This window comes from Macaca fascicularis, chromosome 3 (genome assembly GCF_037993035.2).
Source record: "Macaca fascicularis isolate 582-1 chromosome 3, T2T-MFA8v1.1".
Taxonomy (NCBI): Eukaryota; Metazoa; Chordata; class Mammalia; order Primates; family Cercopithecidae; genus Macaca; species Macaca fascicularis.
Window position 1 is genome coordinate 187,082,723 of NC_088377.1, and position 72,089 is coordinate 187,154,811.

Sequence of the window (72,089 nt, forward strand, 5' to 3'; positions counted from 1 at the left end):
CTCCCTGCAATTTCCTGGGCTCCTGTTCAGTGAGAACTGGTAAATTATCCTTCAATTCTGGTTCAGCTTTCTCAGTAGAGAAAGCCACGGACTCACTAATTGTTTTGCTAATATTTATAAGGACACATCTCAAACATAAGTATTGTTTTTCGAAGATGATACAATCTAAATTATGTTGTGTGTGTTTGTTTTTCTCCAGCTTATCTATAGATTTGGTCATGTCTCACACTAAACATCATAGATGTTTACATCTATGTTGACATCTGCCGTCTCTGTTTCCAGCAGAATCGCACTATCTTGGGTTAAATATATTTAATTCTCATAATATATCTGATAGAAGCCTGGGAGTATGAGGCAAAATACCAATTCTTTGCCACAAGATAAAAATAGAATGGTATTAAGATTCTGGTTGAACCTGGTTCAATGAAACCTACTCAGGTCTGATAACAATATGTAAACATATGCTCACTAATTAGAAAATACCTGAGAGAAAATGTATGTCATTTTCTAATGAATTAATACTGCTTTTGTGGAGAGGAAGAAAAGGACACGAAGTAACATTATAATTTAAAATCTAGGTTAATATTTTAAATATTAGGCATCGTAAATATTTTGCTTTGAACTGAAACTTGAAAAACACAGCTATTGTTAAAGACTTTCTTAATAACATTATATTAATTTAATATAGAAAAGGAATAAAACTTTAAATCTCAAGAGAAACAGGTGGAGTAAAAGATGCAAATAATTACTTACTATTGTATAAAAAGAATAGTCTTACCTCTCATTCTATTCCTATTTACTCTAAAATTATTTCCTGCCTATTATGTGCCAGGCTGTCTGTCTGTGCTGAAGAAGTAACTGTGAACAAGACAGATGAGGTTTCTGATGTCTTGAAGTATATGGTTGATAAATGTATCGTTTTATGTTTTAACATTAAAATCTCCTGAATTTTAGTGTAAGAGCTTTGCATCTTAGAGATATTCTATGGTTCATACATTAATTCTGACCTAGTTTGACATTGTGTGGAATTCAGCCTTCTTGGGGAATGTTGATAATAGGGGCATGATCAATATGATTGAGTGACCTGAATCGATATCACGACTCATAGCCCATTTGGATTAGCTACATCCTTTTAATTGGTTTAATAATTGTGAAAGGATTGCATATCCTCCTGAATTGCCTCACATTTTTATAATCGCTAAGCATTTAAGTGCTTAGCGATTATAAATGCTTAGTGATTATAAACATGTGAAGTAATTCAGGAGGATATGCAATACATGTGTGCCGTTCGTTTCTCTTTACCCAGTTGCATTTTCTCCTACCATGAAATCATGAGTAGTTCTAGCTTGATCTTTTGTAATCACTGCATGGTATTCCAATATAGAAATACAGCCTGATATATTTAAACATATATTATTTAAAATTCTGCAATATTACAGGCAATTCTATAATATTGTGACTGATATTACAGTGGTCATCCTTGTATGTATATCTTTGTGCACAAATGCTCACAGTTTTAGTCGGCTATATTAAGTTGGATACTGAGTGACAGTCAGTAGATTTAAAATTATGATGGATAGTAGTACCCTCTAAAATACCCTCAGACTTTTAGACTAAGCAACAGCATGAATACTAATTTTCTTACAATTGAAGAAAACACTTATTATTGCATGCTTTTAGCTCTTGAGATTCAAATGAGTAGTGAATAATTTATTAATTTGTGTTTCCCTGATTATCGATATGGCCCACAAGTGAGAAGGGAAATAAAATAAATTAATTCTGCTCAAAGGAAAATCAGGTTGCAAAGAATTTCATTCATGCTGATCCTTTAATGGGGAAGAGCAAGTGCTATGAAAGCTCCTCACTGGTGAGAGAGACAAACTCATAGGCATTACTTCTTAACAGTGCAAAATCCTATCACCTGCAATTAATTATAGTTTGAGCCTTGTATAGATTTATGTATATTTCTGACTTATTTTTGTTGTGATAGTCTATTAGACAGAAACTCCAGGGCAATAAAAAACTACCCTTGCTCATGAGTTTAAGGGAATGTGATTAATTATGCTTGCTGTGGTTCTCAGGTAGACAACCTACATTAAACTTTGAATGTTTGTTTCTGTTCCAAATTTTCTAATTGTTTTTTAACTTAGAATCTTTGTTATATTTTATTACTAAGAAGCTTTCAGTATCTATGAATAAATCTTATTATTCTTACCTTTATTAATACTTGAAATTACATTACTTCATTTGTTAAAATCTTCCGAAGTAAATTCGGGATCTTTTTAAATAAACTGTAATATTTGATTTACTTCTATTTAGATTTGTTTTACTTCAAATGTTGTAAAGTAGATTAGCCTAGAGGATTTTTTCAGGTTGTTTTTTGGCTTATAATTTTCTTAGTTTGAATCATGTTTATACTAAGTTTATATACTGAGTTATGCAATTTTAGACATTTTTATATGTTTATCTATATTAAACAAGCTAATGACCTAGGAATTTTTAACTCTTGCTGGTTTTCACAGAATTTCTCTGTGTAATGAACTGGGTTGGGTTATGTCAGGAAGTGTAGCACAGATTTGAATTCTTTACATTTTCTTATTTTGGGGGAGAGATGAAGTGGAGAAGAATTCAATCCGGGAAAGATTTCAGAAACCTTGGGGCCTTTGTGTGATGACACAGAAGTGTCTTGGAATAGCTGGAATCATATCCTTCTTGCTGACCTCATGGCCTCCTCTCCTGTTTCTGATAATGATTTTTCTCTCTTGTTTGAAGAAACACTGTCACTGTCTTGTCAGAGCAGTTTACCTTTCAAGAAGAAGTTAATTTCCTCATGTCCTTTCTCCATCACTCCTCATTATCTCCACAGCTATAATTAGAATCCAATTCCAGTATGTGTGGGAGACCAATTATGAAGTCAAACATGTAAGGAGAAGGCTTACCAAAGGATGTCAGGATTTTGCTCATTTAAGGCGATAGGGTACAGGGGAGAAACGGAGAACACAGGGAAAATGTGCCCTGGGAAATTTTATCATGTAGGGAGGAAGGTAAATTTAGATTTGATTTAATGTATTGACGTTAATTCACTCATCAGAATTTTTGAAGGAATTTAATGTATGATTGTATGATTTCTTTTGCCTGATTAATGAAAGCTAGATTAAAATTTTTTGAACGATGGTGATTTGTGAACACATCCTTGATGTAAGTTAGAGAAGGATGTATTGGACTTAAAAATAATTCAGAAATCTCTAGATTGGTGACACTACTGAAATATTTTTTAGTTGAAATGGGCTCTGAATTTAAGTAGAGATGATAAGATCCTAAGGTAGTATGGTTAAATAGCAGTTTAACACAAGAGAGTGCTGCATCTTTCTGCCCAGAACAAGAGCTTTTTTGGTGGTTGGTTGGTTGGCTTTTTTTGACAAGGACTTGCTCTGTGTCCTAGGCTGAACTAGGCTGGAGTGCAGTGACGTGATCATGGCTCACTACAACCCTGAACTTCCAGGCTCAAGTGATTCTCCGGCCTCAGCCTCTACAGTAGCTGGGACTACAGGTGTATGCCACCATGCCTGATTTTTTTTTTTTCTTAATTTTTGGTAGAGACATGGTCTCACTATGTTACCCAGGCTGGTCTAGAACTCGGGCTCAAGGGCTTTGGCCACCTCAGCCTCCCAAAGTGCTGGGATTGGGGGCATGAGTCCCGGTGCACGGCCAACCAAGAGCTCTTGAAGAAGGACTCTACATTAACTCCCCATCTGTAGCTTAAAATCTTCCTCCTGATTTTCTAGAAAAGAATCTGGCTTTATCAGAGTAACTACTAACTGAACAAAGGAAAATCACCAATCATTTCGGTGACATTAGTTCTTAAAAAGTATTATTTTCTTAGAATCCACTTTGTTCACTTTATGGAGTGAAAACCTACAGACCAGAGCTGTGTAATAGAATTTCAATGCAAGTCACATATGTAATTTCAGTCCTAGTATACACATTAAAACGTACAAAAGAAACAGATAAACTAATTTCTACCCCAGAGGTGGGTGGAAAACCTTGGTAGGGGAATCGTAACACTGGCTTCCTGGATTTCAGAGCAAAGACAAGTTATCGATTTGCCTCTGGGAAATAACTGTTGATCCTGACAGATGGTACCTGACAAAGGCACACATAGGAGACCATTAAACCTGACATATCCATTAAGAGCTGGACATTATGTAACCAACCTAGTCACAAAATTGGTTTGATTCTTCCAAGAGTCAGTGAAAGTTGTATATGTGGCACTGAAAGTATCCTGAAATCACACGTACGTTTCATGTGTAGATGGTTTATAATCCCAAAATACCATCTTGATAACTTGTCATATACTCCTTACCAATGGTTTTATGTGATGCTTTCTATTACTAGTTGACTAAGAAGGAAATAATTCTGAGTTCGGTTTGCACAATATGCTGATACCATTTAAAAGTGAAACTCTGCAATCTCAGACCATGTGACACCTAAGTACTGTAGAGAAAGGAATCCTCTTAATAGATCTTAGACCAGAGAATCTTATCTACCCTGGTCCAGATAAGAGATGGGCTGAGCTAATGGTATATATTAATTCATGGTCTATTTAATAGGAGAGATAGCCTATTTATTGGGAGAACTGGTAAAATGAGGTTTTGGTAATATATATGCATACAAACCTCTGGGATAAATTCAGAAAACGTGTCCTCTGTGATTAGTCATTTATGTAAAGGAATCTTTTATTACCAGGTGGGCAAGATGATCTGCTCTATGGATCATCAAATTTATATCTGATCAAGGAACTTTATGGAACAGGAAAAAGGACAATGAACAAATAGAATGTTCTTGAAAGTATCTCATCTCACAGAAATGGTGGGCCTCACAGAACAACGAGGGGTCCTCCTAATGACACTGTTATAATGAGAAAATGGGGAGAATTCCTGGAACTTCTACAAGCAGTAGCTGCTCTGCAGAAGGCAGTGTATTTTCTAAGCTACTCATTAATATCCTGCACTATTTCCTACAAAGCTAAGCCACCTAGGACTGAAAAGTCAAGAGGTAAAATTGAGTGTTGTCTTCTCACTATTATTTCTAAATGGTTTTTACTGTCTATTTCCACACTCGGGATTGCTGGTTAGAAACTGTATTAGCCAAGGAATGAATGCTTCTAATAGATGACCTGATTTTCCTTTTCTGGATTGAAGGTTGTAATTGCTTCCCAAATATTTTAAGCTCCAAATGACATGGGCAAAGAAAGGGGTCAGTGGTCTTGCTGGGTTATTAATTGTGACTTTAGTGGAGAAAGGTAAAGTAACACAGTAGGAGCAGGGAGGAGTAAGAATGGAACTGAGGGGATGTCTTATGTCCAGAAGTAACATATAAGACAATTGTAAACCTGTATAGGTAGGACTAATACAATCTCATATTTCTCAGAAATAAATACTACCATCCCATCTGGAAGAGAATTTCCAATTTCTGTGGTGCTGGCTTAAAACATACTGAAAATGGAATGGAAGGCAATTATAATTGTAAACACCAGCTATAGTTTTGCCACGAGCTAACCCCTCAAAATGATATATTATCTATTAGTATTTTATTCCTCTCTGTGACATGAATATACATATGTTTTAAAGTTAATTTTCATTTTCTTTATTTTTCTTTCCCAGTATTATTGCATATAGAATTTGTTTGTGGAGGTTAATTATAAATTTTGGTCTACAAATAACAGATTATCGAGACAGAATTACAAAAGAAGCAAAAGGAAAACAAGACATTTAAATATTCTTAACTTGCAACTGATAATTAAGAGATAAAGACTTGAATTGTCTTTTTGAGGAGAAAGGAGTGTGTTTGGGGCTACATTACACAGAGTTGCACTAAGTTAATTAGGAGATTTTGACTTTTTTATTACTGAAGAAGGGCATATGCAGAGAGTAGAACAAGATCTAGAATATAATAATCATTCAAAAATATTTGTTGAATATAAATAAATGTTGAGCTGCCAGTGAGACTGATTGTGAGGTAATTTTAATTTGGAAAAATTTTTGGTATATTAGCATCTAAATCTCTTTCCTCTTTGAGAATACTTGCCCATTGTGTATGAGTCTTGGTGACAGGTTGGGCAGGCCCCTAATGAAGCTTTCATTTTGATAATTCAAATTCAGTTTTTCATCAATAAAATTTAGTCATGTGATGTGATTAATAAAATTGTTAAGTCCCTAGCAAGATTAACCGATTTGGGTTTTATTTCACAAATTGTGAAGATCAGGAACGATAGAGGGGTTATTACTCCTTGGCCAGCTGACTTTAAGGATGAATAAGGAATACCATAAAAAGTTTTAGGCCAATGAATTCAAAGATTGAATGAAGTTAAAAGAATTCTTGAAATACACAACTTACTAAAACTGGTACAAGAGGAAATGGAAACTTTGAGAAAGAAATTGAATTATACATTTTTAAGTTTTCCATGAAGAGAATTTCAGGTCCATATGGTTGCTCTGGTGAATTCTGGCAAGTTTTAACAAAGAGTTTATTCTAGTTTGATAGAAACTTTTTCAAAGTCCAACAAAGATACTCTTTGACAAAAGTTGTATTAGGTTTCCAGGTTGTTTGCTGTACTGTATATTGAGGCAATTATTTTTAAAAATTACTCTGCTTTTTTCTTTAAAACAAAAACTGTTGCCATCTTTAAGTGAATGAGTATCCAGTATTTAGCTCCTACTTATAAGTGAAAACATGCAGTATTTTGGTTTTCTGTTGCTGTGTTAATTCACCCAGAAGATACTCTTTTTCTTAAAACTTTCCTGAAACTAAAGAGAGCTGGCCCTGTCTTAGCTTTTTTCCTTCTAGTGCAAGCACACATTCATTGCTTTCTTAAAAAAAAAAAAAATATTCTCTTCCTTATTCCATCCACTTGAACCATCTTTCCAAGCTGCCCATTTACTCCAACAACTTTAGAATGATCACTCCCAAATGTCTCCACCAAGTCTTACATTTTTCATCTGGTTTTTAAACACATACCCTATCTGCTTTTAAGACACTTCCATAAATGTGCCTTTTTAAAACTTTAACTGAAAAGAACTAATTACTTAATTTATTGATTCAGTAAAAATTTACCAGGTGTTTACTATGTTAAGACTCCTTACAAGGAGATAAGAAAATGAAAGTATATCACTGAAGGACACGTATTAAAGTAGTTAAAGTGAGATAAGTATTGCAACTGGAAAATACAGCAGTACATCACAAAATGAATTTCTCAACTTATTTTCTTATCTTTTTAATGTCATTGATGCCACCATTCAAACCTATTAAAACTGAATTTGTATGAGTGTCACTTTGCTTTTTATTCTACTTTATACCCAATTATTACTAAATCCTTTCAATTCTTCCTTTTTAATGACTTAAGTTTCTCTGTTTTCCTATAAACATTTACAAATTTTGCTATAATGTAAACATATTTTATTTGTAATATGTTGTTAAATTAGCACATACTTAATATAAAAATTTTCAGCAGTCACTAGTATGAAAAGTGAAATTTGTCTCTAACACTCAATCTGTGAGTTACTGTTATTTTATTTTTCTAGTTAATTTTAATGTTTAATGAAATCTATTTATTTATATATACATGAAAATCTGCTATACCTACTGTTTTTATTTGCTTTTTTTAACCCAAAAATTTGTGTATAGTAGATATGTGACTACATCTAAATATATCTTATTCGGTTTAAAAGTTATAGTTACATTTTGTGTTTATTATATTTAAATAAAATATATTTAGCCCATCTCTGATAGATATTGATATTTCCAATATTGCAAAGTTACAAATAATCAATATCCTTTTTTTAACATTTTTGTTTATTTGATTTTGATTCTATAGGATAGTTTTCTAGAAATAGAAGACGAAAATAATTATATATTGAAAATGTTGAGTATCTTGCCCTATATAATTCAAAACTGTTGTGCAGTTTTCTTACAAAGCATGTATAACATTCCATATTTTCCACTGTCCTATCCATCACACATACTATAATCTTTGAACGCTTTCCCATCCTGAGAAAAAAGATGAACTATTATTGCTTTAATTTGCAGTTTAGTTGATCATCAGTAGTCTGAGTTTCTTTTCATGTGTTTTATGAGCAAATACAAGTCCTTTTGTGAACTCAATAATGTAAACTTGATTAAGCAGTAATTGGGTACTGCATGTGCAAATTTACAAATCATAAAGCTAAGAATCTGTACTAATTCTCTAAAGCAGCTATCCTCTGGCAAGATTGGAGGGATTATGTATCAAAATTACCTTAGTTTTCCACATATGCTATGCCAGACTTTCTTCATCTTCCTAGTATCTTCTCTGCAGCCCAAGCTACCCCATATTCATGAAAGCAGCAGTCAAGCATTAGGGGTAATACCATACCCATATATCATATTTTCTCTTCATATAATGAGAAAATGCCTTTCTCCTTAGTTTTATTAAGAGATTAGGGATTTTATGAAAATCTGTTGTCTGCTTTGTGTTTTCTGCCCAGAGTTCACTAATACCTCTGGATCATCGCCTGACCATCACCCATCAAAGCACATCCCAAATCCTTCCTTGGTTCTCTTTCTCTGCTTTACCTTCACTCCTTTCCCTTCTCCTTGGTTTTATCTGCTTTTTTCTTTTCTTTTCTGTGAAACTCCCCTAGATTGGTCCAGTCTATAAGCATTTTTCCCTCTATATTTTTATAGAACATTTGGTTTCACCTGCTGCCTTGGGACATTTTTCATCTTTTTATATTGAATGGTATTTTTTTCCTGTATTATTAGTGATCTTTAGAATGTTTAATGCTCAACTCCTAAATATTTTCCATTTTTTCAAAAGCAGATTGTCTATTATGTTTCATAAAACACTGTCATATCCTCAACAACCATAACTAACCCTTTAATGAGAACAGAATTATAATCCTCAACCTTTCCTTAAAAACCTATTGCTAACTGCTCAATTGAACAGCTTGGTCCATCTACTTCCCATTTAGCTCGATATTTGCAGTTTTTGCCATGGTAGTATTTTCCTCCCATTTTTTTCTACTGGGATTGAATTAGGCCTTCATGTTACAGAGAGATGCAGAGAAGCATGATCAATTAATATGCTTCATCTCCTCGGCCAGGATAAAAGCTGTTTGTATATAAATCAATGGTTCCTGGTACTATTGTCTTCTCTGAATTCTTCTGAAAGAGATACTGAGAAAGATATTCATAGGACCTGAAAATAAGAGGTTAGAAAGATGTGTGTCTTGTCACGGGCTTACCTTCTCACCATATGCAAATAGCTTCACTAAGAGATGGAGCGGTGGAGTCTGATGATAGCATTTGAGCCCTAGATCTCGCACCTTATTTATATGAAGCAATAACATTTTTTTTGTTTATAAAGTAACTTTAAATGGGTTTCATCCACTCAGATTTAACAAAATTCTGCCAATACATCTTCTCTCTTTCATATGTCTTAAATAACATTTTCTCTAGTGGTTTGTGTATTTCCAAAGCATATTCTTCTTCGTGAGCACCTCTCACTATAAAACAAACAATCAAAAGCTCACTCTGGACTACGCCATCCTCTCTTTCCTCCCCTCTCCACTAAAGCTTCTTGAAAACATGTTGAGAGCTCACTGTGCACTCTCTGCTCCCCATCCACAGTAATGCTGACTTGGCTTCCATCTCTTCCACTACTTTGAAAGTGCTATCACTGAAATCGCTAATGCTTTCACAAGGATGAAGCCATTAATTATTTTTCTGCATTATTTATTGGTTCTGCTACATTTGGTATTGCATATTCTCTCATTCACACACCCAGCTTTCCTCTTACCTCCTCTGATACAGTTTTATTCTGGTTTTATTTCAAATCTTTTACTGGTTTATCCCACTCTCCTGGACTTGTCTACCTAACATTTTGACATTTTCGAAGATTTGTTCACAAATCTTTCAATATTTTTACTCTATATATTTGCCTTATTTAAACCCATAACTTTAATATATATTTACCTGTTAAATATTTGCAAATTGAGAATTCTAGTTTCCAGTAATAGTGGGCTAGATGACTCAGATCAGCTAATGTATTCCACTGAAAGCCTATAAAAATGCCCAAAATAATAAAAATTGCCTTTCTTAAGTAATCAAGGTCCTGATGACATTATAGTCAAAGTCCTGATGATCATAAGTCTCACAGAAGATCTGAGGAAAAACAAAACAGGAGTTCAAACAGGTAAGCAGAACACAAAAACCGCTATTCTATTAGAACATTAAACATTTATGCGATGGCTTTATCCAGAATAGGATGTATAAACCAAGGCAAAGGGTCCATATAAGATGGGAATCTAATAGAGGCATCCCCCACTAACACCTGGGAACTCATAGGGATGAACCAGGAAGAAATCAGCACTATGTGGCCTGGTGGCTATCTGGGTAGGTCATGGAGTCTCAAGTCAGAATTTGAGACCCCAGCATACCCACACGTATATTTCACAGAAATACCTAAGAAACCTCTCTGAAGATATTTTCCTTATCCTAGACCTTACATTATTCCTATATATAAGTTTTCAAATACACTGAGCTGCACAGTGTCAAAGATCACTACCAAACAAGCACACAAACAATCAAAGCTTCATGAGTGAAACGCTATAGAAACAAGACAGCAGAATAGGCCCACTAAGTGTTCAGATATCAGTGCCACCAGGTATAGATTATAAAAAAATTATACTTGACGTGTTTAAAAAATAAAATATACATTCAAAGTTATCTGCAGGAAAATGAAAACTATAGGAAGGACAAGTTATATTTGGAAAAGAAACAAATAAACACCTATGAATTAAAGATGAAATAATAACCAAAATTAAATACTTGCTGGACAAGTTTAACGGCAGATTGAATGGATGATTTGATCGTTACCTTGACCAGAAGAAATTATCCAGAATATAGTACCAAATGCCTGCAAATGTGTACCTGTAATCCAGGCCAATATGTCCAATTGCTTTTCAAAGTGCACTCACTTGGGTATCCCCAAAGCATTTCAAATCAATACACCCAAAATTGAACTCATTCCTTTTAAAGTCTCCACATCTGATCCTTTACTCTCCAGATCTAATCCTTCCAATTTATTCCCTCTCTTGGTGTTTTGGACCAGCAATCTGGGCTGTATCCTTGTTATTTCCACTTCACTCAGCCCCAACATCCAATCATTCATCAGAACCTGTATAGTCTCAAGCACTGTGATCTCCTGTGCCTGTCATCTGCTATCTAGCCCCAACAGTAGATCAATAATCATAAACCTCTTCATCTTTTACCTACAGGACGGCAGTGTACTCATCTATTAACACTCTTCTAAAATGCAAATCCAATCATTCCAATTTCTTGTTTCAAATCCTTTAGAGGTTCTAGCAATGTTGGTGAAAACATTCAACCTTTAAGTAACTTATCTAACCCTGCCTGCTTCCTTTACTTCATTCACTGTCACTTCACACATGAATATTTGCTTTGGTCATACTGAATTATTCATATTCCCCAGATGCATCTTACTCTTTTTTGACTTCTAAATGGTTTTTGTTTATTTTCCCTGAAACAGCTTTCTTCATTCATATTCCTATTTTCTACTAATTGCTTACCTGATTTGGATGCCCCACCATTATATGATCACTGTTCTCTGTAATTATTTATCACGCTACATAGTAACCAATGATTTGTGTGTGCTTCCCTAGATGGTGAGCTCCACTAAGGAAGATTCTCTCACAATGTATCACTAGCTCCATACTCAGCACCTGGCATGTAATAAACACTCAATAAACATTGAATGAATACATATGTTCATTTATAATAATATACAAGTAATATTATTTATTTTGCAGGTAGATATTTGGATCATAGTTCTAGCTGGTCTAAAATTTTTATTTTATACTCTTCAGAGTATACAGATTGTACAAAGAACTACTGGAGATACATAGTTTATAGCAAAACACAGAGGATTGTTATGGTTTGAACATACATGTCTCTCCATATGTGTCTTCTTAATTTTTTTTCCAAGAATAAAGTGGAAGCAGGCTGGTGTGGATCTTAGTCTCAGTGTTCCTGGAGTGAGAGAAGAGGTGAAAGTGGCCCAAAGTCTGGTTGCCATTTCCAAGTGAACAGCCTGGGAAGAAGAGGAACAAGTGCAGAGTCAGCAGTGCTGTGACTTCATTATTATATAATAATATTATATAAGGAGGCTGGTTAGCAATGGACAGTTCTAGCTCGTCCTAGATAAAAACGTAAAGCTGCTTGGGCTTAAGCTGACATCTACCCGTGTCAAGAATTGGGACTAAGGCCCCCTAAAAACACTCAACTAGTTCTTTCCTTTCTTCACTCCCGGGGTGGTTGACTTAGTCAAAGCAGTCCAGCCGGTTTTCCAGCCAAGGTCTCTGGGTGGAGATACCTGAGGAACCTTTGGGACATCTACATTACAGGTGGTCTCTCATCCTCAGTCTGGGGGCAAGAGGAGTGGAGGTGGCAGCTACTTCGGCCCATGTCTCCCTGATGGTTCTAGCTCATACATGGCTCATGATTAATGAGGCAGTGTTGTGTGGCATTATCTAGCTGTTACTTTCTTGCCTACTCTGCTGAGTAAACAGGGGCCCTGTCTTAGCTGGGCTTGAAGTCTGTTCCCTAGGGAAGCGCACTGTGTCCCCGAGTCACCAAAGAGGAGGGGCAAGGGCATCTCCTGCTCTTGCAATTCAAGCCTCCTCCCCACAATCATGCACACTCCCCATGCTGACGTCAGCATGGAGCCCGGGGTGCCTATTAGCAAAGTTGAAGTTTTCCCCAGAGTCCTAGCAGGAGGCTCCCACCAGCTAGCACAGAGGCTAAGGCCAGAAAGGAAGCACAGAGGGAGATGATCCCAGTGTGACAGTACTGAGAGGCGGGGCCTCTGAGAAGTGATGGTCATGGGTCCTCTGCCCTCCTCAATGAGATTAGTGCTATGATTAAAAAAAAAAAAAAAGGTTGAAGGAAGCGAGTGCCCTACTCTACTTTGCCCTTCTGGCTTCCACCATGTGAGGATGGAGCAACAAAGCGTCATCTTGGAAGAAGAGCGTGGGTGAACCTTCGCCAGATGCCAAATCGGCCAGTGCTTCCATAGTGGACTTCCCAGTCTCCAGACCAGAAGAAAGAAATTTTCATTCTTTATAAATTGCCCAGCAGAAGGTATTTTATGATAGCAGCAGGGAGAGACTAAGACAAGGAGGAAAATTCTCAAGGAAAGATTCAGCATTTAAGTATGAGAATGATCTTTCATCTAATTACCCCTGCCATATGCATTTTTAGACCCAGAAATGCTAGATATGTTCTAAGTTTCAGAAGACAATCTGTCACTTATCAACTTTTCATATTTATGGGATTTTAGGGAAAAGGAAGCAAATGCCTAAGTATGCAAAGTGAGAGTTTTCTAGTTGTTATGGGCTGATCGTGTCTCCCCAAAATTCGTATGTTGAAATCCTAACCTCTGGTACCTCAGAATATGACTATATTTAGAGATAAAGGCTTGAAAGAGGTAATTGAAGTCAAACAAGGTCATTAGGGTGGGCCCTAATTTGATGTCACTGTGTCATAAGAAGAGAAACAGACAAAGAAAAGGCTTTGAGAAGATATACAAGGAGAACGTGGCCATCTACAAACCAAAGAGAGGCCTCAGGAGAAACCAAACCTGCTGACATTTTGATCTTGTACTTCTGGCCTCCAAAGTGTGAGAAAATAAATTTCTGTTTTTAAGCCACCCCATATGGGGTACTTTGTTACAGCATCCCTAGAAAACAAATACACTTGCCCAGAAAACGACATTATTCAAAGGAAAGTTGAAATTTTCCTTAAAGACCTTGAAGCTCTTCTGTTGAGCCAGTTTGCCTGAGCTTACTCTTTGCTACATTTGCTACAAATGAGAGTCCTAGGGGCCACTGAACAGAAAAGGGTTAGTCTCTGCCCTTACCAGAGTTACATGAAACACATTTTTATATAAAGGAGAAATTATGTGTATATATATATGTAAAAATAACATTATATTTATATTATTTTAATATAACATACTTTAATAAATATTTGATTATTTTATTAAAATATATATTTTAATATATTATATGTAAATATATATTTCTAAATAATGTATGTTATTTTAATATAATATATATTTTAATAAATAGAGTATATATCACTTATTTTTCTTACATATATGAATCTAATGATGTTTTTGAATTTTTCTGATTGTACAAGAAAATGAAGCTTTGTGTTCATATTTTTTTCTCATTTAAAAATTTTTATTTTTATTTTATATGGATATGCAATAGTTGTATATATTATGGGGTACATGTGATATTTTTATATAGGCATGCAACATGTAATGATCAAATCAGAGTAATTGGGATATACGTCACCTTAAATATTTATCATTTGTGTTAGAAATGTTCCAATTTCACTCTTCTAATTATGTTAAAATATACAATACATTATAGTTGACTTTAGGCATCCTATTGTGCTATTGAATACCCAATATTATTCCCTCAAATTATACTTTTGTACCCATTAACCAACCTATTTTTGTCCCCCTCTCCCCATTACCCTTCGCGGTCTTGGGGAACCATTATTCTACTCTCTATTTCCATGAGATTAATTTTTCTATCTATCACTTATGAATGAGAATATGTGATATTTGTCTTTCTATGCCTGGCTTATTTGGCTTAACATATGTCCTCTAGTTTCCATCCATTTTGCTGCAAATTATATCCATTTGTTGCAAATTTGCATTTGTTGCAAATGCAAATTCTTTGTGGCTGAATAACATTCCATTGGATATATGTACCACATTTTCTTTACGCATTTATCCACTGATGGAAAATGAGGTTGATTCCATATCATGGCTGTTGTGAATACTGCTGTAATGAATATGGTAGTGCAAATATCGCTTTGATATACTGATGTCTTTTCTTTTGGATACATACCTACCAGTGGGATTGCTGAACCATATAGTATTTCTATTTTTAGCTTTTTGGGGAATCTCCATATTGTTTTCCATAGTGATTGAGGTAATTTACATTCCCACCAACAGTGCGTGAGCATTTTCCTTTCTCCACGTCCTCATCAGTATCAGTTATTTTTTTATCTTTTTGATAAAAGCCACTTTAACTGGCTGAGATGATATCTCATGGTGGATTTGATTTGTGATTCTCTGATGACTAGTTGAGCATTTTTTCATATACCTGTTGGCCATTTGTATATCTTCTTTTGAAAAATATTTATTCAGATCTTTTGCCCATTTATAATTGGTTATTTGTGGGTTTTTTGATATTGAGTTGTTTGAGCTCTTGTTTGGCTATTACTCCCGTGTCAGTTGAGTAGTTTGCAAATATTTTCTCCCATTCTGCAGGTTGTCTCTTCACTTTGTTGATTGTTTCCTTTGCTATGCAAAGCTTTTGAGCTTGATCTGATCCCATTTGTTCATTTTTGCTTTTCTGTACTTTATTTTTGAGGTCTCACTTGAGAAGTCTTTGCTAAGTCTAATGTCTTGTTTTCTCCAGTAGTTTTATAGTTTCAGGTCTTATATTTAAATATTTAATTCACTTTGATTTTATTTTTCTATATGGTAAGAGATAAGGTCCAGTTTTATCCTTCTGCATATAGATATCCAGTTTTCTCAGCCCTATTTATACAAGAGACTGTACTTTTCTCAATGTACGTTATTGGTATTTTTGTAAAAAATGAGTCGACTGTAAATGTGCAGATTTATTCCTGGGTTCTCTATTCTGTTCCATTGTCCTATATATCTGTTTTGATTCTGGTACCATGCTGTTTTGGTTACTATAGTGTTGTAATATAATGTGAAGTCAGGTAATGTGATGCCTCTAGTTTTGTTCTTTTTGCTCAAGATTACTTTGGCTATTCTTGGTCTATTGTGGTTTCACATAAATATGTGGGGTTATTTTCTCAGTATCTGTGAAGAATATTATTGATATTTTGATAGGGAGTGCATTAAAGCAATCTCAAAGATTGCATTGGGTAGTATGGACATTTTAACAATATTATTCTAATTCATGAACATGGAATATCTTTCCATTTTGGTGTCCTTTTCAATTGCATTTATTAATTGTTTTATACTTCTCATTATAAGGATCTTTCATAGTTTTGGTTGTTTATTCTTCAGTATTCTATTTTATTTGTAGCTATTGTAAACGAGGTTACATTTTTGGTTTCTTTTTTCGGATTGTTCACTGTTGGCATACAGAAATGCTATTGATTTTTATAGGTTGATTTTGTATCTGCAACTTTATTGAATTTGTTTACCAGTTCTAATAGGATTTTTGGTGGAACATTTAGGCTTTTATATCTGTAAAATTATATCATTTCCAAGTAAGGTTAATTTGACTTCTCCCCTTCCAGTTGGGTTGCCCTTTATTTCTTTGTCTTGTCTGGTTGCTTTAGCTAGGACTTCAGTACTATGTTGAATAAGAGTGGTGAAAGCTTTGTTTTGTTTCAGATCTTAGAGGAAAAGCTTTCAGTTTTTTCCCATTAAGTATGATGCTAGCTATGGGTTTCATTTTAATCTTAATTAGTAATAAGGGTTTAAACTATTTTTAGTCATTATTCACCAGCATTTTTGCTCTTTTGAAACAGCATTTAAATTAGGCTTGTTTGGTTGAAAAGGCAGGAACACACCTTTGAAAAGAAAAGAATTAATTCTAATGTCATAAAGACTGGAACTAGAAATATTTAGAGACAATAAAATTTTACCAATTTCTCTGCCTAATCCTGATTTCTCTACAAATGTCTTATGCTTATTTTTTCTTCATAAATTTCGTTCACAAATGATTTTGGTTTTCTGTGGCTTCTTTTCACTTTATTTTAAAAAATTCAAACACACATATAAAAATAAAGCTAATTGTATGACAAACTTCCATTTACCATCACCTAGCTTCAACAATTATCGACTTTGCCAATACTGTTTCACATTCCCCTTATTTTATGTATGCATATATGTGCATACATTTTTCTGTGTTATTGAAAAGCTAATCACAGTTATCATGTATGGCTCAGAACTTCTCTCTTGACATAACATTCATGTCATTATGAACACTTGGTAATTAATAGTAGTTCATTGATATCATGTAATACCTAGTTAAATCACCAAGTGTATCAGAGAGGCTTTTGAGTTTGCTGATTTTTGCCTCATAGAGTTATTTTTCTCCTCCTTTCTCATTAATTTCTATAGATTGATAGTAGAGCTACAGACTTGATATATGGGCAAGAATTCACTATGGGTGATCTTTTAGCATTACATCATTAAGATAATGATAAATGGTTGTAGCACTTATTTACATATTATTTTCACATGACAATGTATTATTTTCGAATGGTAACTTGAACTTCCTTCTGTCTTTAATTGCAGAAATTCTATGAATAAGAAATTTACTACATTAACCATTTGGTTTTCTGCATTCAAATATAAGGGAAAATAAGCAATGAGTCAATGCTCTAGCAAATTCAGTGGTGTCCAATGATTTTTTTTTTTTGGTATAATTATGTTATGAACATTTATATCTTGTATTTCTATTTGTCATAGTCATTATTGTTTCTTTCTGCTGTTTAAATTGTCCAACGTTTGGGAAGGGCTCTGTCAAATTATTTTTGTCCTTTTGTCATAACCTGATTAGACTTTTAATGCTTTTTTGCTTTCTACATAGCAGGATAGCAGAGCCTCAACTTTTTGCTTCCAAATATTTTCAATTGGTATAGTAGGCTATTAATATTTCTAATATTTCTAGGAGAAATATCACTGATGTATTTTTTCTGATACTTGCTCGAATTTAAGGTTTCAAGTTTCACTTAAATTCTTTGATTTTATACTTACATACTTTTTTCTCTTTTGCTGATTACCTTGGTTCTTAACAATTTTGACAAAATCATTTTTTCCTACAACCTACCTATTGCAATAGGCCTACTAACTACAAGACTGTTCAATGGAGTTTAAGATCTTTTAGAGTTATTTTTATTAGACTACGTTAATATTATTAGACTACGTTAATCTAGGTATATATAGAAAAATATTTTACTTATTTAAGCAATTTTTTTCTCTTTGTGATTTAAAACCATTGTTATTACATTAGATACACTGGCTCCCTCCCCCCAACAGTTTTGGGATTGTTTATATGGTTTAATTTTTGACATAAGTAAAATATTTACCTAGTTTCAATGTTAAAATAGTGAGTTATAATTCCATAAAACTTGCTTTTATCCTTGTTCTTCCACCTGTTTTTCCCTTTAGCTGCAGGTAACTTGATTATGTTTGTATCTTTCCATACTGAGACTTAAATTACCTCGCATTTTGGAAACAAACACTTCATATCTTGCTATACGCCTAAATAAATGCTGTAATTAATGAATAGCAATATGTAAAAATAAAATTAGTTAATTTCAACAAATGACATTTAATGCCGATCAAACTCTGAAAGAAGGAAAAAAACTAACCACAGAAACTTTAAAACAAAACAGAACGAACATAGAAACAAATAAATTCTTTCAAAATAAATTAAATTACCCAGTTAAATGTTAAACATTATCATATGATTTTTGGTAATAAATGTAACAAAATTATTATATATAAAATGTAACAAAAATAACAAGAATATAATAGGTACGATTTGATAAGTACTCTTTTCCTGAAAATTTTGAAATCATCCTATTTAGTACTCAGGACTCATCATATTTATTTTAGTATGCTATTTTATAAGGGAAGAAAGTTAGTTTAAAAAGGCAAATTAACTGTTATTATGTCTTCCCCAAATTCACATGTTGTGAACCCCATTGTGACAGTATTTGGAGATAGGACCTTTATGGAGGTAAAGTTATATGAGATCTTAAGGATGAGCTCACCTGGCTTCTGGTTTCACGTGGTTGCCGGGCTCTTTCTTGTGGTCCAGCTATATATGGAAATCTCGTTGTAGCAGGTGTCCTGGCCCCATATGGAGGCTGGGGCCTCTGCAGAGGCCTAACTTTTATGGTGACTTCTTTCTTCAGAAGGAGCTGGTTCTGTGAGAGCAGGTGTCTCAAGTCTCATGGGTTTCTCATAAGCTAGGAGTTTCTTGAGTTGGCCTGGCTCAGCAGGGCCATCTGCTTCAATGGGGTGTTTACATCCCTACTAGGGTGGCCTGGCTACCTTGGATGCTCATCTGAGGGCTTGGTAAGGGGTCACAGTGTAAAGGCACTTTGGAGGCCTTTGTTTCTCCATAAGGAATCTTATGTTCTTTCTGTTGAGTGCTTTTCAGTTGGCTCTGGAAGTCTGAAAATTAGAAGATACTTTAAGGGGACACTTCCAAGAAGAAAGGCCTTAGAGGTTGCAAGTCTAGAGGCATGTACAAGGTCAGTAGCTGTGGCTCTGATGCCAGTCCTCAGATGTGCGTCCAGGGAAGCAGTGGGAGAAAGTGTCCAGAAGATGCTATCTGCTAAAAAGCCTTTCAGGAAGCCAACTGCAGATCTGGAGACTTGTCAGCCTTAATCATGTGAACCAATTCCTTATAATAATTCTCTAGGTTCTGTTTCTCTGAAGAGTCATGAGTAATACACTTCCCTGGGGTTACACGGCTACAAAGGGAAACAGGAGAGAAGCAAATTCTCATTCATCTGGCTCCAAATTTCATGCTCTTTTTTGAAGCAACTTTTATAAAACACTTATTAACTATGTAAATGATACAGATAGTAAATAGAAACATCAGAAGAACAGGTCAGAAATAATTTAAAAAGGAGAAATGTGCACAGGAGAATTAAGATATTAATACAGTTAAGTAGCACCATTTAGTTCTCAAGATTCTGTCAACAATTATTTGTTAGAATCTGGATTACTTTTTAAAAATTGGAAATATATTATTATCTCGCTACTGAGTGGTACTTTGCTTCTGGTAATAAACCATCAAGGAAGAATAAAACCAGGTTTCTTCTTTGCATTTCTGAATTACTGGTTAATTATAAAACATTCCCTCCCAGATGTGATGACTGATTTTCTGAAGTTAAAATGATTTGCAATGCAGAAACTTGCAATTTCTTAAGTTAAAATGATTTGCAATGCAGAAACTTGCAATCACATGAAAAACATAAACAATAAAAGCACTTACTTTAAAAAAAACTTCCTCGCTGGGCGTGGTGGCTCACGCCTGTAATCCCAGCAATTTGGGAGGCCACGATGGGCAGATCACTTGAGATCAGGAGTTTGAGACCAGCCTGGCCAACATGGTGAAACCCTTCTCTACTAAAAATGCAAATCATAGCCGGGCGTGATGCAAAACATAGCCGGGTGTGGTGGCACGTGCCTGTAGTACCAGCTACTTGGGAGGCTGAGGCACGAGAATCACTTGAACCTGGAAGGTGGAGGTTACAGTGAGCCAAGGTGTGCCACTGCGCTCCAGCCTGGGTGAGAAAGCGTGATTCTGCCTAAAAACAAACAAACAAACAAACAAACAAACAAAAAAAACTAACAATACAGCAAATAAAGAGATTACAAATATTAATTGTATACATCATAGTTTAGAAATTAAGTCCAGTATTTTCCACTTACTTACTTTAGTTTGTTTTATTTAATGCAAGCAATAGACATATGAAGAAATTTTATGCCTAGTCTTTCTGATTATAGATATGTCACCCTGCAAATACAAGGATTATATTTTATGTACATATCTTCCTTTCACAGGCTTATGACCCATGCAGGGTGACTTAGCAGTTTGATGTTGATTTAATACCTCAGTCAGCTAGCACCTACAAAAAAGTGAGTTATGAATATTAGGCATATATTTTAGAATCAATAAATAACTACTAAGCCTGTGCAATACAGTGGTAAGTACCTAGGCACTCTGCAAGGTAGTAATAGGCTAAAATGAACAAAAACAAAATCAAAGCAAGCAAAAAAATACAAGAACCTTTGGCCAAGCAAAAAATTGAAATTTGAGAAGACATTTCTTATCATAAACATGGCATAAGAATTTCACTTACCTTGGGTAGCACAACATAGTTAAATTTGGACTGAGGAATGTAAGTTACATTAGTCCAAAGGAAGGAATTGGTGTCCAACAAAAGGATAAGCCTCTTGGAAAAGAAGCTTTCTGTTCCACGTGTTTAGGTAGAAGCTCAGTAACTCTGCATCAAGGCGACTATATGAGGAATCCTTAGGCCAGATGATTCAGTGAACCTTGAAAGTTTACTTCAGCTTGAAAGTTTACTTTATATGTGACATGATCCTATGTCATCATTTGAAGTCATTTACAGACAAAGGTCATTTGCAAACAGAGGTTTTCTGTCATTTATCAAGGTCACTGGGCCATATTGCTTTCCATTCTCGAGTGAATTGTTTTATTTAACTTAAAATGTTTCATTCTGACAATGTCTTGTAGAATACAATTTTGTCCTTAACTTGGTTTATGATTGTTAGTATTTATTTAGCCTAAGTTTTCTGTTCCCTCCTTTCATCTCCTCTCCATCCCCTGCCTCCCTGGACCATCTGTCATTTCTTCCTTCCCAGGGAAAACACATTTTCATTTTACAGATATAAATACTGGGAGTAGAACTGGACTGTTGAAATTGAATGAGACAGATATTTTTAATAGCTGTTTCTGTACCAGAGAAAGGATTCGGTCACTCTCCTTCTCCCTCTAGATGTTTCTTTCACTTAACTGACTTGATATTGTATATATATTTCATCTGAGGGAAAATTAGAAAGACCAGGAGACAGGGCAGAAATGATGCTGCTGCCAATTCATCTTTACTTGCACTTTTTTCATTGAGCCTGTCACGGGCTACTGGGAAAAAGAGACAAAGCTCCGGAGTGACAAATAGGCCCCATGATTATTTTCAACAAGTCACACAAAAGTAGGACAAAATATCTTAATGTTTTCCTCTTTCCTTTCATCTTTCATTCAACAGAGGTTTGCTGTCATTTATAAAGGTCACTGGGCCTGTGAGGAGACAGGCAGAGAAAAAGTTTGGCCCATCCCTCAAGCAGACTTTTAAATAGTGACTATATTGAAATAACATAAAATAAGACCTTGAAACTAGAGTATGTCTGAGTCTTTTAGGGAAAAAGGTTTTATTAGGCTACCCACCATCTTCTGTCTACCCAGTGTTATTGGGAGCATCAGATAATAGAGCATTTTCGTGTGGAAAGAATGGGAATGTGAAAAACATATTTTTTTCTTGTTTCTCTGTAGAAATAGTTGATTGGTTTCAGACAAGAAGTCCTGAAGAAAAAAAAAATCATATGGAACACTCTTTGGCACTTAATGTGTGTACTGATTTATTTAGTAACTTTTTCCTACTCTTGGGAAGCATTATGAAGTAATACACTCTTCCAACTAAATGTGACTGAAGCTACATGAATAAAAGATAGACTGAAATGAGTATCTATAGCCACTTAGCTACAGCCACTTTAGGCTTAGAAGTGGGCATCGTGCCTGAAGGATTTATACTAATTGAGGACTTTTGGAACATGAATTGGATGCGGCGCCTCCAATTTACTCCTGAGATAAGCCAGGACTGTACTTTTACTGGAAAACTTGTCATGATAAATTCTTACCTGACGACACGATGCAGCGGTGACAAGGGGAAACACTAATGACTCCTTACTGAACGGCTGCTCCATGAAAGGCACTAAGGGGGATGGGAGTCAGGAAACCATTCAAGGAACTCCTAGCCATTAATATTACTTTAGTCATCATCTTACTTGATACGGCAGCATTTGAAACAAGTCTGTACTTGTCGTTGCAAACTCTTCATCGACTTCCAACACAACCCTCTTTATCTCCTATTTTACCACCTGCTCTTTGTCAGTCTCTTTATTACTTGTTCTTCCTCTGAATTTTGGAGCACTCTAGGATCATTTTTGGGATCTTGTTCTCATTAGACTGTCAGCCCATGGGAGATCTCACAAATTCATTGCTTTAAGGGCCTTCTACCTTCTGACATCTCCTGTATTGTCATCTCTGCCTGGAACCCCAACAGAAGCGTGACTAATCCTCATTCCCATTTAGATGTGATAGGAATCCATCAGTAAACAATTTTAAAACAGAGTGACTATTTTTCCCATCGTAACAGTCCTTCTTTCAGGCTTTCCTATATCTTTTAATTGACACTTCATTGTGCTCATTTCCCAAGGAAAAACCTGAAATTCATCTTTGAAACTTTTTTTTTTTTTTTACCACCCACTCTAATTCAACTCACAAGATAAGCCTGTAAGCTCTGCTTTCAATATTATATTGAAAATCCTAGTATTTATCTCCTCCTTCTACCTCCAGTACTGCCATTAAGTTTAGGTATTTATCTGTTCTAACCTGGTGATGAGCATGGCTGGGTTTCTCATATTCCTCAGATCTCAGCCTAGATATTTCCCCTCCCTTTTCATTATTAGCAAACTGTTTGTTGCTGTTTATATACATGGAGCTTAGTTAATACAATTTTGTATTAACTAAGTAGTTAATTGTAGTTAATACAATTTTGTATAATACAATACAAAAAAAATACGCTTTTATTTTGTTTTATTTTATTTTGTTATTGTTACTATAAGACCCATGTGGGTATCCACATAATTTCTCTCATTCACACTGGGTTTCCAGCACCCAAAGTTGGTCTCAAAGTATTTACTGAAGATTGTGAATAAGTGAATGATCTAATGAGGATTTTTAGAACTATCAACTACTTGCTTCATAGACTGAGCCATGGATACAGCTGTCAAATAAGATAGAATGTTTGATGTGTCCTCTTGATGTAGGTCTGCCTTCTTTTAAATGCGCATATGTAGAGGAAGAAGCAGAGCCTTCTAAGAATGAATGTGGAGAAAACGGGAGCTGAGTCATTGGGGCAGGCAAGGCAAAGATATATGAGGACAGCAGATCGACAGACAATTAAAGTGTTTTAAGGAAAGAAAATTAATGTCAGAAATGTAGGTCAGGGCCAAGTCATGGATAGCCTTAAAAATCACCAAGTACACATTTTATCATCTCAGCAGGAAGGGGCCTAGGAAAACTTTTAAACAGAGCACATTATGAAAGTCATATTTTAAGAAATTTAATCTGGCAATATTGGAGGAAATGAGTCTGCCTTCAGCCAAACAAGCCAGCTAGCTAGGTCATAGTGGAGTGGGAGGTAGAAAAATACGAATGTACGTATAAGCAGAGTGATGCAATAGGCATTTCCAAGTAACAACACGTGTGCTTATCTAATAGGTTTTATATAACAGCTGGATGCAGGAAATAGGAAAGGAAAGCGGTAATGCTTACAGTGAAATTTTTAACACCTGGAGTTGGCAGACAGGCAGTGCAATGAACGGAAGACAGCAAGTGTGCAGGCAGTGAAGCCTGAATGTGAGTTCTAGCTTTCAATGTGCTGAACTTCAGGTAATCATAGCAACGAAGAACGTCCAGGTGGCAGTGAATAATAAAACTCTGGCCTAGAAGATGTAAATTTATTTGACTTGATATTTACTATTGATTATACAAAATTTCTTGTAGCGTTTTTGATGTAATGTCATGACTCTGGTAGGAGTCATGTACCATAGGTTTTCAATAGAAATAATACTTTAAATATTGAGAATAAGTGAGTTTTCTAAAGCAAGTCTTATACAGAGAATAAAAATTTGAATTATGAGACCAATTTGTGACATGCTGAGTCAGTGTGTGTAACTGAACATAAAAACAGAAGGAGAAAAAAGAGTGGTCAAGCAGAAATCACAAAAGAGAAAAGGAGAAAAGAAATGGTTTGTGTAATGACACAAAAAAATCAGAAGGAAAGTTTTTCAAGAAAGGAATCATGAAAACTACCAAATGGCTAAACAATCAAAAACAATAAAGACTTTTCAAAAAGTATTTCTATTTGGTGACCATGAGATTAATACCAATATTTCCTTTATTTTCTATGTTAGAGGAAGTTGGCTTAATATGCTCTTAACAAGTGAATGGGTTTTGACAAAACAAATGCAGTTGACACAATAACATTTGCAAGATAAATTTGTCAGTAAAAAAGAACAGAACTAATTTTAGAGTGACTTATCCAAATGTTAGAAATGAAAAAAACATAGATTACTTATTAATTTAATCTTCATCATTGCTGATGTTCTTTGGCTCTGTGTCTCCACCCAAATCTCATGTCAAATTGTAATCCCCATGTGTTGGAAGACAGACCTGGTGGGAGGTGATTAGATCATGGGGGCACATTTCTGTTTGCTATTCTTGTGATGATGAGTTCTCACGAGATCTGGTTGTTTAAAAGTGTGTAGCACTCACCCCTTTGCTGTCTCTTCCTCCTGCTTGACCATGGTACATGTGCTTGCTTCCCCCTTGCCTTCCGCCATGATTGTAAGTTTCCTGAGGCCTCCTAATCATGTTTCCTGTACAGCCTGCAGAACTGTGAGTCAATTAAACCTCTTTTCTTTATATATAACTCAGTCTCAAGTAGTTATTTATGGCAGTGTGAGGATAGACTAATACAGTTGCCTAACAAACACACCAATATATCTGACCTAGAAGCTGTAAATTTATTTGACTTGATATTTACTATTGATTCTACAAATTTTCTTGTAGTGTTTTTGATGTAATGTCACATTATTGATATTTGACAGTTATAAAATTATATATAAATTTATAAATAACTGACAAAGTACAATTTTTTTTTTTTTTTTTTTTTTTTTTGAGACTGAGTCTGGCTCTGTCGCCCAGGCTGGAGTGCAGTGGCCGGATCTCAGCTCACTGCAAGCTCCGCCTCCCGGGTTTACGCCATTCTCCTGCCTCAGCCTCCGGAGTAGCTGGGACCACAGGCGCCCGCCACCTCACCCGGCTAGTTTTTTGTATTTTTTTAGTAGAGACGGGGTTTCACCGTGTTAGCCAGGATGGTCTTGATCTCCTGACCTTGTGATCCGCCCGTCTCAGCCTCCCAAAGTGCTGGGATTACAGGCTTGAGCCACCGCGCCCGGCCAAAGTACAATTTTTTTAATGAAGATAATCCCCAAAATTGTTTTCTTTTTTCTTGGCCCTTCTTTTCTTTACCATTTTTGTGTCTAACCTAGCTTTCTTGTTTCAACATTCTTTTTCCACAACTGAATATAAAATATAACTTTTAGGAATTTCCATTTGAACTGAATTTATTTCTCTGTCATATTCTCATTACCGAGTTAAATAAAAGATGCCATATCCTCACTATTCATTTGTTTGAGAATTATGTTTTAAAAATTTGAAAATTATACTTTAACGGTGGCAAGGTTTTTATTTTAATTTCATTTTGTTGTTGTTGTTCTTGTTGTTGTTTTAAGACTGGAAGACCTTTGCACATTTAAATATAAAGGTAAAAAGTGAAGAGATAACAGGAGGTTCCATCTGGAAGTGAGACTGCCCTGACATCTAATAACTAGCAAGAATGTGAGTTATACTCTATTATTAGGTATAAGAGATAGATGGTCCAAGAACAAGAAAGTCCAGAAAAATGCATACTCTAGTTTAAAGTCAAGAAAAGCAAGCAATTTAGATAAGTCCAGGGGCATACAGTCTTCTTCAGTACAGTGGCCCCTGCAAGCCTTTGGAGGTGAAAGCATGCTGGATCAAGAAAGAGGTACACAGGGATGGTAAAGGGATCCATACAAAATTAGGATTAGAATACAAAATTAGACCAGAGATTTGTAAAACATGGGGTAGGCATTCACATAAAATAATATAACCATTTAAAGTACTTGATATTACCTGTCTCCTGGCTTTTTACTCTTCTTTATTAGTGTTTCAGATTATTTGGACAGAGAAAAGTCAAGAAGAAAGCACAAAGATAATGGAGTAAGCTCATAGAAGAACTCAGAAAAGATAAAAATTTTAGTGTGAAAGTTCTTTCTCTGCATCAAAGGTCTAAAGGGAATAAGTCAGTTAGCCTTACGCCTAGACTTGAGTTTCTTCAGCTATCCAATAAGGGCATTGACATTGCTATAGTACTTTTTAACCTGTAAATTTATTTAATTTATTATCTTAACATGAGGGTAAGAATTTAAGTATGCTCATGTTTACCCATTCAACAAATATATGTGTTATATCTATTATTTTATGCACTTTAAGAAATATAACATGATATAAAGGAAGTCCCCAAAATTTCAAAAATCTATTTTTATAGATGAGAGACTTTATGCATGTCCTATGTATGAACTGTTTTATCAGTAAATTATAGGATGTGATCCACTTTGTTCAAGCAGTGATTGGAGAGTAGAGCATTGTGGGTAAAATGTGACAATGTTCCTATGTTGAAAGTGCTCTTCTATTATCTAGACTGACACAAAACAATGCTGGAACATGGTAGGCATTCTATACACATCTGCTCAACGAATAATTGCCTCCATGAACAAATGGATGAATAAAATTAGGAGCAAATTTTTGTGTGTGTAGCCTTTATTCCTAGTTGAAACATAAAATGGATAAGCAATAAAGAAGCAAGATAACTGCAGATTATGTTAAGTGCCATGAAAGAAATAAATAGGTTGGTGAGTTAAAATAACAAGAGGAGACATTGTCCCCCCAATTTCTACCACCCTCCTTTCACTAGCACCAACAATGACGTATGGCCAGAAACCCAAGCAGCTGGGGTTTCATAAATAACTCCTATTATAGTTATTGGCTGAGGGCCCCAGAGGTGGCTGCAACACATATAAACTCCTAGGCAATTCTAGGTCTTTTAGCCTGTGGACAAAGCAGGCCCTCAGTCCAAGAGCTACACTCTTCTTCAGTGCAGTGGCCCCTGCAAGCCTTTGGAGGTGAAAGCATGCTGAATCAAGGAAGAGGCACACAGGGATGGTAAAGGGATCCAAAGGAATCTGGGTTGATAGTTTCTATTAAAATGGACAAACTTCTCTATAAGTATCCTTATTGTGAGCAAATGCTCAGAAAATCCTAGTGACTTTGTGAGTTATTTCTGAGTGACTTTAACACTGTCTTTTGAATTTAATCACCAACACAAGATCCCAGATATTTAATCTAATCATGAGATGAAAATGATATATTCTTTTCTCTGTCATAACTTCATTATTGCTATTCTGCACTGCAAAGCAAAATTGGCCAAAGGCTAGAAGTGGCATTTTCTCTGATGTTTTAACAGTTGTAAATATTTTGTGTTTTTTTTTTTTTTCAGAGCTTCGAGCTATCTTCAATGTTTCTGTTTCACCTTATTATTTTAATTATTAAATATATAATACAAAATTTAGATAACAAGAAGGTATAATTTATTTTAATAAAATCTAAGTATAAGTGATTATCTCTGTAGCAATTGGTGCAATTTATTTCCAAGACAAAAAAGGAACCTAGGTATTGCCTAGGTTTTCTTCTAGAGTCTTTAGAGTTTCAGGTATCTTAATACAGAAAATAATAATGCTTATAAATACGTTGAAGCGCTGGGAGAGCAAATGTTAGGGTAAGTTGCCAGCTTTCTTTAAATCCTGCAGTAATCCCAGGAAACCATCATTAATGATCTCGGCTGCCTATTGGAGGAAAACACCCAGAAACATGTTGCTAAGCCTTGCAGAGGGGCAGTAATCATCTTTACTTACATTCTTCTACACCTCACTCCATGTCTCTCATTGGTAAACTGGGATCCAGCTGACAATGGATTTTGGGAAATACGGGTTCTAGGATTCTAGCTTCTGTGACACAGAGAAGGTCAATGAACAGAATAATGAATGCTGCTTGGCAAAACAAAACAGAACAATATTCTGGACAGTTCTTCAGTCTCTGAGACCTTATGGTGGATGCTGTGATGTGGCATTCAGACCCTTCTGGAGAAAGGAAGGATTTATTCTTCCAGCAGCTCGGAGTTGTGATTGCAGAGCACTCTATGCTATCAGCTCTCTTTGGGAACAGCTGCAGCTGAAGAGCATCACCTGGCCCAGGAGCACACCCCTTTTCCAGGGCAGCCTGTAACCACTGATGGATTAATGTGAGGGCTTAGTGACTTGGCCTCCTCATGCCAGTTTCTCAGTCATTCCTTCCCTGTAAGGTCAACTGAGGCTTCTGAGATTGTGGCACAATTCTGTATCTCCCTGTGGCCAACCCTACATTTTTAAATTGCTTTTATGCTTTAGGTCAATTAGTAAGTGAAAAGGGGAAAATAATAACGTATGCAAGCCTGCATGTGTAGATGCTATAATTTTTATTTCTGCAAGTGGTCACAATGCCACAGTTGATATGTATAATTTTCCTGTCCACTCTGTATTTATGCTCCCTTTGTCCTCAGTCAGCATCACCATAGGCAATATGATTATTTTTAACAGATAAAATGACCCAAACCTGTATTCCTGCAAGATCTCATCTTCTGGTTGTCATATTAGATTATTATAATATTTTATTATACTGCCAATAGAAGTACTAAGCGGTAGACCAGAAAATCTCTTGTATTTCAGCATTGTGTCCCTTCTCCCTTTTATAAAGAGAGCCCCCATATTTCCAAGATATTCAGAAACAATCACTTTTTGTTTTGTTTTGTTTGAGATGGAGTCATGCTCTATCGCCCAGGCTGGAGTGCGGTGGCGCGATCTCAGCTCACTGCAAGCTCCGCCTCCCGGGTTCCCGCCATTCTCCTGCCTCAGCCTCCCGAGTAGCTGCGACTACAGCATCCGCCACCACGCCCGGCTCATTTTTTATATTATTATTATTATTATTATTTTTTTTAGTAGAGATGGAGTTTCACCGTGTTAGCCAGGATGGTCTCAATCTCCTGACCTCGTGATCCGACTGCCTCAGCCTCCCAAAGTGCTGGGATTACAGTGGTGAGCCGCCGCGCCCGGCCAACAATCATCTTAACCAACGTAAGTATTAGCCAGCTTTTGCTGTGACACCAAATATCCTTACAACACTGTGATTTATAACAGTTCATACCTATATCTTACTTAACGGTTTGAGAGTCAGCTGCAGTTCTGCTTGGCTCTGTCTGGCTTGTATCAATGTGGCTCTGCCCCACATTTCATCCTAAAATGGAGGCTGATGGACTAGTCCCTGCTATTCCCAGGGAGGGGTTAGGAGGAAGGTGGCCTAAGCCAATGAATGCATTCTCATTCAAGCTTCTAGTCCTCACGACAAATATCACATCCATGCACTTCTCACTGGCCAAAGCATGTCCTATTGCCAAGGCTCACATTAATGAATTTTGTAATATGGAGTTTGCAAGTTCTGCTTGTCTTTGTTTCACTGCAAATTCGTTTCTCTGTAAAAACCAAACTCATTTTCTTTTTCATAGGAAATTGAGGAAATCATTATTTTTGTGAATTCAGTCAATTCACAATGATCATTTCTGTTGTCTTTGGTCTCTTTTCTGCCATCTTGCTTGATCTTCCCCTCTTTTCATCTTTCCTGTTTTTTCCTTCCTTCTTTTCCCCTCCTACATTCTTGCTGTATTTATTGCTTTTTGTCTCTTTACTTTTCTATATTAATTTGAAGTGAAGAAATGCTAATCAACAGCCAAATGGCCATAGTGTGACTCTGGAACATATGACCTCATCAGTGGAGACAAAAGGCATCCCTGGAGTACACAACAGGTTAAACTCTTACATCAGGATATCTCAGGACAAACCTAGCTTGTGTTACATATGTAAATCATACCAATTTTATTCAATTATGTTAATTATATAATCATAATGCCTAATAAACATGTAGAACAATAATAATTCTTAGCATTAAATGTGATAGTAAATTTGTAAACTGTTTGTAAGCAATACTAAATTTGGTTCACAAAACCTGCTTCAACGAGTTGTTTTTACCTATCACAGAGAAATAGATAGATAAAAGTAGATCATTATTATAAAACCATTGCCAAATCAACCAGTCTCTGGGAAAGGAACCCAGGCATGAGTATTTTTCAAGGGTTCCTAAGTGATTCAAATGAGCATTTCATCTGAGATTCACCAAACTAGGTCAACCACCCCATCTTATTCTTCATCCTTTCCTTACTCCTTTCTCTAAAGATGACAGATCAGATTGGTGAGTTTCACTAAGAAACAAAGTTCAGCCCCTTCTTTTCGTTCTCTCCCAGCCAGTCTGTGAGATGTTGTGCTCTGATCTGTGATCTATCTCTAACAAAAGGCCCACCCTCATGGAATTCTGGTTTTGTTCTTTGTTTTGGAAATAAATTGCACCAATTGCTACAGAGATAATTAATCACTTATACTTGTTTTAACTTTTCGTTAGAGACAGGATCCCATTCTGTCACCCAGGCTTGAGGACGGTGGCGCTATCATAGCTCACTGCAGCCTTGAACTCCTGGGCTCTAGCAGTCCTCCCACCTCAGCCTCCCAAGGAGCTAGGACTACAGGTTCATGCCACCATGTCTGGCTATGTTTTTTATTTTCATTTGCAGAAAAGTTTATGAGTGATATTTTATTATATTCTTTTCAGCTTTTATTTTAGGGTCAGGGGTTACATGCAGTTTTGTTATATGGGTAAATTTCATGTCACGAGGGTTAGGTGTATAGATTATTCCATCATCCAGGAAATAAGTTCAGTACCCGATAAGCAGTTTTTCGATCTTTGCCCTCCTACCACCCTTGCCCCTCAAGTGGGCCCAGGTGCCTATTATTTCCTTCTTTGCGTTCATGTATACTCAGTGTTTGGCTCCCAATTGTAAGTGAGAAGGGGTGGTATTCGGTTTTCTGTTCCTGTGTTAATTTGCTTAGGATAATGACCACCAGCTCCATGTGGCTGCAAATAGTGTAATATTGCTATCGTGGAGGGTGTCCAGGTTCCTGGCATCTTGAACAAAGAATTGGACAAAACGCACAAACAAAGCAAGGAAGAAATGAAAGGATTATTGAAAATGAAAGTACACTCCACAGTGTGGGAGAGGGCTGGAGTATAGGGGCTCAATGGCCCTGTTACAGAAGTTGTGGGAGTTTAAATACCCTCTAGAGGATTCCATTGGTTACCTGGTGTGTGCCCTATACAAATGAAGAGGATAACATAAAGTTGCAAAGTCATTTATGACGTATGCCCTATGGAGAGAATATTTCCTGTCACAGCTGAAGTGTGAATCAACCTAATGTTCCCTGTCTCCAGACCCTATTTTCCTGCCTGATTTTCTCCCTGAGAGATGTGATCCCCAGAAATCTTTACGGGAGTCAGAGGGACTGATGGTCTTTTTTCTGTAACTGCTTCATGCCAGCTTGGGGCATGGTACCTACCTACTGGGGATCACGGAACTCTCTCCCTGCTCTGTCTAGTGGAGGCAGGGTAGCTCCTTGATGGCCAGGGGTGGTTTCTTCACCTGGAACTGGCTGGAGCCTTTGTTGCATACTCATCTAAAGCTTGATAGTCTCTAGGCAAAAGGAAATGATTTTTGTTAAAAGATTTAGTGGGAATTTAAAGGGTTGGATACCTATCTTGTCAAGAATGTTTGTTATAGAGATTTGCAGGCGAAAAAACAAAACATGGTTTGTGGTGTGTTCTAGGATCCACGTTTTCTTAAATTCTTAGCATGAGTGACTCCAGTTTAGCTTGGTTTGGTCTGTTGGGGCCTAGTGCCTGAGCTCAGTCCAAAACAATGGCCTCCCATAATTTTGCTTAAAAAAAATTCCCTCTTTTTGGTCAGGTTCTCACTTAGGTGAGAGTGTAACCAAAACTTAGGGCCTTAGCATTACTCTCAGTTACCATCATTTTGGGTTTCTGGTCTCAGCATGTCATTCACTGGTTACAGTGTCCTTATGGTGACACATTTCTTTCAGTTCTTGTTATTCCAGTTAAAGAGAGACCATATGACATTCTAGAGATGGTTGCATGCAAGCATTTAAAATCTTTGAGAGAATACAGCATGCCAGGGAGACTATTATTATGACTACTGGGAGGATAATACCAAGAGTTTGGAGTATGTACCTTACCCAAGTTCCCTATAAGCCAAACCTCCTAAAGTCAAATATATTAAAGAATAAGCTAGATAAATAGTTCACTCATTTAACCAAGCAGTCTCTTTGTTAATCCCCTACCACTGAATTTCTATAATCTTCATTTAATGTATTTTTTCATAGGCCACAAGTGCCAGCAGCTGCACAGATAATTCTCTGTTTAGCCAATTCTATCATAACTTTCACAGTAGAATTTAAAGACTGTTGTGTTACTGTAGCCTTTATAGTTGAATTTTCTAAAGAGCCTGTTATGGGGAATATATTTCTACTCATTGCCTCTTTTACTTTAAACCATGGAAAAAGGACCTAACAAATGATGCTCTTCTAGAAGAGTGAAGGCCTCCTGGCAATGTTCTCTTTAACCCATGATGTGGGTTAAGAGGAGTGAACCAATGTTTTGTTTTTGACTGATTATGATGCAATGTGTGTACCATTAAAGTTTCTTACCTACCTTAGGCCTTTACCCTTTATCTATGAAAGTATAAGGTTATCCATGTATAAGGCTGGCTGCAAACTCCTCCACAAATAAAAGGATACCCCGTAAGTGCACATAACAGATCCCTTTTCACTTCTATTGTTCATAGAGGTATAAGCAAGAAAAATATTCAAAGATAAGAGTTTCATAATAGCAGCAGTCTTAATCTGAATTTGGGAAAAGCTGTTCACATCAAGGATGTCATCTTCCTGGGATAAATTTCCCTGGTTAATTTTACCTTAAAGGTTCCAATGGGTGTGCAGTTCCAAGAATGTGGAAGGACCCTTCTCAGTTGCGAGATTATGAACCCAAAGTTCAAGGCCCCCAAGTTTTGTCATAGTGTGGATGGCAAGGACAGTCTTTCTCTGATGTTCTCAGAAGATCTGAACCATAAAAACCTTTTTTTTAACCTGGTGAAAATACACTGTAGTGTAATAATCTACTGTTATAACATCAGCCCTTTTGCATGGGAAAGGAACCAGAAAACATGCATCGAAAATAACAATTGAATGAAATTTCTTTATAAAATGTCTAAATGGCCTACCAGGGGACCAAATGTACCTGCAGCGTTAAATGTTTTCCCAGGGATATGGGACCAAAGTTTATTATAAACTATTTTAGTAATTTGTAAGTTACCACACCAATGTCTTCAATTTGGATTATTTTATCTTTTCCATGATGAGTCATGGAATGCAGAAATTTTAATAATAAAAGCTTTAAGGAATCAGAAAGGACACAGTGGCCATCCTGGTTCTCCATGAGTCCATGCTTAATTAACATTAGACTTGTATCCTCTTGAATACCAGTTGTTTTCCAGATTACATGTATAGCACTGTTAATTGATTGGGGTATCATAGGAAATTTGACTTAGACTGTGGAGTTTATTCAAATGATATATTTAAACAATTTCACTATCAGCTGGTTTAATGTCAAAAATCTGACAAAGTATTTGTCTGATACTTAGTTTTTTGTTCTGCTTGGGTTAGTAGCTTTATACAAGGAAATTCAGTTATTTCTGTGGTTTGCAATAACTTAACATAATAACCATAATTATAATTGATAGCATATACTTAGACATTAGAATTTTTAAAATCCCATACAATTTCGGAACATGTATTAGTATTATTCACAAATATATATACTAAAGAAGATTGAACATAATTTTGGCAATCCCATGTACCTAAACATGTCAAATAATTTTGTTTACCTCTTTTCTGGATGTTTTCAGGGACCTTCTGATCCATCCAAAAAGCCAGGCATTAGGAAAGACAGTTTTGAAACTGGAGTTTGATTTTGGAATTCCAGATTACCATAGACTATTTATTTTCCCAAAATGATGACTCAGAAATTTTAAAGAAGCAAAAACCTTTTATAACCTTTCATAAAAAAAAAAAGAAAAAAATACTGTTCTTACACTGTACATGTAAACCTGTTTCTAGTAGTATTTTTTTTTTTGAGATAGAGTCTCACTCTGTCACCCAAGCGGGAGTTTAGTGGCGTGATTTGGCTCACTGCAACCTCCACCTCCCAGGTTCAAGCAATTCTCTTGTCTTAACCTCCTGAGAAGCTGGGACTACAGGCACGTGCCACCATGCCTGGCTAATTTTTTTATTTTTTGTAGAGATGGGGTTTCACTATGCTGGCCAGGCTGGTCACGAACTCCTGACCTCATAATCTGCGTGCCTCGGCCTCCCAAAGTGCTGGGATGACAGGCATGAGCCTCTGCACCTGGCCTATAGTAGTCTTAATTGCGTATTATAATCGCAACTCTTAACAATTTTAATTTTAATGTAAAACCTGCTAAGTTATATTAATTAGGTGCTAGATGCTGATAAGTTCTGATTATTTCCAGCATAGCTAAGGGCGTGACCAACTCCACATGTCACCGGGCCTTACCTATTTGTAAAGCCTGCAAGTTAAATGATTTTCAGGAACCAAAGAAGCAGTTTATGACCTTAAAGCATTTAGCAAACCTAATATTTGAACATAATTTAGACCACATGTTTACATTTTGAAGACATTTGTATTTTACCAATAGTCTTTAAAACTGTTTATTTCCTAAAGTTTACTAAAGTCACATGAACTAAAAGGCATTACACTTTTTACTTTTCTGACAAAATATTTGATTTAAGCGCTTATGATTATTAAACGAATTAATTTACAACTTTACGGAGGAGATAAACAGTGACTTTTACTTTTCATTTAACCGGTTTGCACAGAGAAAGAGGCCAGAGTCTAACTGAAAAGAAATTTTTACCCTTTTGCTGGCATGCCAGGTTTATGATGTTTTTCTCTGAGTTGCAATAGCAACCCTGCTTGACTGTATGCAAATAAACACATTGCCATAAATTAAGAAAAGTCACAAATACTTTACAAATCTTGGAGAAATTAGGCAGAGAGAAGACTATGACTCAAATTCTTTTTACAAAATTATACTCAACACGCTTGAAGTGTCAGGAAGCCTAACATCCAGAAAGTTAGTTTAAGGATAGAAAGTTGGTGTGCTCCATTAATTCCTGTGGGCCTGGCAAAGGTAGCTTAGGAATTCCAGACGAATGGAATGAATGATGACTTGCTAGAAATGCATAGAAAACAAAATAATTATTCACATAACCAAATAAAACCCTTCCACTAGGAACTAAAAATCATCGTGGTTTTATATATATGTATACACAAGTAAACTCACAAGAGAATAAACAGCAAATGAATAAAAACTAGAAGCAAAAACAAATAAACAGGAAACCAACCCTAAATTTTCCTACACAATTTACCAAGCAGGCTACAGTGTTACCTAGGGCCCCCCAAAACCCACATAATGAATATTTTATTCCTGATACACAATTTAATATCCCTAAGTTCACCACTATCACCATACATCCTATGCAATGAAGAAATTCACTCTAGGCACACGACCAGTAAGCACTCCAGTGCCGGCACTATCCATGCAAAACAGTAAGCATAGTGCAAAACAATGCAAGCACGTATGTGAAATTTGGCTCCACACTAAATCCAGCTTCATGCTTAACTATGTTAAAAAAAATAAATGGCCACACTGCCAATGCATTTCTTTACAATACTTGTTATTTTTCTTTAATCAAGGCTAAGAGCTTTAACTATGAAAATGTTAACTAGCCAAATGTCTCCAATTCTCTATCAGGTTTTAAAGAATATTTTATTATTTAAACTTTTCCACATCTTTCTCCCCTAGTTAATGATTACTACATTGTTTCATAAATAACCTATTCAAATCTGTAATTTGAACTAACTTTTAGAAAACTTCTGAATTAGACAAAATTATTCTTTTTTTCACTAATAACAACCCTTTCTGGCACATTTTGTATACAAAATTACTTGTTAGCTATAATTCTTATCCTTAGTGACCTAAAACTTTAGCAAAACCCTAAAAAGCAAAAAATCCTGAACTATCAGATATGGGCATTTGTGGGCGGAGGACTACCCAGGTGTTGAGGCAAGAGACCGAAGGCACAAACTGTTTCAGTATAATAAAGAAAATAGTATAATAAAGAAAATAGTTAGAATAAGAATAGTCATAATACAAATTAGATATAGAGATGATCATGGACAATTATCAATCATTATTATAAACATTATGAATCATTAGCTTTTAATATTACTAAATATTTAGAATGTTGCATTACTAAAGTGACCTAGGAATAACAGGTGGGTATAGGGTCAGGTGCTGAAGGGACATTGTGAGAAGTGACCTAGAAGGCAAGAGGTGAGCCTTCTGTCACACCCGCATAAGGGCTGCTTGAGGGCTCCTTGGTCAAGCGGTAATGCCAGTGTCTGGGAAGGCACCTGTTACTTAGCAGACCGTGAAAGAGAATCTCCTTTCCTTGGAGGAGTTAGGGAACACTGCTCCACCAGCCTCTTGTGGAAGACTGGATATTATCCAGGACTGCCCGCAGTTATCCAGAGGCCAAAAGCCCTCCCTGTGGTGCTGTGCTTCAGTAGTCACGCTCCTTGTCCACTTTCATGTTCCTCCTGTGTTCCTGGTTCCTCTTTGAAGTTCATAGTAGATAGCGGTACAAGAACTAGTGACAGTCTTAAAGTCTTTGATCTTTCTTATAAGTACATAGAAGAAAACGCTGATGTATACTGCCTTCTCTCTCTCTGCTTCGGCTACCTGAAAGGGAAGGGCCCACTGTCCTGTGATCACGTGACTTGCTTCACCTTGTCAATCACTTAGAAGATTCACCCTCTTTACCCTGCCCCCTTGTGTTGTATGCAATAAATATCAGCACGCCCAGCTGTTCGCCCAGCTGTTCGGGGCCACTAGGTAGTGTCTTGGTGGTAGTGGTCCCCCAGGCCCAGCTGTTTTCTCTTTATCTCTTTGTCTTGTGTCTTTATTTATTACAATCTCTCATCTCCGCAGGCAGAGATAACACCCGCTAAGCCCTATAGGGCTGGACCCTACAGCCGTTTATAGATAAGAACAATTCCACAATTTTTAGAAACATAATTCTCCATATCACAACACTTTAATTGGAAATGACCCAGATATTAAGTGAGCATCAAAAATAACTTTAAGATGTTAATTTACACAAAAAGTTTATTTAAAACATTTATTTCATGCATGTCTTGTGGTTTAAGGTGGGGAGATACAAGGGGAGGATGTGAAGGAGGCTTTGAACTGGGGGAAAAGGCGGCAATGAGGTGTGGCAAAAAGGCCTAGGAATAGTCAGGGAAGCAGATAATCTAGTTAAAATGTCTTGGCCTAATGAGGGAACTGGGGAGGTGGGGATAACTAGAAGGGAGTGCATTAAAGAATGTTGTCTAAGTTGGCGCCAGAGTTGGGGAGTTTTAAGAGGTTTAGAAGCCTGGCTGTCAATACCCACAACAGTTACGGAGGTAAAGGAAAAAGGCCTTTGAAAAGAAGGTAATGTGGAGTTGGCAGCCTCCATATTAATTAAGAAGGGGACGGACTTACCCTGCACTATAAGTGTTACCTAAAGCATCTGTGATGGTCTAGGAGGCTTCCAAGGCAATCGGACCGTGTCAGTCTTCAGCTGCTAAGCCGAGAAGATCTGGGAAGGAGTCAGTCAGAGCCTGGGGTCAGTTGGACAGTCCAATTTCCAGTGGGATCCCACACAGATGGGACACGGCTTAGGAGGAATCCCGGGCTGCCGGCGTTCATTGGCCCGATGGCCACATTTCTGGCACTTGAAGCAAGTTCCTGGGGGAGGAAGTCCTGGAGGAACCCCTGGCAGCTGCGGTTCAGGCGTTTGGAAGTTCTTGTGTGCTGGAGATGTGGCTGGGGTTTCTCTCACAGTGGAGGCAAGGAATTGCAACTCAGAAATACGTTGCTGCTTGGCTGCCTCTACTCTATTACTGTACACCTTGAAGGCGAGGTTAATTAGGTCCTGTTGTGGGGTTTGAGGACCGGAATCTAATTTTTGGAGCTTTTCCTAATGTTAGGAGCTGACTGGGTGATAAAATGCATATTAATAATAAGGCGGCCTTCTGGCTCCCCTGGGTCTAGGGCAGTAAAGCATCTAAGGGTTGCTGCTAAGCGGGCCATGAACTGAGCTGGGTTTTTATATTTGATGAAAAAGAGCCTAAATGCTAACTGATTTGGGAGAGGTAGGATAAAGAAAAAAAGGAGCATTAACCTTGACTATGCTTTTAGCTCCAGCCACCTCTTTAAGAGGAAATTCTTGGGCAGGTGGGGGTTGGGGGCTAGTCATGGAACGAAACGGTAAACCAGATCCTGTGTGAGGAGAGGAGGTGATAGAAAGATTATATGGTGGGGGAGCAGAGGCTGAGGAAGAATTGGGGCCTGGCTTGGCCTGGGGAGGAACAGCCTGAGGAGGAGGGGAGAGGTCAGATGGGTCTGTAAAAAAGAAAGATTAGAAAGACTCAGCGACACTTGGGGTTGGGGCAGAGGGGACAGGCAGGAGGGAAAGAAGGAGGATTTGGGACGAGTCGCATTGGGAACAGAGACGAGGGAGGGAACAATGTGTAAAAGAATGCCTGGACGTCAGGCACCTCAGACCGTTTGCCTATTTTACGACAAGAATTATCTAGATCTTGTAGGATGGAAAAATTGAAAGTGCCGTTTTCTGGCTATTTGGAACCACTGTCGAGTTTATATTGGGGTCAAGCGGTGTTGCAGAAGAAAATAAGACACTTAGATTTTTGGTAAGGTGAGAGTTGAAGAAGTTTTAAGTTCGTGAGAACACAAGCTAAGGGAGAAGAGGGAGGAATGGAGGGTGGAAGGTTGCCTATAGTGAGGGAGGCAAGTTTAAAGAGAAGGGTAGGACACTGAGAAAGTGGCAGGGAGCAGCCCTGGGCTGCAACGTGGGTGAGCAGCCAAAGCAGGTGTCCCCGTAATTGACTTGCCACCAACGGAACATGGGTGAATGACCAAGGCAGGCGTCCCTGCGGAGATCAGACACCAATGGAACGTGGGTGAATAATCAGAGAGGCGTCCCCGCAATGATTAAACACCAAGGGAAGGCTGCCTTCCCGAGTCTGTGACCGGTGCCAGAGCTTCGGGTCCAAGGATAAAATGTGTCTCCTTTGTCCCTACCAGAAAATGAAAGGAATTGAAATTAAGAGAAGGGAGAGATTGAAGTGTGGCGCCAAGAATGAAAGGAGAAAGAGGTTGAGGGATAGTGAGAGAGGTTGGAGAAGAGAGTAAAAGAGACCGCTTACCAGATTTAAAATTGGTGAGTTGTTCCTTGGGCTGGTCGGTCTGAGGACCCGAGGTCGTAGGTGGATCTTTCTCATGGAGCAAAAAGCAGGAGGACAGGGGATTGATCTCCCAAGGGAGGTCCCCCGATCTGAGTCACGGCACCAAATTTCATGCACGTCCGAGTGAAGGGACCACCAAACAGGCTTTATGTGAGCAACAAGGCTGTTTATTTCATCTGGGTGCAGGTGGGCTGAGTCTGAAAAGAGATTCAGGGAAGGGAGATAGGGGTGGGGCCGTTTTATAGGATTTGGGTGGGTAAAGGAAAATTACAGTCAAAGGGGGTTGTTCTCTGGCAGGCGGGGGTGAGGGGTCACAAGGTGCTCAGTGGGGGAGCTTTTGAGCCAGGATGAGTCAGGAAAAGGAATTTCACAGGGTAATGTCATCAGTTAAGGCAGGAGCAGGCCATTTTCACTTCTTTTGTGGTGGAATGTCACCACTTAAGGCAGGAACCGGCCATCTGGATGTGTACCTGCAAGTCATAGCGGATATGATGGCTTCGCTTTGCCTCAGAGGCCTGACAATTTATACTCAATTCTTTCACTTTTATCAAGGGAGACATGAGACATCATGTAACATATGTAAAAAGCACATTGATTTGGTGCAGAAAGGTGGGACAGTTTGAAGTGGGGAGGGGGCTTGGGAGCTTTCAGGTCACAGGTAGGTGGGAGACAAACAGTTCCATGCTTTTGAGTTTCTGGTTAGCCTTTTCAAAGGAAGCAATCAGACATGCATTTTTCTCAGTGAACAGAGGAATGAATTTGAATAGAATGGGAGGCAGGTTTGCCCTCAGTGTCCCCAGCTTGAATTAACACTGACTTTTTAAATATCTAGCCAAGACAAAAATAAAATTCAGACAAAATGTATGCTGACAATTCTGAAGGCATTTCTATTTTTATTCCAACAATCATTTTAAAGCTAGCTTGTTTAATATAGTAATACTTAAGTGACATGAACTTGAAAATTGCTTAGACTTATTTACTTATGAGTGTTCTTTTACTTGTAAGCCAGTTTGGTAGACACAACATATAACAATAACTGTACGTGCAAATAAACACATCTAGACATGTATACACACACATAAATGAAGATCCAATAGCTGGGAACGTTAGCCATGAGATAGCGATACGAACTTGCCGGGTTTACTTTGCCCGTGTAGATAAGTTAATGAAGGCTTTGAACCAAATTTTTGGGTAAAGCAGTCTCCATGGCAGTTTAATTTTTAAGGCCAAACCTTCCCAGACTCCAAAGAATACTGTGGCCAAACAGTATCAAAGGAAGGCGTCACATGTTAACCAGGCCTCCTGCTTAGAATAGCAGCACAAAAGTCTGGATCCATGCAACACCATCCCACTTTCCCATTAGAGAGCAAACTCCAGATTCTGAACAATGCTGTGGCCAAGCAACGATGCACCTGTGAGAGAAAATTCTAAGGAGGGCTTAGTACTAGGGTCTCAGAACCTCTGCTGAGAGCATCCACTTTTGGGAAGCTGAGGTTCACAGGATCCCCCGGAGCATCCTCCTGTGGGGTTCAATCTTAAGAGTGTCAGACATCTCTGACCTTAGGTGGGCACCAGTGCCACTTTGCATGCTTTCCCTCCAGAGCCTACTATAAGCTGTCCTTTGGTACCAGGGTGTAATCCCTGACTTTTAGCATCCTTATAATTTGATAAGGCCACACTTTCTTATGATTCCTATTCCGTGAACTTTAATGATAGGAACTGGAGGCTGGGTGGATTTCTTTTGCCCTTAGCCAGTTAAATAGGGGAAGGAAAAAATTTAGCATAGGAAAAGAAGGTGTAAGTCACCTGAGACGTGTGCTAGTTTGCCCCTAGCTGAGCCACATGTAGGGATAAGGGACCACGAGTGAAAAACATAAAATAAAGAGTCTTTCCCGGTTCTGGGCAGAACAGTCATTCCCATTCATTCCAAGGCCTTCAGGCAATACCAGGTAGTGACCCCACCCAATTGCCCTCAATTTCCAAGGAGTTGCTAGGAAACAGCCAGTGAAAGACTGAAAAAGAAAGAAAGGAAAAAAAAATAAAAATAAAAAAGACTCTGGTCCCTTAAGCAAACTGGGCAAAACATGGAAACCCCTTTAGTTTCACTGGCCGCAGCCAGAAACCTGCAGTTGTTTTCCTGTTTAGGCACTGCCCAGCAAGGGTTCCAAGTTGGAAAGCAAAAGAGAGAGAGCAACAGAGAGAAAGAGAGAAATATTCCCCTGTATGGAGCAAAAAGGAAAGGATGAAGGAGAAAAATAAATCCCAAGCTTTGGCCTACCTTCTGGAATTTCTCCTGGCTGGCTTGCCAAAATATGTTCCTGGTGGAGGGCGGCCAAGTTATTGACATCTTAAACACAGAATTGGACAAGATGTACAAACAAAGTAAGGAAAGAATGAAGGGATTTATTGAAAATGAAAGTACACTCCACAGTGTAGTGTAGGAGCAGGTCCAAGCATAGGGGCTTGAGGGCCCCATTACAGAATTTGTGGGAGTTTATAAAATACCCTCTAAAGGATTCCATTGGCTACTTGGTGTAGGCACTATGTAAATGGAGAGGATGAAATACAGTTTCAAAGTCAGTTACTTGGAGTATGCCCTATAGAGAGGATATTTTTTCTCACAGCTGAAGGGTGAATTGACATTATGTTCCCTGCCTCTAGAACTTATTTTCCTGCCTCAATCTTGTTCTTCTTTATGGCTGTGTAGTATGCCATGGTGTACATGTACCATATTTGCTTTATCCAGTCCAATGTTCATAGGTATTTAGGTTGATTCCATGTCTTTGTTACAGTGAATAATGCTGCAATGAACATATGTGTACAAGTGCCTCCAAGGCAGAAAAATTTATATTCCTTTGGGTATATCTTCAGTAATAGAATGGCTGGGCCAAATGGTAGTTTGGTTTTAAATTCTTTGAGAAATCTCTAAACTGCTTTCCACAGTGGCAGAACTAATTGACATTTTGACCAGTAGTGTATAAGTGTTCCCTTTTCTCTGGAACCTTGGCAGCATGTTATTTTTTGGCTTTTAATTGGTGTGAGATGGAATCTCATCAAGGTTTTGATTTGCATTGTTCTAATGATTAGTGATGTACAGTATTTTTTTATATGCTTGTTGGCCAAAAGTATGTCTTCTCAGAAGTGTCTGTTCATATTCTTTGCCCATTTTTAAGTGAGGTTGTTTGTTTTTTGCTTTTTAATTTGTTTAAATTCCTTACAAATTCTGGATATTAGACCTTTGTCAGATGCATCATTTGCAAATATTTTTCCCATTCTTTAGATTATTTGCACTGCTGGTAAAGCTCTTTTAATTTTATTATGTCCCCTTTGTCAATTTTTGTTTTAGTTGCAATTGCTTTTGACATCTTCAACATGAAATCTTTGCCAGGGGCTATGTCCAGAAGTGCTTCATAAGCAAAGGAGAAACAGGGTCTTTGCAGACAAGCAAATGCAAAGGGAATTCATTACCACCAGATTTGCCTTTCAAGAGTTCCTTAAGGGAGTGCTAAATAAGGAAAGGAAAGATCATTACAAGCCATCACAAAAACACCTAAGTACATAGACCATTGACACTACAAAGCAACTATACCATCAAATGTTTGTAACATGCAGCTCACAACATGATGACAAGATCAAACCCACACATATCAATATTAACCTTGAACATAAACAGGCTAAATGCACCACTTAAAAGTAAGCATAGAGTGGCAAGTTGGATGAAGAAGCATGACCCAAGTCTATGCTGTCTCCATGAGACCCATCTCCCATGCAGTGATACCCATAGAAAGAAAAGTGATAGAGAAAAATCTTCCAAGCAGATGGAAAACAAACACACAAACAAAAAATGCTGAGGTTGTTATTCTAATTTCAGACAAAACAGAGTTTAAACCAACAATCGAAAAACACACATAAAAGGCATTACGTAATGATAAAGGTTGTAATTCAACAAGAATAACTATCCTAAATACACATGTTCTTAACAGTGGAGCACCCAGATTCATAAACAAGTTCTTAGAGACCTACAAAGAGAATTAGACAAGTACACAGTAATAGTGGGAAACTTCCACACCCCACTGACAATATTAGACAGATTGTTAAGGCAGAAGCTGAAAACAAATTGAGAACTGAACTTGACACTTGGACAAATGGACCTAACAGACACCTATAGAACACTCCACCAAGCAACAACAGAATACAGAAACATTCTTCCCATTTTCACACGGCACATACTCTAAAATCAACCATATGATTGGCTATAAAACAATTCTGAACAAATTCAAAAAAAAATTATACTAACCACACTCTTAGACCATAGCATAAAAAAAATGAAAGTCAATACTAAGAAATTCTCTCAAAACCATACAATTACATGGAAATTAAATAATTTTCTCCTGAGTGATCTCAGGGTAAACAATGAAATTTAAGCAGAAATCCAGAACTTCCTTAAAACTAATGAAAACAAAGATACAACATACCAGAATCTCTGGGGCATAGCTGAAGTAGTGTTAGGAAGAAAGTTTATAGCACTAAATGCCACCCACCATATCAAAACCTGACAGAGGTGCAACAGAAAATGAAAACTTCAGGTCCATATTCCTTTGAAAGAATTAATAAGATTGAGAGACCACTAGCTAGACTAATAAAGAAAAAAGAGAGAAAATCTAAATAAACACAATCAGAAATGACAAAGGGGACATTATCATTTTGTTTTTCTGTGGGATTGGTAATCAATCCCACAGAAAAACAAAAATCCTTCAGAGACTATTAAAAACACCTCTATATGCACAAACTAGGAAACCCAGAAGAAATGGATAAATTCCTGGAAAAAATACAACCTCACAAGATTGAACCAGGAAGAAATTTAATCCCCAGACAGACCAATAATGATTTCTGAACTTGAATCAGTAATAAAAAGCCTACCAACCAGTGAAAGCCTAGGACCAAATGGATTCACAGTCAAATTCTACCAGATGTATAAGAAAAGCTGGAACCATTCCTATGGAAACTATTCCAAGAAACTGATGAGGAGGGTCCTCCATAACTCATTCTACGAGGCCAGCATCATTCTGATACCAAAACCTGGCAGAGACACGGACAAAAGAGCTAACTTTAGGCCAGTACCCGTGGTGAAAATAGATGGAAGAGTCCTCAACAGAATATTAGCAAACTGAATCCAGCAGCACATGAAAAACCTAATTTACTATGATCAAGTAAGCTTTATTCTTGGGATGCAAGGTTGATTCAACATACACAAGTTAATAAATATAATTCATCACATAAACAGAACTAAAAACAAAACTATTTTGTATTCAAAATCATTTCAATCATTTCAACAGATGCAGAAAAGGTTTTCAATGAAACTCAACATACGTCATGTTAAAAACCCTCAACAAACTAGGCATATCTCAAAGTAAGAATTTTCTATGACAAACTCACATCCAACATCATCCCAAATGGGTAGAAGCTGGAACCATTCCCCTTGAGAATTGAAACAGATTGAGGATGCTTACTCTCACCACTGCCATTCTACCTAGTGCTCAGCGTCTTAGCCAGATCCATCCCAATTCTGTTTTCTACAGGACGAGTAGATCTAGCATCACTGAAGAGTGAATTATTAAGTAACACTGTTTTACATCTTCCTGATCCTCTATGTGCTCCTCTCTCTCTCCCTCTCTCTCTGTCTCTCTATTATATATATATATTTCTTTTTTGAGACAGAGTCTTGCTCTGTCACCCAGGCTGGAGTGTGGTGGTGCGATCTCGGCTCACGGCAAGCTCCGCCTCCCGGGTTCACACCATTCTCCTGCCTCAGCTTCCTGAGTAGCTGGGTCTACAGGCGCCCGCCACCACGTCCGACTAATTTTTTGTGTTTTATACTAGAGACGGGGTTTCACCGTGTTAGCCAGAATGGTCTCCATCTCCTGACCTCGTGATCCACCCACCTCGGCCTCCCAAAGTGCTGGGATTACAGGCGTGAGCCACCGTGCCCGGCCTCTTTTCTTAACCAGATCCAAGGCTTGGGTACTAAAGAGAATCTTTACTTACTTAGTCCCATGGAACCACAACAATAGTCATTATATAATTGTTGAAAATAAATACTACTAGGCATTTATATTAGTATTACTTCTTCAAGAACCTGACATTTTTGAAGCTCCTTTCCCTTTTTGCTCAGATCACTGTCCAATCTGCTCCTTAATTTTTCTAACAAATGATTTGTTTTTTTCAGACTTATAAGTATGCATCTGTAGTTTATTAGAAACTTTAATTTTTGTATACTAAAAATAATTTTAAAAATGTATGCAAACCTAGCATCACAAAAATTGCTAATCACCCCAACACACTGGAAAAGTTTCAACCTAGAAGAGAGAACAGGTAAAGTCCAATCTTGCTCGTTCTCCCTTTTTGAACTCTGCATTAAGGAAAAAGAAGGAGAAGAACACACCCTTCTTTCCCTTCTCAGTTGATGGGAGAGGTAGAACAATGAAAGTTTTAAAACCTACTGGGATCTCAATAACTGAAAATGTTTCTGAAGTTATGGAATCTGCACATCCTGAGAATAGGAGAACTGCTCCCAAGTGACAAAGTGGAACTTTATATAGACTATATTATTTGATGTGCTCTTATGGTTTTCTTTAGACAAGATATATTATACAAATATGATAGAATAAAAGTTGACTACTACTTTAATAGTTTGAACTTGTTATGGTACTAACATAAAATAGAATTAAAATAGACAAAGGAAAAGTAACTGTTGTACATTAACCAATATGTATCATGCTTAATGTTTTCTTAAACATGAGATCAAAATGGAGCACAGCCCTTTTAAAACTAGTTTGCATTAAAGGTTTGTGCCCACAGTGATTTGTTTTTCATATTCATTTTATTTTATAAAAAGAGAAATGCATATACATAAGAATTATGAGGTAAAGCCTGGAAGTCAGATATTCAAATAACTCTTTTCTTTGGAACTCCCTCAGGCTATCATGATTGATTACTCCTAATTTCCTTTTGAAACAAAATGTCAGGCATAGATCCTTAACAGAATTTGAGCTTTAAGTGTTTTGCCAGATCAGTGGCTAGAGTTGAAATAAAATCTTTCGAGTGGGCAATAGAAAAACATTTTAAAATCAGCCTAAATTTTTTCCAAACACTTTGGAAAAAATTATAGTAAATATTATTTATTGAAACTTTTAACAACTGAAGCATAAGTGTATATTGATGGTATGGACAGGTTTTGTGGCTGTTCATAGGAACAAGAATAAAAAGGAAAGACAAATGAACACTGTTCATAATCTATAGCTAATTATTTGCACTATCACAACATAAAGAGATGCTATAACACTAAATGATTATTGGAAAAATACTAATAGGTGGTTAAAAATAGTGAAATTTAGATTTCAATGATCTAATCTATATTGAGAGTTGTTTTGTATAAAAATGACTGAAATTGCATATCTTTTACAAAATTAAGATGAAGTGAAAGCTTTGATTGGGAGATTATCTCTCAAGTAATTTTTAAAACAACATTTTTTTAAAAACTGCCTTAAGCAGTTAAAATTTCTTCCCTGTTTAAGGGCTGTATTTTTGCCTTCAGTAGATATTTACTCATTAATCTTTTGTTATAGTTCCTGAGACATTTGTTCTTGCTGGCTCCCAAAACTTGTCAAGTCACTTAAATGTTCTGTCTTTGCTCTGACCTCTACTGCCCTCATAACCTGTCTCCCATCCACGCCACTGTACATATAAACTAAAAGTTGAGCTGCCTTCTACCTTTAATGTATTGACATTAGTGGTATTTTGAAAAAGTTAGTGTCTTCACATTGGATTCCAAAAATCTTTAAATGCATGTTTTCCAAAAATTTCAATGTTAGGCATTTTGTCCCTATTGACAGCAAGAAATCATCATCATCATTATTATCATCATCATCCTTATAATTTATGGAACTCATACCATATAAAGAGCACTTTAAAAACCCATTATATATTATTGAATTTAATCCTGATAACATTCCATATGGGAGAGTATCCCATAATACTCTCATCACAAGATAATTTAATTGCATCTGAAAAGTTGTTTTGAATTTAAGATACCATGTATTACTCTGGTCTCATACTGCTAATAAAGACATACCCAAGACTGGGTAATTTGTAAAGGAAAGAGGTTTAATTGACTCACTGTTTCACATAGCTGGGGAGGCCTCATAATGATGGCGGAAGGCAAAGGGGAAGCAAGACACGTCTTATATGGTGGTAGGCAAGAGAGCTTGTGCAGGGGAGCTCCCATTTAAAAAACCACCAGCTCTCATGAGACTTGTTCACTACCACAAGAACAGTGTGGGGGAAATCCCCCACATAATTCAATTATCTCCACCTGGCCTGTCTTTGACATGTGGGGATTATTACCATTCAAGATGAGATTTGGGTGGGGCCACAGCCAAACCATATCATACCATATTCACAGGTCCAGGGAATTAGGATACAGACATCTTTGGGGGACCATAATTAAGCCCCCACAATAACATGATATAAATGATCCTTGAAAAAGGTGCTTTTCTTTCTTTTCATGTATAATGTTGACGGCAATTGTCTAAATCCCTGTCTGAGTACCAGAGGACAAGATAATGACAAATAAATACATGTACACCATGTTTACAAAAGTAATAAAATAATAGGCTTACTATAGAAGATAAGAATCATAATGCACTTTTCCTTTCTCTTTGTTATTTAATCTGAAAAAAAATAATTAAAATATTTATAAAATTCTATAGATTTAATTTTTAATTAAATTGAGAATGTACTTTAATATCATTTATGCCAAATACTATAGTATGCTTTCTCATTTATTTGAAGATTTATCAACATAACTTCTCAGAAGTATTTTTCTCAAGACATGTTATTTACTATAAATTATTCCAATGCATATTAATACAAATGTAATGTTCAGTTTGTTTTTAATTTGGAGAAGGACAGAATACAATGTAACAATCTGAAGATAAATCAATGACATTAATAAAATTAAGGAGATTTAAATCCTATGAAAATAATAAAATATACCTCATTGGTATCTGACATGAGCAGTAAAAATCTACAAATTAGTTTCCCCCTTGTTTTTATTCTGAAAATATCAAGATACTGTTTCCTCTGGTAATTTAGACTGCATGTGAATAACATGTTGTTTTGTGACAACAAGCTTTGTCACTGTTTCAGAGAGAATATTGTTGTCTTATGTTTAGATGAAACCATTGAATTGTTGGGAATATAAATAAAATAAGCTACTTTAAAAAATGTAAAAATTCCAAGACTTGAGAAAAAGGAAAGCAGTTTTCAAAGCTTTCAAAACAGTGTTTTCTGCTGGAACTAAAACTTAAATACCCTACATTGTAATGTTAGAATGATGTAAAAAGAATACATGAATCTTTTCATAGCTTTAGTATATGACATTTCTCTTATATATTGTCTTAGTGAGACTAGGTTCTCTATTACTATTATATTTAAGAACAGAATTTCTTTGGAGATAAATTTATTCTCTCAACAAGTCTACAACTAGAAATCTGCAGCACATTTTAAAATGCTCTTATTTCTGAATGGAAGTAGTGTTTTTACAAGAAATAAAACATTTGGATTTCTCTTTATTTCTTTTTTTTAAGAAAAAAATTTAAAATATATTTGAGTTTATTTCTGGGTTCTCTATTCTGTTCCATTGGTCTATGTGCCTATTTTTATATCACTACTATACTCTTTTGGTGACTATAACCTTATAGTATAGTTTCAAATCAGGTAAAGTGATTCCTCCAGATTTGTTCTTTTTGCTTAGCCTTGTACTGGTATAAAACTAGGCGCATAGACCAATGTAACACCATAGAGAACCCAGAAATTAAGCCAAATACTTACAGTCAACAGATCTTTGACAAAGCAAACAAAAACATAAAGTGGGGAAAGGACACCGTATTCAATAAATGGTTCTGGGATAATTGGCAAGCCACACGTAGAAGAAAAAAACTGGGTCCTCATCACCTTATACAAAATAAACTCAAGATGGATCAATTACTTAAATCTAAGACTTAAAACCATAAAGATTCTAGAAGATAACATCAGAAAAACCCTTCTAGACATTGGCTTAGGGAAAGATTTCATGACCAAGAACTCAAAAGCAAACACAACAAAAACAAAGATAAATAGGTGGGACTTAATTAAAATAAAGAGCTTAATTAAATTAAAATAACTTAATTAAAATAAAATAATGAAGGACCCATTCTAAGTTGTTAGGCTCTTGAGCAATGCTTCTACTTAAGTTAGACTCCTACCATTCTGCAGAGACTGAAAGATAGAGGTACTATCTCCCTTGATGATTACATTTTAAAAAGTGGTTTGTGGGTCATTGAGAAAAATATGCCCTGGTTATACATCTTGCAGGAGGTTTATTTAGCTTTTACAAATATTTACTTTTAGTTTAAAGATACAGATAAAACTTACAATGACAAGTTTCTAAAGCAAATGCTCTAAGAAACAAGAGGGGAGAAATTTCTTCCTTTACTTTCAACAGGGAGCAGTCAACCACTTTTTGAAAATTTAAAATTTGCATTTTCACTTATAAAGATCCGAAACTTGGCCAGGAGTGGTGCTCATGCCTGTAATTCCTTTGGGAGGCCGAGGAGGGTGAATCACAAGGTCAGGAGTTCAAGACCAGCCTGACCAACATGGTGAAACCCTGTCTCTACTAAAAATACAAAAATTAGCCGGTCATGGTGGCACGTGCCTGCAATCCCAGCTACTCAGGAGGCTGAGGCAGGAGAATCTCTTGAATTCAGGAGGTGGAGGTTGCAGTGAGCCAAGATCGTGCCATTGAACTCCAGCCCAGGTGACAGAGTGAGACTCTGTCTCAAAATAAATAAACAAATAAATAAAATTTTTTAAAAACCCGAAGCTTTTCCATGCATAGCTGTTCCAAGCATTGCGTCAGCAATCCCATTTTGTCTTTCCACCCATGCTACCTTTTCTACCTAGTCTTCATAAATAATGAAGTTGATATTTTGCTGTTTCATCTGCTGTCTTTGTGCCTTTGTTTCTCAGACATGCATGGGGGAAAAGGTAATACTGAAAGATTCCTCAAACCCCAAAACATTTCGTATGTGGGTTTTCTCCCTATTAATGCCAGGAGGTAGCTTCAGGATCAGCATAATTAAGATTGGGAAGAAGTCAGTCACACTTTGTGGAATTCTTTTTCTTACATGGCTGGGTACCAAATGTGTTCTTGTCTTATTTCCCTCCTGTGGTATATTTAAATCAATGTGATTCTTTCCCATGTATTTTATTTCTCTCAGTAAACTACATTTTCTTCGTATTTATCTTATAGAACAAGAAATTCACCAAAGGCTTTAACAAACTTTTAAATACTTATTCTCCTCTAATTTGTATTAAAAATTCCAAAATGCAATTGTGAACATACTATATTTAAAAAGTAGGAATGGAGTGAGATGCCAAAGCTGGAGACATAGAATTCAGTGCCACGAGATAATAACCTGAATGATGAGAGAAGATCATTTCACCACTTGAAAGAGGACAGTGAAATAGGGTCCGAGGGGAAACTCTTAAACCTCAAGGAAATTAAAAGAGAAGAAAAATTAGGAAATGGGTATGAGCAGTGCAAATGCTGGGATAAAATTAGGAAGGTGCAGTGTTCCCAAGTTCAATAAATGACAGAATTTCAAGAACATAGGTCTATATATAGTGCCATATTACACAGACTGGGCAAGAAGGAATCTGAGTAATAACTCATTATTAGACAAGGAAGAAGGCATTAGGTTAATGTGAGATTTTAATTTTTGGTGAGAAAACTCAGACAAAAGGAAATTTAGAGAGAAAATCTGGTACAATTGTGTTATAATACTTGATAGATTAATTTTGGGGTAAAAAGGAGCAGAAAAATTAAGCTTAGTTGGTAGGTAGACATAAGAGTTATCACTAATGTCAAGATCTGTGTTGAGTTAGTTGTGAACCTTTAAAATTTGGGACAAATGAAGGATCACGAAACCTGATCAAGCTTGTCCAATATTGAGAAATTTTATTAATTTCATAGAGCTACCTGGATTGAATAGGAGGTAGAGCAATGAATGTCACTAAAGTCTTCAAGATGGGAATTTGAACAAGAATTGAGATGCTTGAAGTGTTGATTTTTCTTATGTTTGAAAATGACCTATCTTTCCCTTTATTTAGGTCATTCTTAATGACTTTCAATAAAGTTATAATTTTGCCTGTAGAAAGAAAGATTTTGCCTTTGGTTTTAAAGAGTCTTCCTAGTAAGATATAATTTATATATGTAAAAGCACACACATAGTAGGTGTGTAGTTTGATGAATTTTTGTAGTTACTTATAGTAATTTAGCAGTGGCTTTAAATTATGTATTTAAAATTGTTGTTCTCTGTTATTTCGTATATAGAAGTGTATTTAGCTTTTGGAGTCTCTGATAGCTCCAAATTTTGCATAAATCTCTTATACTAATATATCATCTGTAGTTCTGTATCATGATAGCTTTGTTTTGGCATTGGCATGCTTTATTATTTTCATTTCTTTTTTCTTTTTTATTGTGCTTACAATCCTCTTCAGTATAATGTTACATAGGATTGGTGATAACGGAAATTTATTTATATTTTATTACCAATTTTACTGTGAAGTTTTATTGTTTCAACTTGAGTATTCACCACATAGTGTTTGATCTTTGTTTTTGGTTAATATTCTCTTTCAGATAATTTCCTTTTTAGGAATCATGAATTACTATTGTATTTTATTAAAAGTTCATTAAAATATCTATTATTCATGTATATTTTCTCTTTTAATTCTTTGTTATATATACATGAATTAATAGGTTTTCTCATGGTTTACTCTAGGTTTAACGTGTTACCAAATTTTCATTTTAATAAATTTTACTTGCTAATACTTTTGAATATGATTTTGGCATCTCTGTTTATGAGTGAGTTCAGCTAGTCAGTCTGTTTTTACATAGTGTTCTTGACATTGACACTAGGTAATACTAGCTTCATAAAATGTGTTGAGGAATGCTATGGACCAAATTGTGCTCCCCTAAAATTCATATATCAAAGTTGTAATCCCCAGTGTGACTATTTGAAAATAAGGCCTATAAAATTACTTAAGAGATTAATCTGTTACTTATAAGCTTATTAAAGTTAAATGGGATCATAAGGTTGGCATCCTAATGTGATAGGATTAGTGTCCTTATCAGAAGAGACACTAGAGACACTCTTTCCCTGTAATGTGAGAATACAGTGAGAAGACAGTATCTGCAACACAAGAAAAGAATCTTAACAGAAACCAAATCAGCCAGCACATAGATCTGGGACTTCTCAGCCTCCAGAAATGTTAGAAATTAAATTTTTGTATTTCAGGCCACCCCGTCTATGATATTTTCTTATGGCCGCCCAAGCCAACTAACGCAGGGAGGGTTTCTTATTCTACTATACTCTGAAAAGAGTAATCTAAAAAAGTAATCTAAATTTGGAAGTGTTGTTTCATTTTGTTTGAACTCACCTTAAAATGGCAGAGATTTTGTTGAAAGAGTTTTATCTGTCAATTACGTATATGCATGTTACAAGAACATTCTGGCTTAATAGAGTTTCTTCTCAGGTAAGCATAGAACCTATATTATTCTTAATTTTTTTGTCATTTGTCATTGAATTACAAATATTTTGTTATAATTATTTCTTTTTAAAAATAATTATTTTATTGATATACTATACTAATAAATTATGCAAAGCAAGAATATAACTATAAATTTCTGTATGCATATGTATATATTCATGTTACCATCATGCTTATAAATCTAAAGAATACCTCTGGCACACCAGAACATTCCCCTGTGTCCCATTCCAGACAGTGTGTCAGAGATATTCTCTATTTCCATTTTCTTCATAAATTTTGTAAGTTTTGGCAAGTAGGATTTTTCAAAAAATTTGTCAATTTAATTTGAATTCATGAACAAAAAATGTTTCAAATAATTTACTAATGCAATCCCTAGGCCTAGATATTAGTTTCTGGAAACAAACAAAACGGAGGTATCACATTACCTGACTTCAAGCCATACTACAGGGTTACAGTAACCAGTACACTAGTGCAAAAACAAACACTTAGACCAATGGAGAAGAATAGAGGGCAGAATTAAAGTTGTGCACCTACAACCATCTGATCTTTAACAAAGTCGATAAAAACAAGTAATGGGGAAAAGACTCCCTGTTCAATAAATGGTTTGGGGATAACTGGCTAGCCATATGTGGAAGATTGAAATTGGACCCTTTCCTTATACCACATACGAAAATCAGCTCAAGATGGGTTAAAGACTTAAATGGAAAATCTAAAACTATAAAATATCTGGAAGATACACCAGGAAATATCATTTTAGATATAGGCCCTGTCAAAGATTTCATGACCAAGACACCAAAAGCAATTGCAACAAAAACAAAAATTGACAAATGAGACCTATTTAAACGAAGGTTTCTTCTGCATGGCAAAGAAACAATCAGTAGTGTAAATAAATTGTCTATAGACTGAGAGAAAATATTTGCAAACTATGCATCCAACAAAGGTCTAAGATACAGAATCTATAAGGAACTTAGACAAAATAACAAGCAAAAACCAAACAACCCCATTAAAAAATGAGCAAATGAGATGAACACTTTTCAAAAGAAGACATACGTGTGTCCAAGAAACATGAAAAAATGCTCAACATCATTAATCATTAGAAAAATGCAAATCAAAAACACAATCAGGTACCATCTCATCCCAGTCAGGATGGCTATTATTAAAAGTCAAAAAATAATAATGCTGGCAAGGTTGTAGAGACAAAGGAATGCTTATAAAGTAATGGTCGGAATTTAATTCATTAAGCCATTGTGTAAAGCACTTTGGTGATTTCTCAAAGAACTTAAAAGAGAACTACCATTCATCCCAGCAATCCCATTATTGGGTATAGACCCAGAGGATTATAAATCATTCTACCATAAAGGCAAATGAACGCAAATGCATATCACAGCACTACTCATAATGGCAAAGACATGGAATCAATCTAAATGCTCCTCAGTAGTAGAGTGGAAAAAGAAAATGTGGTAAATATACACTATGGAATACTACACAGCCGTAAAAAATGAGACCATGTCTTTTGCAGCAACATGGATAGAGCCGGAGGCCTTTATTCTAAGTGAACTAATGCAGAAACAGAAAACCAAATACCACATGTTCTCACTTTCAAGAAGGAGTAAACATTGAGTATACATGAACACAAAAAAATTGAACAACACACCCTGGAGCCTACTTAGTGGAGGTAGAGAGGAGGATTAGGGTAAAAAAGTTGTCTATAGTGCACTATGCTTATTACTTGGGTGACTAAATACTCTCTACACCAAACCCTCGTGACACACAATTTACCTGTATAACAAACCTGCACATGTACCCTCGAACCTAAAATAAAAGTTTAAAAATATATAAAAATAAAAAATAAAATTAAAAAAGTAGTCCATTTCATCTAGATTTTAAAATTTAGTTTTTTAAAGTGTTCATAATACGTTCTTAACTTTTTAATGTCTGTTGCTTTTGTTATTTTTCTTTTTTCTTTCCTGACATTGGTAATTTGCTTTTACTCCCTTTTTTGCCTTTAACTGTATTATAATATTCAATTAATTGTTTTCATCCTTTCAAATAGCAAACTGTTGGCTTTGTTATTTTTTTCCTGTGGGTATCCTTTCTTTTATTATTTTTAAATTGATTTTTGCTCTTTTATTTCCTTCTATCTCCTGCTTTGGAATTTAACTTGATTATCCTTTTCCAGTTTCTTGTAATAAGTAATTGATTTTCAACATTTCAAATTGTATAATTTATGCATTGAGACCTAAATATTTTTCTCTGCACTTTAGTTGTACTGTACAAGCTTTAATTTATCTTGTTATTCTCCTGAAGATAATATTTCTCTTTTTCCTCATTCCACTCTTAAAATTTTTAACTTTGTTTGGCTTTACAGCAGTTTTTCTTAATGTGTTTAGGTGTTTTCTTTTCCTTTCTCTTGCTTGGATATTATGGAGTTTCTTGAGTTTGTGACACAATGTCCTTTGTTATTATTAGAGCAGTGTCAGACATTATCTATTCAAATATTGCTGTAGCCCAATTCTTTCTCTCCTTTCCTTCTGGATTTCTGCTCTCACGCATATTACACACCTCCGTTGCATCTCATAGGCACCTCAGGCACTTTAAAATAAATTGTCTGACTTTTGTTTCCTGTTTCAACTTCAGTATTTGCTACTGATATATCTTCTGTTCTCTAATCTCCTGTTCTTCTTATTAAACACATAAATCAAATTGTTAGATTTATACATTTTTCAGTTCTAGAATTTATTTTTGACTCTATTTAGTGTTTTCTTAATCTCTGAGAAAATTCTCTGTATTTCCTACTAAAAGTTTTGTGAAATTTTCATCAGTTATATATCTAAATTATATTTCAGCTCACCCTTTTTCTCCTTTTCTGAGAAAACTCTAATGACACATATATTAGGTCTTTAGTTGCAGTCCCTCTCCCACAGGTCCCTGAAGTTTTGTACAATTTTTTATTCTATTTTCTCTCTGTTTTTCCAACTGGATGCTTTTTATTGCTCTGTCTTCAAGTTCATTTATTCTTTTTTCTGCCTTCTCTGATGTTCAGGCTGCTATTGAAGTTTTTTTAAAACAAAATATTAGTTGTTTGCATTTTAAGTTCTAAAATATTCATTTGATTCTTCTTTATATGCTCGATTTACTTTCTGGACTTTCTATTTCATCATTTATTTTAAGCATGTTAATATTTGCTCATTAAAATTTTTTGTGATGGCTGCATTAAAATCCTTGTCAGATAATTCGTATAGCTGCACCATCTTGGTTTTGGCATCTATTGATTATCTTTTCCCGTTCAAGTTCAGATTTTTCTTCTTGTTGTCATGATGAAGGATCTTTCATTGTATTCTGGGAATTTTTGCACATCATGTTTTAAGACTCTGAGTATTATTTAAATTTCATGTTTTAGCAGGCCTGTGCCAACATTACACCAGTGGAAGAAGGTGGGGTGCTGCCTTGTTACTAACGATGGAGGCTATAGTCTTGGTTTTTCACTTGACCTTTTTGATATGCAGAGGTGAATATGGATCCCTTGCTACTCCTGAGCAGAGATGCCAACTTGCTGCCTGGAGAAGATGCCCCTTGTTCTTGCTCCCCTTATAGCTTTTCCTGGCAAGATGGTGGTGGGGTATGGCTTGTTACCATTGGATGGTGGTGATGTTTCGAGCTTTCCATTTGGCCTGCTCTGACAGTAGCAAGGAGGGGTAGGAGTGCCTCATTACTGTTGGGGGAGGGGGATGAAAGCCTGGGATCTCTACATGGCCTCCAGCATCTCTGTAGAGCAGAGGCAGGGTTGGTTATTGACTGACAAGGATGAAACACCTAGCTCTTCACTCAGTCTTCTTTTATATGAGACCATTGGAATTTCTTACAGGATTGGCGGTTGGGCTGCAGAATTTTCCATGATAAGGTAATTATTTTCTGAAAACAAATTTTTTTTGGTCTTACTACGTTGCTCCTGTCACTGTTCTTTAGTTAGAAACACAAGACTTTTCTAGGAACCTTTTTTGTGTGCTCCATTGGCATTTGGGGCTAATGGCTTTGCTGGCATCCAGTCTGGGGTATGTGAGGCAAAAGGGAAACCCAACACACTTACAGGTATGCTCTTTCTCAGGTGCTGAAGTCCCTAGTCAGTCTGCCTTTTCCTCTCCACTATTCAGAGCCTTTATACCTATGACTTGTAGATATTGTCTGGAATTTTTAGCTGAACTCAGCAGGAATTAGGGAATGTGTCTACTTTATCTAGGCCTGACTATTACTTTAAATATTAAAACATACTGTTAACATATTTTTCCACACTCAAGTATCTTATTTATTTTGAGTATATTTTCAGAGGTCTAAATTGATGAATAGGTATGTTATCTTCTCATAAGTACTGTGTGATATCTCTCTGAAAGATGAAATTCTCTACAGTGTCAGCATAATGGCAACCATAAGAACAGAAACTAGAACTGAATGAACCAATTTTATGCAGAGAATTACTCTTTTTTTCCTGATTCTAACTAATAAGTCAAGTAATCTGAGACAACTCCAGGATATCAGAAGTGTGGAGGATACTTTACAGGAAAAAATTAAATGTCTTTAAATAACTTTGAGAGTTGTAGCTAATTTAAGACAATGAATCTGAACTCTGAGACTATGATATTGTGCCATCTGGCCTGGCAGAACACGTGCCAGACTGTGATTGGTTGTTCCACAATGTAGATAATGTCTCTAGCATTGTAGAAGTTAGAAACTTGTGAGATTGTGAAGTGCACTGATAATGAAAATGCTTAAAATTGCTCCAGTTGATGGCAAGTAGGGAAAACTGTGAATCAAATGTTATGCCATTTTTTGAAAAGTGTAGAGAGAAGCAAATATTATTAAAGATGGTCTCCTCTACTGAATGTGGAGAGTGAAATATGTTGAAACTTTTACAGGAGAGGTCAGCAGGAGAGGAGTTAAGGTGTCTTCAAGTCTTATTTAATAAAAAAAGGGATAACGGTGAAAATGTGTTACCTCTGAGTGTCAAATGGTGGCGCCTTCTCCTGTTAGCATTAATAGTGTTCCACAAACAAAACAGAAGAGAATAATAGAGTGAAATATTTGGCAGGACAGAGAGGAAAGTCCAAGGAAGTAAAATAGATGACTAAGGTATTTGAAGAGTAAGAGCCTTGTACCAGCAATTGTGGATAGAGGATAGAGCCCAGCCTCAAACTCTCTCACATCAACTATTAGCAAATCAACCTCAAATATATTAAATTTTTGGAACACTGATGTGTATAATCTTTATCTGTTGGATTTGAAAAGATATACTCCTAGGTTAGAATAAGGAATCGATTTTTCTATTTCCAAAGAGATAGTCAATAAACATGCTCTAAAGAAAAGGTAATCATTTTGTTCTTTTATATGCATTTTTTAAAAAAATGTATTTCTCTTGGTAATGATTCTTTTTGAATAGTTCTAGTTATATTGTATCCTCCCTTGGGATTGTAAAATATTTATTGCAAAATATTGACCTTCAACTGAATATTTTTAAGATATTTTAGATTATTCTTCATTTTGTCTGTCCCCTTTTAAGATGTTTTTCTTTTTATTCACTTTCACTCAGTATCAGACTATCTGTCATTTATCATGCTACATTTACTGTGAACTGAATTTCACCAGCCAGTTCTTAATGACTCCTTCTACCTGCAAGACAATGCAATAAATCACAAGGAAACACCCCTATTAAATATATATTTTTATGAAAATTTTGAAAACCATAAATTAAATTTTTTAAGTCTTAAAATTACAAGCACAAGAGTTCCATTCCCAGATACAACGGAATCAGCACACTCCACCCTGTCTCTCCTACTGAATGCACTGAAAAACCTTGACATAATGCATAGAGCAGCTATTTGGAGATGAACTCTCACCAACCTGGCTGTGAGTTTACCACTACTTTTCCTCCAGTATACCCTGGACTGGACGTAAGGTCACCCAAAACCAAGAAGTTGGCACTGGCAGTAAAGAGATAACTCCAAGAAAAGCCATGTAGTTCTGGCTTAAGGAAAGGAGCCTCCTACATTTAGAAAAAATGAGAAAATTTCTCCCATGTGTTTTATCTTCTTTCACATGCACACTAGCTCTAAAGCAGTTTGGCTACAGGGATTGTGATGGTAGCAACAGTTGCAGCAGAAGCAGTCACCTGAAATTCTGAGGAAAGAAGCTCTTCCACTCTTATCAGAGAAACTGGAGTCCCAAGAGGACGGATCCAGCTTCCACTGTTTTTTATTTGATTGTTTGTTTTGAGATGGAGTTTCACTCTTGTTGCCCAGGCTAGAGTGTAATGGCATGATCTTGGCTCATCACAACCTCTGTCTCCTGGGTTCAGGCAATTCTCCTGCCTCAGCCTCCCAAGTAGCTGGGATTATAGGCATCCACCACCACACCCAGCTCATTTTTGTATTTTTAGTAGAGACAGGGTTTCACTGTGTTGACCAAGCTGGTCTTGAACTCTTGACCTCAGGTGATCCACCCACCTCGGCCTCCCTAAGTGGTGGGATTACAGGTGTGAGCCACTGAGCCACCATTGTTTTTATTCTCTCTGTGTTGCGCTATTTGGCCTTAGATGTGGTTGCATTTTCAGAAAGTACATAGTGAGTGAGTGAATAAAACCATAGCTTTCTGGCCAGAAGACAGACAAATGAGTCCCAGGGAGTTAGAATGTGTTACAGATACCACAGAGAGGTAAAAGCTCAAGATAGCAACCTCATAGCCATTTATGAATTTCTGAGATCACCCCTAAGCTGAATGTATGTAAAGCTAATCTAATGCAGCATGCAAAGTGTTTGAGATTTGAACTAAGAGAGAAACCACTGCCCAGGTTCCAGACTGTGCAGTGGGTAGTGCACATGCAGAACACATCCAAATAGCACTTTGAAAAGCCTTTGAAAATGTAACTGAGGTGGACACCACAACCAAAAGAGAAGATTGGTTACAACTTGTAGCTCAAATCCAATCAAGTGGTTAGCCTGCAACAACAAAAACGGTCAACACTCTTTATGTTTAAACAATATCCAGAGCTTCAAATCATAATATACAAAATGTTTAGGATACAATCTAAAATAACCCAACATATTCAGAACCAGTAAAACTGAAATCACACACACACAACACTCAACAGACACCAATTCTGAGAAAGCACAGGTGTTAAAATTATCTGATGGACTTTAAAACAAGTAATTAAAATACTCTAAGAAGTAAGTTCAAACACATATGAAATAAATGGAAAGACAGAGTCTCAGCAAAGATTTAGATAGTGTGAGGAAAACCCAAATAGAACCTTTATAACTGAAAAAGTACGGTAACAACAACAAAAACAAACAAACAAAAAACTACTCTTGCTGAATTGACTCAGTAACACAAGGGAGATGATAGAGGGAAGAGTCAGTGAACTGGAAGATATATTAGTAGAAATTATCCATCTGAAAAACAGAGAGAAAAAAGATTGAAAGTTATTAGCAGATACTCATGGATCTAATAAGGTAAATTAAAATGGAGACCAGGCCTGAAGAATCCCTTAGCAGGCAAACCCGGTTAGCAATCTAAACCCTGCTTGATTTGCAAACAAATGAAACTTAACTTGAGCTATTTCTTCCAAATGCTTTAAAGAAAAACAGAATTCAATCTCAACTGATCAAAAGCAGCCAACAAACAAAATTATGTAGTTAGAGACTTTCCAACAGGATAGACCAAATAAGGCAACTCTATAACTGTAACCAATCAAGTAATTTCTTTATTGTGCTTTTGCATTTTCCCCACAAATATTTGTCTCTGATGCTTTGTCGTCAGAACTCAAAACCTCCATTGGGTTGGTGTTCCCCAATTCATGAACTGCTTCTTAAATAATTCTTAAAAATTTTATCATGCCTGAGTTTATCTTTTTTAAAAATCAAAAGATAAAACTGTCATCAAAATCCCAGTAGATAAAGTGAAAAATGTATATATTTGAAAAGTAATAGCTGAAAACCTCCCAAATTCTATGAAAGACATAAACCTATAAACTTAAGACGCTCAGCCAAATATAAACTCAAGTGAATCCATGCTCACACATATCCTAGCCCAATAACAAAAACTAAACCAAAAAAAAAATATTGATAACAAAACACCAGAGAAAAATGACACTTATAGAAGGCAATTAGAATGATTGCTGATTTCTCATCAGAAACTATGAAGATGAGACTGAAGTAAAACACCATTTTTAAAGTGCTGAAGAAAAAACCCTCAGTATCCTATATTAAACAGAAACATCCTTCGAAAATGATAATAAAATAAATACAGTTGACAGAAAAATAAGAGAATTTGTAGCCAGGATACCTACTCTAAAAGAATTGCTAGTGCAAGTTAATAAACCAATGAAAATAATACCAGATAAAAATTTGGAATATACAAAGTAGAGAAGCAATACAAATTATAAGTGTCCAGGTGTATTTATTTCTATTTCCATTGTAACAAATCACCATAAACCTTCTGACTTTACACAGCACAAATTTAGTATCTCATACGAGGTCAGTGATCCGGCACAGTGCAACTGGATTCTCTGCTCAGAGATTCACAGGGCTGTAATTGAGCTGGGCTATGGTTAGGGTTATGGTTAATTTGAGGTTGAAGACCTTTTCTTCCAAACGTATTGGTTGTTGGAAGGCAACATCTTCTTCTGATGCTTCCAAACTTATTGGTTGTTGGAAGACAACATTTTCTTCTGATGTTTCCATGTGGTCCCCTGCATGTTCAAGCCAACAGTGTTTTGAGTTCTACTTGTGCTTCAAATATCTCTCCCTTCTCTTTCTGTCACCAAAGATTTCTGCTCTTCTGGCCTTTTATGATTACAGTGGATTCACCTAGATAATCTCCCTCTGAACAACAACTGATTACTAACCTTAATTACATCAGTAAAATCCCTTTTGCTTTTAACATAACAAACATAAAAGTAACACCACAGAGTAGAAATCATGAGGGCTAAAATTCTGCATACCACATTGGGTAAATAAAATATACCATTCTCATTTTAAATTATTTATAATATACTTGAGTTAAAATGTAATGGTAGACAAAGATTTGTGTCTCCTTTCTATAGTGACTACCTTTCTTTTATGATCCATTGAAAATTGTCAATTGCTGTATTGTCTCAGGATGTTTACCTAGTATTGAACAAGAATCTTCCATTTCTTAACTGCAGTAATGAAAGTATGTGAGGACTCTCAACTGAGGTGCTATTTTTTTTTTTTTGACAAGTAGCAGAAATCCAAATCTAAAATGTGATAATGAATATAAAAATGTAATTCACCCAGTAATAATTTAGAAGGTAAAATTATTTCAGGGTTAGATAATTCTGTGATTTAACAGAGACCAGGAAACCAAGGTTGATCTTTTGTCCCTTTAATGATCTTAATATGATAGTTACTATAATTATTGTATACATTTGTGGGTTTTTTTTGTGATTTCACTTACTAAAATATAAACTTCAAGAGACCATGTCTGTCTCCCTCATCTTTGAACCTATAGTGACTAGCATAATATCTGGCACAAAGTAGTCATTAAATACGTGTTTGTTGAATGAATGAATAAATAAACTTTTAACTTTTCCTTTAATTCTGCCAAATAACAACTGAGAATTTTTGTAAATACAGAATTCTGTAAATTCTGTACATAATTTCTGTAAATACTTTAACAACCAGAATGCCTATAATCAAAGTAGGTAATTTACTCTGAAGTTTCTGCTGTGACTTGGTTTTATGTAAAAGATTTATAATTTTCAGATCTTGGTCCAAAGTAGGAGTTTGTAAGTTTCAGATTCTCTAAAATAATACTTGCATCCATGACTCTTAGTAATTTCTCCATGCCAGGTATAGTATTATCACTAAAACTAAAGCAGAGATAAATGTGTATAGATGTCTTGATTAGTGAGAGGACAAACAAGTACAAATACTAAATAATAGGAGTTAAAGCAAAGGTACTCCCATGAAGAAGAATCACTAAATTTAGACTTAAAGAAGTCATAACAGGCTTCTTAAAAGAAGAAATATCTGAGCTAAATTTAAAGAAATAAACTGAGAAGATGACAGTGTAATTTATTTATTTTGCTGTGGATGTTTAAGCTGTACAACATTATGCTTTTACATACTTACACATAGTGAAATGGGTATTTCAGTCAAGTAAATTAACATATTCGTTATCTCACAGAGTTACTCTCCCCACTTTTGTGGTAACAGTTTCGAAAATCTTCTCCCCAAATTACCAGTATACAATACAATATTATTAACTATAGTCCTTATACTGTATATTAGATAGGAAATGATATCATTCAGGGAAGTATTTACTGTGTAAAAACGGGGGCATAATACATTCTTTGAAATCTTTCTTCTTAAATATGATGAGCTTATTGTTTTCTAGGTGAGAGATAAGGAAAAAAAATTTAGGAGAATTTAAGTTTCATTTTAAATTAATAGACATGCCAAATAAGTTTCCTATAAAAAGCTTCCTATTTTTCTTTTTCACAATACCATTTTCTTCTTCCATTCACACAGAAGTATTTTCATTCTCTTGCTTGTATTTGTAATATAAATATGTGTGTCTATTTACCATATGTGTATATGTCATATATGTAAATGCATACATTTATGTATTCAAAATATTGTTTTGTAACTTTTAAATTAAATATGTTTGTTATACTTGTTTTCTTTCAATATTATGTTTGTACATTTTATTGATCTTGATTTATGTATTAGTTTATTTTAACTTTTACTGTTATATATTATTAGATAGATATACTGTGCTTTATTTGTTTATTCTAATAGTGATATAATTTTGGGTTATTGACAATATTATCTTTCTTAAAAACAATGCTTCTATGCATATATTTTTTGTGCACATAAGCAGAAATTTCTTTAGAAAACATGACCAGGCACAGAATGGCTGAGACTTAGTGTAGCAACATGATCAAATTTCCTAGACATTTCTCATTGGTTTCTCTAATTTGTTCTTGTGATTTCTATGCCCACTTCTAGTATATGAGGGATTCTTTTTTTTTTCATATTCTTGCCAAAAATTTGCATTTTCAGAGTCTTAAAATTTTAGGAATCAGCTAAATGTCAAACAGTACATTATTGCTCTTTTAATTTGAATGTTCCTGGTTATCAACCATGGTCCAATAATTTGAACAGGGTGAATAAGACTCTTAACTAGGCAATATGTAGTTATAAATGGGTACAGAGGAATTTTCTGCTGAGTGGCTATTCACCCTTGGACTATGTGGGAAAGTTAATAAGAAAGGAATTGGGAAATTTGAAGGAGGAAGAACAGAAAAACTAGTATTTAGAGAACTGAGGTGAGGACATGGTTGTCACAGAAATATACTGCCTAAGACTGTGGTGACAAGAACACTGGGCTCCACTATGCCATGAGATTAGGGGTTGCCGCCAAAGTATGAGGATAAAACTTTACAACATTGATTGTTGTGCTAGAAATGTTTCAGCTGTTGAGCTGTGCGAGCCAAGACTATCTGTCAAAGCAACTGGTTGAGTGGACATTCACCCTGAACTGCAAAATCAGCCTGTGACTATAGCAATCTTTCTGGGACCTTGGCATGCCTATCCACTCAGAGTTGCATGAAAAAGAGAACACTCAAAAAAAACAAAAAACAAAAAACAAGTCTACTATTTATCTTCCAGTTTGGCAAAGTCCTTCCAGAGTCCTCTATTTGCAGAGCCTAATATCGATCCAGCTGGCATAAGAGTACTATAGTTTGAACAGTCCGGTTTCAGCATCACAAAGCATGATAAACATGGGTGGGTTTGAAGCTGAAAGGAAATAAATTATAACTGGCACAGTCCACCCCTTTGGTCATGCAGTATCAACACATTCCATTCTACAAGAATGTGGACATATATAGAACATGAAAATAACTCTGTTTCCACCTAACAAGTTGGATCTCTTCATGTAAGTGTTGACGAGCCTACCTGTTCTCACAAATGAGGAGACATGCAATTCCAACAATTGTATTCATGGCTTCCTCGAATTTAGTTACAGACTCATTGAACATTATCTTACTTAACACTAAATGGTAGAGTTAGCAACTCACAAGCTTGTATAAAGTAATTTAGAAAAAAGGGGAGGAGAAAATATTTTATATGTACATATTAAATATATTCATATTATAAGCAAGGTAAACTATGTAAAGTTTCTATTCTTTTTATTTCTGTCATTGATCCAGGGCCACTATTGTTAATTATTATTACCTTCTATTCTCCTATGTGTCTTTTGCCTTAAATCTAAACCTCAACAGCTTAGAGTTCCTTACCTCTTGGATGACCGAAACCTTCATTCCTAAAGGGTCTCAATCTTCAATGGTTTTTCTTATTTCAGTTACTGTAGTTTTCTGTGGAACTTTACTAATGAGAAAGGAAATACAGCTCCTCAGAGAATCTTCTGACTTTTCGACATAGTTTTCCCATTCCCACTGTTAACAGCAACCCAATTTCCCCTTGGTAATTGGGATCAGTCACTCCAACCAGTAAAGTAGTCCCTTATTTCCCAATTGGTTTACTGGATAAAGGAGCACAGAATGCTTAGGAAAGAGTGTAATATTATAGTACAATAAAAACTTTGTTACATCCCCTTGTGAAAGCATTTACGTCCCAGGAAATGAAGACCCTAAAACAAGCAGAATTCAAGGTTACCAGATCTGGAAGCAAAAATTTGACATGTAAAATAAAGTAAAATAGTGAGAGAAACCTTTTCCACTTCCACCCTTTGATTCTTAGACCCATGTATTTTTGCTCTAGGGAAGACAGAACCATGTAATGGTCTCTGATATAAAACATATACTGCATCCTATAAAACTCTTGTTCTATCTTGTGTTTTCAGGACACTGACTCTTAACTGACACCACAACTCTTATCTTTATTAAGCCATTCCAACCTTCAATGAGGCCAAGCACTTCTGTGTGATAGGGTATATGGAAAGGCCTTTTAATTACATAGGCATAAGCCCATTGCTGCACTTCCTTAGCATTGCAATTAGTTAACTGATTATAAGTGATGCTCTTAATACAATTACATTATTACCGGACGTATTCTGGGATATGCATTTCCCTTTCCTGTGTATAATACTGTGTCAGTATTACCATTCATGGACTTGTGGAGTATCTTAACCACCATATGATACCATTGAAGCTTCGTGATCATTCAATTAATTGCCACTATGGCCACTCTGTTCATTAATCCATTGAGTAATCACTGGAAAACCCTGCCATGATTTGGGCAAGAGGCTTATTGACACCCACACAACATGCCATGTTGTCCACTGCAGGAGGTTTCTGGGTGAGCACTCAAATAGAACATGAATATCTTCACTGTCTACTCATTCTGAGCAGCTCGTGGACACATTTCTTCCCGAGACTTCCCTTTCACCAATTTTCTAATCCTAATCATTCCCATCCATCACTATCCAGCCAAACCAATAGCAAGCATACATGAATCCATTAAAAATCATATTTCTGGTCATCTTTATTTCAGAAAACATGGGCTACAAAATGTGTCACTTGAAAATATTCCCATTGGGAGTGTTTTTCTTCAGTCTATCTGAGCTACACTTTGAGCAGGAAGCAACTGTTCTCTTTCAAATGGTAACAGCATATCTTGCAGAGCTGATTATATTTCAAGGTTTTTTTTTCTTCCTCTTTTATCAACTGGTTATAAAAAACAAACTCTCCATGAAACCAAATGCATAAGCTTATATTGAGGAAGATGAAGGAAAAGTGGAGAAATCAGTGCCCAAGGGAAGTAACTTAATTGTACCGGGAAATTATTTGTGCCTTCCAGACCTGACTAAGCCTCGTCTCTCATATACTATTTCCACCTGACGGATCACGGTGCACATGCCTAATGGTGTGGACGTGTGAATTGTTTAATTTTATGGTCATGGTGAGCAGCTCAGGTCTCATTGTTACTGAAGCCATACGCTTACCTATTCAATCTCTACTGAAGCCCATCAGCAAATCAGGAACAAAAAACAAAAGGTGTGGGTTTTTCTTCAAGAAACCCAAAGGCTACTCGGAGATTCTCTGTTGGTTCTTGTTAGAGGTTCCGTACAGAACCCTTCTTTGTCATAGACACTTTAGCTATTACGTGGGTCACAACGGCAAAGAGGGATCAGTTTGCACTATAACCTGAACTTGCTTAAGAGCCTTGCCTTGCTCAGATCAGCACTCCAAATTTGGCATCCTTAAAAGTGATTCAATAGATGGCTGAAATAGCACACTTGAACATGGTATATGTTGCCTCCAAAAAAAATTGCCTTCCACACATTTCATCTCTTATTTGATGGTAATATAAGTTGCCATGACTTTCTTTCATCTTTCCTGGAATAGCTTCACATTCCAGAGACCCCCATACATTTCAGTGAAGTGGTAGATGTCTAAATGTTGGTGAGATTTATCTTTTACCCTTTGGTTTACATATAACTTGTCATGAAAACATTTAAGACATATCTAGTCATGCAAACATCATCAACATAGAGGACCAGTGTAATATTGTGTGGAATGTCAGCATGACTAAGGTCACTGTGAACTATTTTGTGGCAGAGAGGAGAAAAGATGATGTAGACATGAGACAGGACTATGAATGTGTACCATTGGCCTTGCCAGATAAAAGCAAACTGTTTTTGATGATCATTGAAAATTGTTATGAAGAAAGAAGCAACAAGTAGAGCTAAAACTGAAAACCAGTTGTTAGAGGCTGTTTCTTTACTCCAGTGAAGTACACTATTAATACATCGAAACATGCATTGGAAATAAGAGTTACAACATGATTAAGTTTATGAAAACTTACAGTTTTTTGAGCTTTCTCCTGGAATATAAATGGAATAAAATCAATCTTTTCTCCAATTATTTGTTTTTTTATTTTTTTTATTTCCAGATCCAGCTCTCGTACATAGATGGTATTTTTTTTTTATTTGTTTTTTTTGGGACAGATTGTCACTCTGTCACCCAGGCTGGAGTGCAGTGGTGTGATCTCTACTCACTGCAACCTCCATCTCCCAGATTCCAGCGATTCTCTCACCTCAGCCTCTCAAGTAGCTGAGATTGCAGTCACCTGTCACCATGACCAGCTAGTTTTTGTATTTTTAGTAGAGACAAGATTTCACTATGTTGGCCAGGCTGGTCTTGAACTCCTGACCTCAGGCGATCTGCCCTCCTCTGCCTCCCAAAGTGCTGGGATTACAGGTGTGAACCACTGCTCCTGGCCCAGGTGGTCAATTTTTAGACTTGTTTTTAAGTTTCATTTATCCATTTAATTTTCCATGTACATAATTACAGTCTTAATTATTATACCTTTATAAAAATCAAATATATAGCAATTTAAATAGCCATATGCTATTATTCTTGTAAGTTTCAAAATCTCTTCCCAGTCCTTTGTTCTTTTACATAAATTCTAGAATTACCTCTTCAAGTAAAAAAAAATACCTGCAGGACGATGTTCAGATCATATGTTGTTATGGATTGTTTGGAGATGATTAATGCCATTTTAGTGTTTGGTATCCCCACCAATATCTTCACTCACTCAGGTTCTTTAAAAAATAATCCTCAAAAATATTTGCAATAATCTAAATAAAGATCTTATACATATTTTATATAAAGTCAGTCAAGTCACAGTGGCTCAGGCCTGTAATCTGGAGCCCTTTGGGAGGCCAAGCGGGGAAGATCACTTGAGGCCAGGAGTTCCAGTCCAGCCTGGACAACATGGTGAAACCCCATTTCTACTAGAAATACAAAAATTCGCTGGGCATGGCGGCATGCACCTGTAGTCCCAGCTGCTCTGGTGGCTGAGGTGAGAGGATGGCTTGAGCCCTGGAGGCAGAGGTTGCAGAGAGCTGAAATCATACCACTGCACTCCAGCCTGGGCGACAGAGCAAGAATCGGCCTAAAAAAAAAAAAGGCAAATATAAAATCCATTATACGTATGATGGTGAGAAAGAATAAAAAGTGCTGCCTTTTAACATCTACTTATCTTAAGGAAATACTGATAGTAGGTGGGCAATATAGTTGTCATTGCCTCCACCACTACCCTCCTGTGCTCATATAAGAGAATTTATGAAGTAAAATTGTCACCTAGTTTGTGTGCAGATGTTTTCATAGGTTTTTGGGTTTTTCTATTTTAGCTGTGTATTTTATAGCATGATTTGGGGATATTTAAAAACAGTACCAGTATCATCATCTTCTCTAGTTCTCCTGTATTAGGACTGCTGAGGTCAGGTAGATGCTGGGGGAGAAAATACAGGTCACATTCTCTAATCGATGCTTCTGTATGTAGTTAATAACTTTGCATAAGTCTTTGGACCTCCAAAGTGAGTCCTACATAAAGTAATGTTAAGGAAGCTTTACAGAAAATCATGCTCTCCGTATATTTGTTCCCTCCTCTCTCACACTGTCCTTCAGTGGCTTCAGTGGGACGCAGGGTGTTTTTTTTGTTTTGTTTTGTTTTGTTTTTGTTTTTTTTTAATTGACCAGTAATATCAATTTCTGGACCTAAGTGAGAAATTCAAGAGTTGGCTTAAGGGGGGTGGGTGGGTGAGAAACTAAGTAAAAGTAGACTTATCGTATCTTGATTTTGTCAAAAAAAAAAAGTATCTTATTTTGCTGTTTTTGTTTCTTCCCTGGCAAAAGCACTATTTGCTATTTGTACCCCAGTCATTATCACAGTGCCTGATAATTTAAGTAAATCAAATTTGATCTGACACATGTTGTTCTTGCAGTGCCTCCTGGGTCTCAGGTATTGTGCAAAGGGCTTCAGATATAAAAGTGAACAGGAACAACATGGTGCCTCTTATTTGATCTAATAAAATATTAAAAGATTACTTATGAAAATTCATCAGGCTCACAAGTATCGGTATATGCCCCCTAATTTTCCCTCACCCTAATCAGAACTAGTAATCTATTACACTACGCTGCAGCTCCCTACTCTAATTCACGCTTGTGTGTTTACTGCCTTCCCCCTCCCCCGACCCTCACAAAAGTGTAAGCTCATTATACACAAAGCAATGGACTTAGTCACTTTTTTTCTTTTAATAGTCAGAGCATGGGGCGCAAACATTCAATATTTGCCAGTGTATTAGTCAGTTCTCACACTGCTGTGAAGAAATACCTGAGACTGGGTAATTTATAAAGGAAAGAGGTTTAATTGACTCACAGTACCACATTGCTGGGGCGACCTCAGGAAAGTCACAATCATGGTGGAAGGCAAAGGAGAAGCAGGCACCTTCTTCACAGGCGGCAGGATGGAGTGAGTGGAAGGAGTGGAAATGCCAGAAGCTTATAAAACCATCAAATCTCGTGAGACTCACTCATTATCGTGAGAACAGCCTGGGGGAAACTGCGCCCATGATCCTTGACACATGGGGATTACGGGGATTACAATTCAAGGCGAAATTTGGGTGGGAACGCAGAGCCAAACCTTATCAGCCAGACTATTAAATTTATGTAAAGGAAGTAGCAACATCAATCAAGAAGTTACAATTAGGAATCAGAAGCAACAGATCTTAATGTTAATTCTACTATTAACTCATTCTTAAATATTTAAAGCAACTTATGTGGCACAGTTGATGGCTGTTGTAAAACCTTGGCTCTTCTTAGTTTAAAATAATGTGAACAAGAGACACACAGCCAAGGAGATACAACATAGAGCAATTTATTGCAAAGGAGAATGAATGTTCTGAGTGTTGGGTGCAGAATGGACAGTATACCATGAGAGATTTCGGGCAGGCCACTCAGGATGATGAGACAGCAAAGACTGGCACTAGGGAGACTCACTTTATAGGAGTCTTACATGGTTATTCATAAGGGATAGGAAAGGGTGTTACTAGTAAGCATGTTCTGGGTGGTCCTCTGGGTGCACGTTTGCCGTAGCTGTACATGCTTGTTCATACATTGCATGTCTCATTAGCATGTTAAATATCTACCCAGGATATGTGTGTGTGTGTGTGTGTGTGTGTGTGTGTGTGTGTGTTTTTAACTATTATCATCAGCAAAGGGTCAGCTTCAAGGCAGGTAAAATCAAAATACGCATGCTCTCTGCAGGGGAAGTCCCCTGCTGGAGAAAGCTTTATTTGAATGAGCTTGAATACAGTGCCAATGCTATTACGTTGACGGTGTGGACTCCATGGTTGCCACATCCCAAGGACATGGTTACCTCCTTGACTATCTAGCCTGCCTCACAACTCTGAGGCCAAGTTTATATTTATATATATACACACACTCACACATACACACATATATATATGATTATATTATATATTATATTACATATATGAGGTCATATATATATA